Here is a 61054-nt window from a genome sequence, read left to right as displayed (position 1 = left end):
ATATGTTTACGTGTGTGCAGAGGTCGGGCTTTATGAGCACATTTTACAGGAACCCCGGTTATAGGACAAGTCTTGGAAAGGCCAGAACACAGAAGGCCAGCTCCACTCCTCTCCCTCCCTCCTGGTGGGGAAGCCTCAGGGGAAGCCAGTCGCAGAGCTGTGTTGGCTGCAGCAAGCTGCCTGCCCCTTTTCCTTTGTTCTTAACTGACCCCCGGCATCTGGACTGCTAGTTTCATACGCACTTTGGGTGAGGAGAGCTAGAAATCCATCCCTTGTTGTGTGTGAGCTTGAGGAAGATGTATATACTGCTGTTGTCGGATGCTAGTCCGTCTCCCAGTTCTATACATTTCAATTAGACCAAGTTGACGTGCTGTTCAGACAATATTATCCTTAACTGATTTTTTTGCCTGCTTGATCCTTATCATTCTGTGCTGCCTCTCTTTAATTAAAGATTAAATGTTCCTGGTAAGCTTCCTTGTGCTTATATCTACTTTCTGAAATCAATATAGTGACTCCAGCTTGCTTTTGAGTGTTGTCATGGTATTTATTTACTTTTAACATAAGGTTTTATATTTAAAATGAATTTCTTCTAGACAGTTTATAGCTGGGCTTGTTTTATTACCCACTCTGAAAATCTGTCTTTTATTGATGGATCTAGACCATTCACGTTTAAAATGATTAAAATGATACAGTTGGATTAACATCTATCTTGTATAGAGCTGCTTTCTGCTTGTACAGATGTTCCTTTTTCTTTTGTGTCTTCTCTTCCTTTTTTATTCTCCATATTTAATTGAGCATTTTATATTATTCTATTTAGTTTCTCTCTTAGCATTTTAATTATACTTTAAAAAAATTTATTCAGTTGCCTTATAGTTTATAATACACGTTTTAAATTAATCTAAACCCATCTTCAGATAACGCTGTACCACTTCGTATGTAGTGTAAGTACCTCAGAATATTTATATTTTTTCCCTCCTGTCCTCATAACATTGCTATTACTTATTTCATTGATCCGTGTTATACACATCAATGCATTGTCACTATTATTATTTTAAATACACAGCTATCTCTAAGAAAATTAAGAATAAAGAAAAGAAAATATTTTATTTTACCTCCATTCATTCATTCTCTGATGTCTTTTTTTCCTTTTGTCAATTCAAGCTTCTGACCTGTATTAGTTTCCTTTTGCCTGAAGAACTTCTTTTAGTATTTTTTGAAAGTCAGGTCTGCTGGCAACAAATTCTCTCAGACTTTGTTTTTCTAAGAAAGTCATTATTTCACCTTCAGTTTGAAGGGTAATTTTATTGGATACAGAATTCCAGGTTGGTGATATTTTTTATTTCAACACTTTAAGTATTTCATTTACTCTTTTTCTTGATTGTATGGTTTCTGATGAGAGTTCTGCTGTAATTCTTATCTCTGTTCCCTATAGGTAAAAAAAAAAAAAAAAACTTTTTTCTTTTGGCTTCTTTGAAGATAAAGGCAAATGAAAGAAAAGTGCAAAGTAATTACCCAGCTTTTCTTCCACCTTATTAAAACTTATTATATTTTTGCAGTTTTAACAACAAGACTTATATATCAAGAATCTTTACTTGATTTTAAAAAATATACTAAAACCTTCTTGGAATATTTCTTAGAGCAATTTCTTTTTTCTTTTAAATTAATTCAAATATTGTCTAAGACAAAAGTCCCCATCAGAGGCAGCTATTTACTTAGAATATAGCTGAAACAAGTTCCAAGAGGATAATTCCCTTCACTGACAGGGACTGTTTTAGACCACATAACTGTCCCTTAATTCACATCCCATAATTCATAGGGAGAATTAACACAGTTCAGTTTTCACACACTGTTGTAGTTCTCATACAGAAGAAAGCCTTACTTTAGGACAGTTGACATTGTAAGAAGACTTTCCCCTCAAGACCTAGTGTTCCCAAATTCTTTTCTTTACCAAGAGCTATGCTATTGACGGTGTAGACAATTTATGAACTCGCAAATCTCAGAGTGAACGTTTTTCCTGTAAGTCACTGACAGGACATTTGATACTCCAAACAGGGTAAATCTCAGATTACTGCACTTCTCTTTATATTACACACATACTGTCCCATTGTGTGATTTGCTAGGACACATACCTGAGTTCTGTTGTTCAGAAATGCAGTTGTTCATTGCCTTTACATTAAGGATTTATATCCTTCTGATCTGTTTAGAAAACAAATTGTGGCAAGATTTGAGGAAAGGAGAGAACATCTCTCAATCATGGCCACTTGTTTTTGAGCAGGGGTTGGGAATTGAACACATTGGTCACATAAGTCATGGATTGGCAGGTCCTTTTTCTGCTTCTCTGTCTTTACTCAAGTTCCAAGAGAAAAAATATTAACGTCCACTTGAAGCTTTATGGTCACATTTTATTCAGAATAGGGAGCTTTGGTTAGTACGAAGATGCCCAAAGAAAAGAGTCTTTCCTCAAAGAAAGTGTGAGACTTTCAGATGAGAAGGGGGAGAAACATATACAACTCTCAGCCCTTACCCCAATAATAGTTGTTTACAAGGGACAATGATAAAACTGAAGGACAAAGAAAAATAAAGGACTGAAAATGAAGTACTAGGCGGAAAATCTAACAAAGCACCTGGCGTAACTAAATTAACACAAGCAAAATAGACTTTAAATATGATTATTAGAGATAAGGAAGCCATTGCATAATAACAAAATAACAGGGTATAACAGTTTTCAACTTGCACACACTTAGCAGTGTAGCCTCAAAATATATCATACAAAACATAAGATGATTGCAAGAGGAAATCAACAAATCCAGATTCATATTGTGAGATTTTAATATGCCTCTTTCAGATATTGACAGATCAACTGAAGTCTAAAAGGGAAAATAGACAATTTGAGCAAAAAAAATTAATAACCTGGATCTGTAGATACTATGCGTAGGACTTTGTAGTCAACGATGGAGCATACATTATCTTTTTAAGCAAATGTAGAATTTTCATCTCAATATTTTAAAATTTAGGAAAGGTCCTCAGATTCAGTCTCAAATACAAACAAGCTGATATCATGAAGACCACATTCTCTGATTAAAATGTAAAATTAGAAATAAAAAACAAAAAGATATTTACCCTGCTTACATTTGAGAACATATGAAACACTTCCAAATATTTCATAGGGCAAAAAAATGAGAAGTTAAAATGATAAAATATTTAGAACTGAGGGACAATTAAAACACATATATTGAAACATTTAAGATAACTGCTAGAGTTAGAGGGACATTATGTCCTTAAATTAATCTTGTTTTAAGATGCCATTTTGAAATTAATGCACCAAGGTTAGAATGGCAACATCAAGGTAAAGAATAACAATACTTCAGTAAAAATACAATACTAATAATATAACAATAATGTAATACTTAATAAATATTAGAAAAGGGAGTAGCACAATACACAAAATGAGAACAGCGACAAAAGCGAAAGCTGGCTATTTAAATGGCTGATAAAATAGAAAAAAATTCTGGAAAGGTCAATCAAGCAATAAATGAGAAGATGCAAATAAATATTAGGAGTGAAAAATGGAGACATAACTGAAAATGTCAGATATAGTAAAATACATGCCGAGGATACCACGAATAATTTTACATAAACTTGAAAACTTAGATGCAATGGGTAACTTTGTGTAAAAACACAACTTATCAAAAATATTTTTTTAAAACTCATTTAAAAAATGGTCTGAATAAACCTTTAAACAACAAAGAAATTTAATCAGTAGTTTGAAACCTTATTTCCCCCCAAATACTAAGATGGTTTTACATGTAAATTCTAACATAACTTCAAACATAGATTATCTATGACTTATGTGAACATTTTTGTGGAGCAGAAATAGAGAGATGGCTCCCTTTTATTGTTATAATAATATTGAGATTTCAACTCCAAAGAGGATAGTATGAGAAAGAAATATTAATAGGGCAATCTCACGTGTTTGGAAGCATCAGAAATTTATTTCCATTGTGTACCACAGAGATACTTAAATTATTGGCATTATGTCACAAAGTAGCAAGTTGGAATTTGAACAAGTGGCCTAAACTAATTAAATTACTGAAGTCATTCATTACACGAAAGAATATTTTAATTAAATTTATTCCAGAAACAACTATATTTGAGACCTTGTGTTCCCTTATTGATTTTATGACAGACTATTAAATGGAAAAAATACAGTAGCTTTCCCAGACAGCAAATCTCTGTGTGGCTGTCGGAAGATAACTAGAGTAGAGATTCAGACAAAAAATATTGCTAGGTAAAAGGCTTGGCACAACACTTTTTAAATTCTAAGGTGTTACAGAAGACAGTGTATTTTATTACTGAGTTTTACTAATAGAGACCAATCCCTTGGGTGATGAGATCTTTTTGAGACCTTATTTGCTTTTTTTTTTTAAATTGATTGTGTAATGCACCCAGAGCCAAATCTTGAGAGATTTGTAAACGTTTGGGAATTAGTTGTTATATATTTTAAGCCCCATCTTAACATTTGCAAATAATATCAGGATCCAATTTTTGAAGATAAATAAATGTCTTCAGGTAAGTAGATATCAGCTTCTCAGCAGAGAAAAAATTCTGCATGCTGTTTGGATTGATTCTATTTTAAATGCTATAATTAATCATTTCTTCATGATGTTAGATTAATAATATCAATGGGTTATATAGTGCTTAATGTTTACTGGGTTTCTTAAAAACCTCTATTAACTCAAAAAAATTCCTATGAGATGGATTTTTTACAGATGAGGACAGTGAGTCATAGGTAATATAACTTGCTCAAAGTCACACAACTCTAAGTGGCAAAGCCAAGAGATGATTCTGGGAAGACTGGATGCAGAGACGCGTTAAAGCTCTAATCACTATGCTATCGTATTCATTTATTTTTTGTGATTGTATTCATTTAATTTTTAAATGACTGCAAAAAAACATACATTGTAAGACAGGCCAACTGCTCTGAAAACTTTGCCTGGAGAAGGGTAATCCTGAACTCTACGTGTAATTATGTAGTTGCTTTTTGTCAGTCTGTACACTGGGTGACAGTTTCCTTGATTTGATTTCCGGTTATCTGCATTTCAGTTTCAGTATTTCCTATCAGATGCTCCAGTGAGCCAAACAATTTCCACAGAGCCCAATATTTTAAATCCCTCTTGTCCTGAATTCTGTTACTGGCTTAACTGTCACTGGCTTAACCGAAAGATCTTTTGTGTGTAGATGAATTTTCTAGTTAAACAGTGTCCTATCAAAGGCACAAATGACACATGCAAGTTAAATTGTCAAACTTACGCTGCTGGGCTGTTAACCATCATTGTTAAAGTTTAGGAAATTGGTGAGACTATTTAGATGGGGAAGGGTCAACATGCTTGGTTATATCAACAGCATTTCATGACCTTATCCTCCTGCTGCTCCTGCGTGCTTATCTGGGCAGTTCACTGCAACTGCTTTTCCTAGGAGCAAAAGCAGAGTTGATGTGATGGCTAATATAGCTCATTCTTAAATCTAAATCCTGACGTCCTACATTCACAGCTTCTAATATGCACCAAACTCCTCACAATTCTTCCAAAGTCACTGGAGGAACCTCAGAAATCTCCTGTCCACTCTGCTTCTTGTATTAAGAACTTTTAAAGTTTTTTGCTTTTTGGGGTTAAAGAGAGTGCTCTTCTTGATGCTACAGATGCAGAAACAAACACTGCTTTTCTCAGAACACTCATCCACTTCTCCATCCACGCCCCCTGGGGAAGGGTGCCTGCTGCTTCAGAGCTTTGACGTAATACAAAGTAATCTCATTTTTAAAATGTAAGAAATAATAAAAAATGGCAACTGGTAATTACATAGTGGTTTAAAGTTTTCAAAGCTCAGGACAGATCTCTTTATCTTCATAGCTCCCCTTTTTATGGTTAAGGACACAAAGATTCAGAGTAAATAACTTGCTCTAGTCATACAGACTCTGCAAGTGTTTTTGCCCATTCTTCTGACTCTGCGTCATTATACAGTCGTAGGGTATACGATTTTAAATTAACAAGGATTTTCTTCTGATGTAATTTATACAGATATTTTGTAACATTTGCTTTGGAGAGGATTATCTCCTTCTCATAGTATTTGAATCCCATGAAAAATCAAACTTTATTCTCTACCCAGAAGATTGAACTTTTTGAATTCAACTTTCTTGACAAAAATACCCACTCTGTCAGAACCCAAAGGGACATGTAGCTCCATTCCCAATGATATTTCAGATTCAGATATCTAACCAATTTTATTATTTTCTCTCAAATGAAGTTACACTGTAGAAAAGATAATAAAAATAGGATTTCTTCAATAATCCTAGCTCTGTATTCTAGATCCTATAACAGATTAGTTTAGGAAAATGTTATTAGTGGAGGTTATCTTTCTAGGAGAGAAAATAACAGATTAATATCTTCCCTAGATTTATGTTTAAAAATGTAGGCATTAAGCAAGGAGGGTTGTCTTAGATTTGCATATCTCTGTTAACTTAAAGAAGCAAAACTTTTCAAAGATTTTAACTAGGCACACAGACACATACACACAGACATATACATATATATGCACACGCACGTATACACATTTACAGTTTTAATTCTGGATGTTTTCTGGGTAACCTGATGAAGGATTTGGTGAGCAGTATTCTTACATCCTGGAGTAGCTGATGATGCTACTTCCATTGTGCTTCCCAAAGGTGGGAGCTGGCACCTTTCTGTGCTCTCTGTTGGTTGTATTATACAACTTTAAAAAACAGTAGCATTGTAGGACACTAGCGATGGGGGAGAAAAATTGGGAAGGAAACAAAGTAGGGTCTTTTTCTCCCAACAGAGAAGCATATTACCTATGTAAGTAGAAGTTGCTTACTTTCATTTAGTTTGGTATAACATTTCATTCCCAGTGAAATTTCACACGTGTAAATACCATTTTATTCTTGCGTAAATTTAAAGTGCTTCATTTTCTGAATTACTTCGATAGGAAATTTAAATATTGTATTTCATGCTCCCCTGACTTTTTGAGCTAAAGATAAATAAATGTTCTTTTGGTGATTCAGGGCAATCATTTTTTGCCCATGAGCTATTTTGTGTATGTATCTGCATTTTCGTAAGTGCAGATTTTCTGAAGGCCTAGATAACTATGCAATTTGAGGATTTTTTTCCTTCTATTTTTAAAATAGTTTTCTGAAGGCTTCTTTTGTTTTGCTGTTAAACTTCTCTTCTTGCTGTCCTCAGCTTTCTTTAACAGCTTTGTCCCGTCTCCCCTCCTCTTTTAAAATCCTGCCTTCACTGTGATCTTCAGGTTTGTTAAAATTATTTAAGAGAAAAAAAAAGACATGGCACTAAGAGAAAATATGCAGGTTCTGATCTAACAGCTTTGAGGGAGAAAGGTCAGTGAGAATTTGGCCTCTAATGATGGATGGAAGGAAAGAGGGAAGGAAACAGTGAGTTACTGATGGTTCAGGTAAAACATTTGAAACCCAGTCTTACTTCTTTGCTGTTTCTTAAACAAGAAAGGTTTAAAATAGAATCTAAGAACAACCTTTGACACCACATTTCTGTCAAGCACATATACATTGAAAAGAAGAATTTCCTGGCTTATTAAAGTTTTCCCTTCAAAGGACAGAAATGGGAGAATGAGGGTCTGCATTGATTAAAGCCATTTCTTAATTTCTTTTGGTACTCATGGTCTCTTGAAAGAAGTCTTTTATGTTTCTAAATTCCCAGTTTTAAAGAATATTAATTATGTTGACTCATGTAGATGGGTTGAGGAATTAAAATGGATGACTTTTATTTCATTTTTATAAAATTGGAAACCATGTTTCAACCCAGTTTGAAGGTTCTGTTGGTATATACTCAGACAAGTGGTGGGGGAAGGGGAATCATCGTTTCGTGATGGTAATGAAAGACTAATTAGGTCCTGAAATTTTGTGCTTTTTTTTCCAAAGTGAAGTAGTCAGCAGCGTAAGTTTGGGAGTGCAGTGAAAGGGCTCTGACTTATACAGGAGCATTGAGCGTTGGGTGGAACCAAGGCTCTGAGCTACACTCCTGGTCTTTGTCCTTGAGCTTTTAAGAGGTCTCTGGGAAGGATCAAGTCATGGGGACAGATGAGAGATGGAACCAATCAGGACAGGACATGCCATTCTGCTTTGGGAATCAGGAAATAACTCTGACGCACCTATTTTCTCTTATTTCTTTCTACAGATAATATCTTGTAAGAAATGTCTACTTTAAATTATTCCTCAGTGCCTGGGTTTATCCTTGAAGGACTGACAAAGCGCCCAGAGCTTCAGTTGCCACTCTTCCTCCTGTTCCTGGGAATATATGTGGTCACAGTGGTGGGGAACCTGGGCATGATCCTCTTAATTGCCAACAGTTCTCAGCTTCACTCCCCAATGTATTATTTTCTCAGTCATTTATCATTCATTGATCTCTGTTACTCCTCCGTCACTACCCCAAAGATGCTGGTGAACTTTGTGTCAGAGAAGAACATTGTCTCCTTTCTGGGATGCATGACTCAGCTTTACTTCTTCCTTATTTTTGTGATTGCAGAAGGCTACCTTCTGACTACCATGGCATATGACCGCTATGTTGCGATCTGTAGCCCACTGCTTTACAATGTTATCATGTCCCACAGGGTCTGTTCCATGATGACGGCTGTGGTGTATTCACTGGGGTTGTTTGGGGCCACAGTTCATACCACCCGGATGTCAATGTTGTCCTTCTGTGGGTCTCATACTGTCAGTCATTATTTTTGTGATATTCTCCCCTTTGTTGACCTTCTCTTGCTCCAGCACCCACATTAATGAGATTCTGTTGTTTATCATTGGGGGAGTTAACACCTTAGCACCAACACTGGCTGTACTCATCTCTTATGTGTTCATCCTCTCTAGTATCCTCCGTATTCGCTCTGCTGAGGGACGATCCAAAGCCTGTGGCACTTGTAGCTCCCACCTTGTGGCTGTGGGGATCTTTTTGGGGTCTATAACATTCATGTATTTCAAGCCCCCTTCTGGCAATAATATGGAGCAGGAGAAAGTGTCCTCTGTGTTCTACACCACGGTGATCCCCATGCTGAATCCCTTGATTTACAGCTTGAGGAACAAGGATGTGAAGAATGCACTGAGGAGGGTGGTTGGGGAAAGGCTGCAATCCTGACAAAGATTTTCACAGGGAGGAAGAAAAAGTGAACCAGATGGAAAATTGTCATGGGCTCCATGTAATTTCCTTCTCTCTTCCAGAGACAAAATTCATCATTATTTACAAAATGTATATTTTGTACTTGAAAATATTTGAGGCATTTTTGGAGATTATCAAACGGTAAGATTTTCTGAAAGTCAGTATAATCTTTGTAAAATTTACATGTATTAGAGGAACAGGATTTGACAGAAGAGGGAGGGCAAATGAACAACAAACAAGAGAATATCTTGATGATACAGATTTTGAAAGTGCTTGATAAATAGAGAGCGAGTTAAGGTTCTGTTTGAAAAGAGATGTTAATTGATTCAAAATCCTGGTGGGCAGGAAGAGAGGTATCTTTAAACTTCCAAGGGAAGGGTTTTTTCTTTTCCAAAGCCATTATATTGTGATACTGAGACTATCAAGATCACAACAGAGCTGTGAGGGGTGCAGTAATTATAGTGAAGGACCACTTGTAGGTGAGAGAGAGAGAGAGAGAGAGAGACAGAGAGAATGGATGCACTAGGTTTAGGGTGAGAGGTGAGGGTGAGGGTGAGGGTAAGAGATGCCCGTTAGCCTAGTCGTATCAGATTCAGTAAGGATGAACAATAATTAACCTGAAGTCTCACATTGCCTGTCTTTGGAGGCCATCACTTAGGCTATGGCTTTTCTGTACAAAGTCTAGTAGAGTGTGGCTCCAACGTGGGGAGTTGAACTTACTTTTTATTTTGTATTAGAGTCATCATTTTAAGGAAAGCAATGCTGTTTCTTTTCTCCTGGAATGTATAGCTCTTTCCTACCTTCAATATGAGTCCTAGTTTTTAATCATCCTTTGAATTTGCCTGTATCCACCATTTCCCTTTGGTGCAGGAATCCAGCTCTCTTGGAGAACAGAAACACACTTCATTGGTGGTTCCTTGGCCTGGGACATCATCATTCCAGCCATCAGTGCATAACGTCCAGATTACTCTACTCTTAAGTATAGGATTCTGTCTTAGAGATGCATACCTTAGGCAGCTGGGAATTAAGCTATGTGATTTAGGAGTTTTGTCTTTGTTCAGTGACGTGAAGAAGAGTACCAAAAAAAGTTTTAATCAGATTTGCAGATGAGGTGAAGTTGTGAGAAGAGTTAATTTAATGGATGAAAGAATCATGTTTCTTCACAAAGACCTCTAGAGGCTGGAATGATGAACACATTTAATGAGATTAAAATGTACATGGATAGTGTAATATTCATACTTCTGCAAAAATGAAGTGTGAGGTAGACTGGTTAACTGCAGAGAATTAAGAATTTTTGATGACAGTAGAGTCACTATAAGTAAATAGTACAGCTACTTAAAAAGTGAATGTGACCACCTTGTCTGCATTAGCTGCATTTTAGTGTTTAGAATAAGAAAAATTCTAAAAAACTCATTTGCACTCTAACGATTAGACTGCTTCCATTTGAATGTAATTTATTCAGTGGATATCACTTTTCAAGGACCATTAGCTCCTTAGGTAGTCTGAGGACTGTGGCCATGATGACTAAGGGAGTTGAAATCACACATCCATTCATATATTCATTCTCTTGGTTAGATCATTCAGTCTTTAAGGGAAATATGTGTTATTAACTTTTTTTCGGTGGCTTTAATATTTCAGTGACTAGAGTCCTGGATCTAGGTTCCTGGCCTTTAAGTTACCATTTTCTAATACATTGGTTTGTGGTCTGTCCTCTCCCCTCTCTCTCTCTCTTCAGTTTAATTAACTTGTTCTACTTTATTTTCTTTTCTTTTTTCTGCTGTTCTTACTATGATTATAAAACTGAAGCAACATTTTTAAATCACGTGATTTCCTAAACAGACTTGCTACCTAGAAAGAGTGTTTCAAATCCATATCTGTAAGTTACTTCTTACCTTTTAGGTTTGCAGTATTTTAGTTGACCCACTTCTCTTTCTTAGTGTAATAAGGTACAGTATTCTTTTCACAGTAAGACCTCTGCCCGTTTTTATTTGCTCATTAATGAAATCTACCACCCATTTAAAGGGACACTCCATAGTAGAAGACAAAAATCTAAAGTCCTGATCAGAGCTTATGTATTTAACAAATCCACGGACAATTTGAGTGAGCCCCTGGTGGGAACTAGTTCTTGAGCCTGTGCAGAAGCCGCAGTAATTCAGTGAGGCTCACCACAGTTTCACGTCTGGGTCTCAAACGCAGTTTACAGCAACCTGGCCGATCTGCTCTACTGATTTTAGAACTAGTATTTCTTGAATATAGGGCTGGAAATAGAGCAAAAACAATGAAGGATTGTTCTACCCTCTCTTTTCTTAAAAAAAAAAAAATATATGTGTATATATAAAGGTTTTGTTTTCCTCATAATCAAATCATTACCTTCTTGGGAAAAGGTTCCTCTACATGCCAAGTTTAAGCTGCAGCACTGTCTGCTCATGCCCTCGCCGAAGTTGGTCCAACTTACCCAGCCTACATTTGCCAAGGTCCATAGGTGCATGGCTATGTGGAGGCTCGCTTAGCTCCCGTTTTTCAAGGAGCTTAACTTCTGCTGAGGCATTCGCCTTTGGTTAAGACCCAGCACTAGCAGTGTGGCCTCTGCAGAAGTGAATGTGCACCCACGTAAATTACTCACCTTTGAACAAACCCACAGTATGATGCACCTCTGGAGGTTAAAATCCCACATTGTGAGAGTTTTAGACTCATAGCCACCTGCTGGAATCCTGTTAGTTAAAAATTATGCTAAACTATAAAAACGTTGCAAAAAAGATGTCACTTCATGCCACTCAGGTAAAAACCCTGTCTCCCCATCAGAAGCCCAGTACTCTTAGGTGCATTTTTGCTCCTAAATCTATTTCTCTTGTTAAAGTCTTTGTAACCCTAGTCCAATGCACAAGGTACAGTTGTTTGAGGAAGTAAAATATAAAGCTCTTGTTCTGCACTAATAGAGAAGGTAAATTAACAATCTGTCAAGTGAAGACCAAAATATCTTTATTATATCCTTATTGGAAAAGGTGTATTTGGGGGCAAGTGAACTTCTTAATACTAAGCTCAGAATTAGACAGATTTTCTACTATGATCACAGAAAGCTTCCTGCAGGTCTCTTCCAGTAGAGGTGGTACTGTATAGGAAAAAAGCCAACCAAGAATATAGTCTTTCTGGAAATATGCTAACTCTCGCAAAGAAAGGGAATAGTTCCTCCTTTGAAACTAACCAATCAGATAAGTCACTCCAGCTTCCCTGGAGGTATGTATAAGGGTGTAAAGCAGGATGTGGAGTGTCAGAGTAACTTATTCCTACACATGGGAGGAATATCAGGAAGGAGAAAGGAGTGTTTCATTCCTCTTTCATGTACACTAGAAATTTAGAAAACTAGATACGAATCAGTGTAGGAAAAAAGCAAGTCTGTAATGAATAAAAATAGAATAAAAAATGACAAAGATTCAAAATTAAAAAGTATGACTGAGAAATTCTAAGTAAGTCTTATGAAAAGTGACAGAAGACCCACTTTATGATTAAAATATTCATTAGTAATCTTATTAGGATGATTCTCTTAACTCCCCAAGGAAAAGTCAGAACCAGTGGAGAAGAGCATAAGGAGTTTAGCTGACCAAAACAAAAGTACATGGATTCCTTTTTAATTACTACTGAAAAGACTGGTAGCCCATAAAAAAAGTAGCCAAAAATCATTCAGTGGATAAATAGCAAAAGAAATGTAAATGCAAATTAGCACATTAAACTTGTCCAAATTTATTAGATTAAAAAATTCAAATAAAGCAATAATAATACACATATTTAAACATCAATATTAATTTCTGTGAGACAGTTTAATATATATTAAATATATTGTATTATAATTTTTTTATTGAGTTATAGTCAGTTTACAATGTTGACTGAAAATGGGGGTGTGAAAAAAGATAGTCTATACAAGTGGAAACCAAAAAACAATAACAGTAACTATACTTATATCAGACAAAATAAACTTTAACTCAACAGCTATAGCATGAAACAAAGACGGTAATGATATGATGAAGAGGAAACATTACAGCTGATACCACAATAGTACCAAAGATCATAAGACTACTATGAACAATTATGCACAAACAAATTGGATAATCTAGAAGAAACAGGTAAGTTCCTGGAAACAATCTACCAAGACTGAAGTATGAAGAAATAAAAAATCTGAACAGACCAATAACAATTCAGGAGATTGAATCAATAATCAAAAATTCTCCCAGCAAAGAAAAGCCCAGGACCAGAAACCAGAAAGGTTCACTTGTGAATTGTACCAAACATTTAAGCAAGAGTAAGACCAAAACTTCTAAAATGCTTCCAACAATTGAAGAAAGGGAACACCATCAAACTCAGTTACAACCAGAATTGCCTTCACAACAATGCCAGGTAAAGACTATGAGAACTGAAAACTACAGGCCAGTATCTCTGATAAACATAGATGCAAAAATTCTCAACGGAATTCTTGCAAACCAATCCAACAGCACATTAAAAGGATCATACACACAACACAAACACATGCTGCGTGCAGAATTACCTAATGCTGAATAACATCCGTAGTCCCATACCCTGTTAACCTTATACAAATGTCAGTTTCCTGGTGTTGCTGCTGTTCTGCGGTTGTAGAACATGTCACCGTGGTAGGAGGCTGGGTGGATTTTAAGGGACTCTATCACTAAGTTTTGAAATTTCCTGTGAATCTAAAATAATTTGAAAATTTTAAAAATTCGACTTCTCACAAGCGTGATTATAAGTTAACACATACATGGAAATTATAAAGTCATGTTTCTTTGTAATGGAAGCTGATTAACTGATTTTTCTAATAGATTTGATTTTAATCTATTAAAAGCAAATACAGCGTCAGAACAGCCCAAGGTAATTCCATTTCCATGGAATTATTGTACCAGTAAATGTTTTATTAGGCAGTCATCTCTGAAATCAAATAAAAAGATCCTTCGATTTATGTCTATAAAATTTGCAAAAAAACCTGATAATTTAAAGGGACTCAATGAGGTATCTCCTCACACCAGTCAGAATGGCCGTCGTTCAAAAATCCACAAATGACAAATGCTGGAGAGGCTGTGGAGAAAGGGGAACCCTCCTGCACTGCTGGTGGGAATGCAGTTTGGTGCAGCCACTATGGAAAACAGTGTGGAGATTCCTCAAAAGACTAGGAATAGACTTACCATATGACCCAGGAATCCCACTCCTGGGCTTGTATCCAGAAGGAAATCTACTTCAGGATGACACCTGCAGCCCAGTGTTCATAGCAGCACTATTTACAATAGCCAAAACATGGAAACAGCCTAAATGTCCATCAACAGGTGACTGGATAAAGAAGATGTGGTATATTTATACAATGGACTACTACTCAGCCATAAAAACCGACAACATAATGCCATTTGCAGCAACATGGATGCTCCTGGAGAATGTCATTCTAAGTGAAGTAAGCCAGAAAGAGAAAGAAAAATACCATATGAGATCGCTCATATGTGGAATCTAAAAAACAAAAACAAAAACAAACAAACAAACAAAAACAAAGCGTAAATAAAGGACAGAAATAGACTCACAGACAGAGAATACAGACTTGTGGTTACCAGGAGGGTGGAGGGTGGGAAGGGATAGACTGGGATTTCAAAATTGTAGAATAGATAAACAAGATTACACTGTATAGCACAGGGAAATATACACAAAATGTAATGATAACTCACAGAGAAAAAAATGTGACAATGAGTGTGTATATGTCCATGAATGACTGAAAAATTGTGCTGAACACTGGAATTTGACACAACATTGTAAAATGATTATAAATCAATAAAAAATGTTTAAAAAAAAATAAAGCAGATGAAAGTCATGAAAAAAAAAGGGACTCAAATATTTTAAAGGGCCATAATAAGTAAACTTTTCTGAAATGTTCATATATATTTATGAACTTAAATTCTTAAAAATAATGTTAACCTAGACTTATAATTAGTGAATTTTAAATGACATTAATTACTTGCATCTTTATGAGGGACAAGAGAGAATCCTTTCTTCTATGCTCTGGGGGATATATAATCTCTGATGGAAAATTAACATTTACTGTCACAATTATAGTGTAAATGCGCACCCTCTGCTCTTCCCTGAAAAGCTTACCATGAGGGGAAGATCCTAGGGGGACAGCTACACCTGAATTTCTAATCAGGTCCAGAAGAATTATAAGCCTTTAGCAGATGCCATGTGCTGTGGGACACGGTGGCTCAGATACCAAGTCTGTGGTTTCCCTTCACAGTCTCTTAATAAATTTATAACCACAAAGTTAATCTGAACCATAGACTGACTGCTGTGATTCAGACCGTGGTATCTGGGCTATGATTCTTTTACCAATACAGGGAGAAGACTCTGTGACTACATCTGCTCAGCCTTGATATCTGCAAAGCCCGTTCTTCTTCCAGGACAGGACAGTGGAGGTGAAACACGCCGACAGGGCCAGGACTGAGTCTCCTCAGTGCAAACAGAGTGAGTTAGCCAAGTGTCTGTTTTTGTCTCTCTCTGTTGCTGAAAAATGAGGGAAAGGATTGATACTGAAAAACAAGAAACTCCGAAGTCTGGAGCTCTGACGCGACTGCCTGCATTGTTCTCAGCACACCCTCTGTGTTGGCTGCATCCTCATTCTGGTAGCAGGAGAACGGTAGCAGTTCCAAGTGACAAACCCAGAACATAGCAACGTCAGAAGAAGAAGAAATCAGTTTCTAAGAATTTCTTAGTTGAAATATACATATAGAAAAGTTGACATACGTAATAAGTGTACAGCTTGGCATATTTCCACAAACATAACAACTAACTAAATCAGCAGTTAAATTAATTACGTTTCTCTTCCATGCTGTCCTACAAAACCAAGGAAAGCACACCCACCTTCCTTTATTCATTCTCTGTCCAGCTAGGATGGAAGGGAGGAGGAGAATGTGAGGAAACACTGGAGTGTACGATTAAGTACAAAGCTTAGGGTCCAAGGGTTCACCTCAGTACCTGTTACTGATCATTGACTTCCTGGATTCTTGTAGTTAAGCATCTGAAAACCTTATAGACTGTGAGAGACTTCCTGGCAGCAAGTATGTGTATGGGTCTCTGCCTCATAGAAGTCCTTTCTTTTGTTGTAGGTCATCACAGGGGAACTGAGGTATCTAGAAGGGTAATGGATACCCTGTTTTTCAAGTATGTTAACCCATTAGTATATTTATTTGCTTTAGGCTGGTAATCATATAGGCTCAAAATGCTAAAAAGAATTTTAAAAATCTCCATTTTCTTGCTTCCCCTCTCCCACATTTTGATTCTGATGTCCCCTTTTGCATCTTCATGTTTATTCTCTTGCTGTTTATTGTAGTTACTGCATTTCCAATTGTGGTTTTCTCTGCTCTGTAGATTCCTGCTTTTTATTTAGAGAAGACCTTTCAGTATTTCTTTCAGGATAGGTTTAGGTTTATCTCGTAGGGTAATGGAAACATGACCAGGAACTAGGAAGTGAGGGATCAGATGAACAGGAGGGAGAGACAGGGATGCATCCCCACTCCTGAAGCTCACCATCAGGTAGGCTCGTTCCTCGTCGGCTCCGCCCCTCTGTCTTCTGGTAAAGATAGAGCAGTTCTTTGTAACACGCAGCTCACGCAACCAAAGGCAGTGATTTCAGTGCTGAGGGGTGTGTGTGGCAGTACCTTCAGACCCTATGAAGCAAAGGAGGACTTCTGTGATTTCTGCCAGTCTGAGTCTGTTTCTCATAACGCTCATATAAAAGACAGTTTGTCAGGACAGAGCTGTGTTCCTATTAATGGAGTTGTCTTCTGTTCTCACAGATTTCCGAAGTTGAGAATGCTGGCTAGAAATGACTCCTTAGTGACTGAATTTATTCTTGCCGGGTTAACAGACCGTCCAGAGCTCCAGCAACCCCTCTTTTGCTTGTTTCTGATGATCTACATTGTCACCTTGGTGGGCAATCTTGGCTTGATCATTCTTATTGGTCTGAATTCTCACCTCCACACCCCCATGTACTATTTCCTCTTCAACTTGTCCTTCGTTGATCTCTGTTACTCATCTGTTTTCACCCCCAAGATGCTGATGAACTTTGTGTCCATGAAGAATATCATCTCCTATGTCGGGTGCATGACTCAGCTGTTTTTCTTTCTCTTTTTTGTCATCTCTGAATGTTATATGTTGACCTCAATGGCCTATGATCGCTATGTGGCCATCTGTAATCCGTTGCTGTATAAGGTCACCATGTCCCGTCGGGTCTGTGTGGTGCTGTCTCTGGCTGCATATGTGATGGGATTTGCCGGAGCCTCTGCCCACACCGGGTGCATGCTCAGACTAACCTTCTGCAATGTTAATATCATCAACCATTACTTGTGTGACATCCTCCCACTCCTCCAGCTCTCTTGCACCAGCACTTATGTCAACGAGTTAGTAGTTCTTATTGTGGTAAGTATTAATATTGCGGTACCCAGTGTCACCATCCTGGTTTCTTACATCTTCATCCTCACTAGCATTCTTCACATCAGATCTGCTCAAGGAAGATCGAAAGCCTTCAGTACCTGTAGCTCCCACGTCATTGCTCTTTCTATTTTATATGGGTCAGCAGCATTCATGTATCTTAAATGTTCTTCTCCTGGATCTATGGAGCAGGGAAAAGTTTCTTCTGTTTTCTATACTCATACGGGACCCATGCTCAATCCCCTGATCTACAGTTTGAGGAACAAGGATGTCAAGGTTGCACTTAGGAAATCCCTGTTTAAAATCCAGAGGAGAAGCATGTCCTAATTGAAGCAGCAATATTGTAAAGAAATTCAATTTATGATTTAATTTCATTGGTGTTTTTCAAGAAGAATCTTTATCACCATGTTGCTTCTACATATTGTATTATATGTGGTAAAATAGATTTCTCTTAACATTTTCCTTGTAGCTGATCTTGTCTCGTATTTGGCCTCTGCATCTCTTGCATCTTACATCAGTGTACTAAATAACTAATGATGTGTTTATGAAAGGAACCAATATGCTGACCTTTTTAAAAAATCATTTTATCATACTTCTATTTTCTGGGTAAGTCTTAATCTGGACAAATATGGTGAATCATAAATCACAGAAAGTTAAAATTACAGCTTGCTTACCAAAACACAGAAGTGCCAAATACTTCTTGATAAGCATTCTCATTCTTATCAATACTGTTACCAATATAGGGAAGAGGAGTCAATACAATGTCTTCAATACAGACTGTTGTACAGCTTAAAGTATAATCGAATCCCCTGGTCTTTTCCTTCTGCTCTATTTTTCTTATCAGTTTTCTTTTTATATTTTGTCCTTTTAATATATTTGTCCTTTTATATTTTGTCCTTTTTATATTTTGTTCCCTTTGGGTATGGCAAAATCTATACCATAAACCACCTGTTTTTGAGAGCCTCTATCAGCCCAGTTCATTTAATATCGAAGAAAATACATGTAGCTCCACCTTTAACTGCCAAAGATGGCCTTAACAGTATGATTAAAGGGATAATACATATGCACCTTATGACCCCAGTAAGAGGTTGGTTTATTATAACACTGGCATTGATTACGATCTAAAATGACATCAAATATTTTGAAAAAGAGCATGTAGTTCTTACTGCAGAGTTTATTTATCACTTAAAGGACAATACTGCACATCAAGCTAGGAGAAACATGTAAGACACTGTTTTACTTCTATAATAAGATTTATCATAAAAAGGTTTATATTAATGATAATAAACTACATTCCTTGCAGTGTTTTATGAGCTTATTTAAACCAATATCTCAGTCCATTTGGTCTGCTGTAGCAAAATGCTACAGACGCAGTGGCTTATAAACACAGAAATTTATCTCTCACAGTTCTGGAGGTTAGAAGTCTAAGATGAGGGTACCAGCATGAGTATGTGGGAGCCTTTTTCTGTGTTGCACCTTTCTCATTGTATGCCACCATGGTGCTCATTGTGGCTGGAGATCTCTATGGAATGTCTTTTATAAGGCACTAATCCCTTTTATGAGGATTCCATCTTTATGGCTTAAGTCCATCCTAAAGGCCCCACCTGCTAATATCATCACCTTTGGGTGTTAGGATTTCAGCATTTGACCACAGCACCTTGCCTCACCACAAAGATAATAAACAGATTTAAAGTAATGCAGCTTTCTTTTTTTTTTTTTTAACATTTTTTATTGATTTATAATCCATTTTACAATGTTGTGTGAAATTCCAGTGTTCAGCACAATTTTTCAGTCATACATGGACATATACACACTCATTGTCACATTTTTTTCTCTGTTAGTTACCATAACGTTTTGTGTAAATTTCCCTGTGCTATACAGTATAATCTTGTTTATCTATTCTACAATTTTGAAATCCCAGTCTATCCCTTCCCACCCTCCGCACCCCTGGCAACCACAAGTCTGTATTCTCTGTCTATGAGTCTATTTCTGTCCTGTATTTATGCTTTGTTTTTGTTTGTTTGTTTTTTAGATTCCACATATGAGCGATCTCATATGGTATTTTTCTTTCTCTTTCTGGCTTACTTCACTTAGAATGACATTCTCCAGGAGCATCCATGTAATGCAGCTTTCTTTAATTTCCCTGTGTCTCCGGTACTTGTCCCATTTGTATATATAAAATGCCAGATGTATTTAGAGGATAAGAAAAACTTATTGAGTAACAACAATAATAACAATAATAATAAATAATAAACTTCATCATTTATAAATAATAATGAAATATAATAGCCACTAACAATAGTAAACAAGTAAATCAAATGAACTTTAGAGTATCACTTATTTTTGGGGGGTGGACTATGGAGGCTGTTGATGTGCTGCTTAGCTCCCCTTCAAGATAACCAGCTGTGGGGGCGTCAGTCCCTGAAAGCATGTAGCCAGTTCAGCTTTGGCTACACCACAGTGTTCAGGCAGAGCTCATGCTTACTCCAAGATGTCCTCCACCAGTAGCTTAGCACGGTGGGTCATATTGGAGCTGGTCCATTCTTGGGTAACACAGGTGTCTCCTAACAGACAGTTTTCATTAGGGACTTCCTATCATCCTTATTGAGACTGTTTAGAATTGCACTGTGGTCTGAGATTTTTCTACCCAGTCCTTCCTTCTCTCTGTCTTGTCTTAGATGTTAGACTTTCATCCATGTCTGACGGCCTTTATCACTGACCCCCACTCCCTCCTATTTTATCCTTCACAGACGTTTGCTACAATAAAAGTCTTACAAGTCTAATTATTTCTTGGCATCTGCTTCTGGAGAACTTTAAATGACGCAGAGGACTTGCATTACTGGTTTTAAAGCTTACTGTACTGTTTAGATAACCAAGACCGATTGGTTTTGCTACAAAATAGACAAATTATGGATAAAAGAGAAGATTCAGAAAAAGATCCTCACTTACACAGTTAATTGCTTTTTACCCAACTAATAAATAGCTCCATTGGGAAATAAAAATCTAAGAAACTCATGCTGGAAATACTAACTGTTCTTGAGAAAACTATTAAACTTGATCTCTAATGCCATATACAAAAATTAATTTAAAATGTATCAAAACAATAGACACAAAACTTAAACATAGATGTTTCAAAAGAAAGCTATAGAAAAGTATGTTGGTGTAGGCAGAGATATCTTTTGCATATTCTAGAAAGCACTAAACCCTATAGAAAAAGAAGATTAAACTTTATTAAAATTAAAACATCTGTTTATCATAAAATATTCATAGACAAGCCACAGACTGAAAGAATATTTGCAATATATATATATCTTAAAGGTATCCAAAATATGTAACAACTTAATAATTAAAGTGTATCTCAGTGATAAAAGGACCATTTCATATATTGGCAAGTGATTTAAAAGAACATCCGAGAGGAACATGTGTAAATGGCCTATAGGCACGTGGAAATATGCCTGTCTTGCTCCACCCCCTTAGATACATAGTCAGCGGCTGGACAGCACTCCCTTACCAGCTGTACTATCCTCCCTCGTTTCATTGCCCAGACTCTGCTCTCCCTTTTTTTTTAATTGATGCATAGTTGATTTACAGTATTAAATTAGTTTCAGGTGTACAGCATAATGATTCAGTATTTTTACAGATTATACTCCATTAAAAGTTATTAGAAGATACTGCCTATAATTCCCTGTATTATACAATATATCCTTGTTGCTTATCTATTTTACACACAGTAGTTTGTATCTCTAAGTCCCATACATGTAATTTGTCCTTGCCACCTTCCCTCTGCCCTTTAGCAGCTACTAGTTTGTTTTCTGTATCTGTGAGTCTGTGTCTGTTTTGCATATACATTCGTTTGTTTTTGTTTGTAAGATTCTCTATAGAAGTGATATCATACAGTGTTTGTCTTTCTCTGACTTATTTCACTAAGCATAATATTCTCTAGGCCCATCCACATTGCTGCAAATTGCAGAATTTTAATCTTTTTTATGGTTAAGTAATATTCCATTTTATATCTATCTACCTGTCTATCCTCTGCCTGTCTATGTCTGTCTGTCTATCTATCTATCAATCAATCATATCTTTATCCTTTATCTGTTGATAGCCATTTGGGTTGCTTCCATATCTTGGCAATTGTAAATAGTGCTGCTATGAACACTGGAGTGCGTGTATCTTTTCCAATTAGTGTTTTCATTTTTTTCCCAGATATACCCACAGCAGTGGAAATGCTGGATTATATTGTAGATCTGTTTTTAGTTTTTTGAGGAATTTCCATACTGTTTTCCATTGTGGCTGCAGCAAATTTACATTTCCAAAAACAGTGTACAAGGGTTCTCTTTTCTTCACATCTTCTCCAATGTTTGTTGTTTGTAGATTTTTAGTGATAGCCGTTCTGACAGGTGGGAGGTGATATCTCTTTGTTTTGATTTGCATTTCTCTGATGATTAGCGATGTTGAGCATCTTTTTATGTGCCTATTGGTCATTTGCATGGATTCCTTAGAAAAATGTCTATTTAGGTGTTCTTCCCATTTTTAAATTGGGTTGTTTGTTTGTTGTAATGTTGAGTTGTATGAGCTGTTTATATATGTTGGATATTATCTCCTTATTGGTCATATCATTACAAATATTTTCTCCCATTCTGTAGATTGTCTTTTCATTTTGTTGATTATTTTCTTTGCTGTGCCAAAGATTTACATTTAATTAGATTTCGTTTATGTTTGCTTTTATTTCTTTTGCCTTAGGAGACAGATGCAAAAATATTGCTATGATTTATGTCAAAGAGTGTTCTACCTACGTTTTCTTTGTGGTGTTTTATGGTTTCATGTCTACCCTTTTGGTCTTTAATCCGTTTTGAATTTATTTTTGTATACGGTCAGGAAATATTATAATCCCATTGTTTTACATGTAGCTGTCCTGTTTTCCTAGCATCACTTGCTGAAATGAATGTCTTTTCTTCATCGTATATTTTTACCTCCTTTGTTGTAGATTAGTTGACCATAAGTGTGTGGGTTTTTTTTTTTTGGGCTCTCAGTTCTATTTCATTGACCTATGTGTCTGTTTTTGTGCCAGTCCCATACTGTTTTCATTACTGTAGCTTTGTAGTATAGTCTGAAGTCAAGTGTGGGAGCACACTCATTGGTTAATAAGTTGTAGGGCTACAATGCAGAAATGCCTAGCTTATCTTAGGTGTAGGTTGTTAGCTGTAGGGCTGCTTCTGCTTCTTGGAAAACCGTTACCTTTTGCCCTTGCTGAAAACAGCAGGGCATTCTTCACTTACCTAGTTAAATTTTGATCTTTATTGGGTCTTTCTGCCTGCCTGGTTTCCATTATCAATTGTATACTCCCTAAACATGTAGATTAAGACTAATGTTTCTGTTTTTCACAAAACTGCTGACCTACATACCTGCATGTACACCATACCCCTTACACATTCCTATGACATGCTTTACCTTAATACTTTATTTGACTAGTCTCAATAAATACAAGGGTTTCTAAGGGGCTCAGGGAGTTAGATTTGGTCTCTGGGTCCCTCTCACTCTCTTGACTTGATAAAGTCATGAGTAATTCACTCTTCCATGGTGGGTCTTTGTCGGACAAAGCCCACATCAAGGATGGTGATACCTCTAACTGTTCTTTTTTCTCAAGATTGCTTTGGCAATTTGGGGTCTTTTGTGGTTCCGTATTAATTTTAGGATTAATTGATCTAGTTAGGTGAAAAATGTCAGATATTTCGATAGGGATTGCATTAAATCTGTAGATTTCTTTGGGTAGAATGACCCTTTTAATACTATTAATCCTTTGAATCCATGAGCACAGGATAGCGTTCCATTTCTTTGTATCGTATGTAATTTCTTTTATCAGTATTCTATAGTTTCCGGATGATAGGTCTTTCACATCCTTAGTTAAGTTTATTCCCATGTATTTTATTCTTTTTGAACCTATTTTAAATGAAATTTGTTTTTTGCTCTCTTTTTCTGAGAGTTCATTATTAGTGAATGGAAGCACAACAGATTTCTGTAGGTTATTTATGTATCCTGTGACCTTGCTGAATTCATTTATTAGTTCTAATAGTTTTGAGGTGGAGACTTTAGGGTTTTCTATATGAAGTATCATATTATTTGCAAATAGTGACAATTTTACTTCTTCCCTTCCAATTTGGATACCTTCTGTTTCTGTTCCTTGTGTGATTGCCGTGGCTAGGACTTCTAATACCATGTTAAATAGAAGTTGCAAAAGTGGGTACCTTCATCTTGTTCTTGAATTTAGAGGAAAGGTTTTCATTTTTTCACCTTTGAGTATGTTGTTAGATGTGAATTTGTACTAAATGGCCTTTGTTTTGTTGAGATATGTTCCTTCTATACACACTTTGCTGAGAGTTTTTATCATGACTGGATGTTGAATTTTCTCAAATGCTTCTTCTGTGTCTATTGAGATGATCATGTGATTTTTATTCTTCCTTTTGTTAATGTGGTTTTTACAATTGATTTGTGAATGTTGAACCATCCTTGTAACCGTAGAATAAATTTAACTTGATCATTGTGTGTTATAGTTTTTATATATTTTTGGAATCAGTTTGCTAATGTTTTGTTGAGGATTTTTGCATCTATATTCATCAGAGTTATTGGCCTGTGACTTTCCTTTTTTGTAATCCTCAGAACAACCCTATGAGATAACTCCTTTGCTAGCCTCATTTTATAGATTTATAAGTAGAAAAATATATATATATATACATACAAGGATCAGATAAGTTATTTGATTATCTACAGTCTCATAATTAAGAAGTTTAATGTCCAGATTTAAACTCAATCTGATTTGAGGAGCTCACTCCCACTTTCTTTTTTTTTAATATTTTTAATTTTTTTAATTGAAGTATATAGTTGATTCACAGGGCTGTGTTAGTTTCTGGTGTACAGGATAGTGATTGTTATACATATATATTCTTTTATTTATTTATTTTTAAATTTTATTATTTATTGAAGTGTAGTTGATTTAAAATGTTAGCTTCAGTTGTATAGCAAAGTGGTTCAGTTATACATATACATACATACATTTTTTTCAGATTCTTTTCCATTATATGTTATTATAAGAAATTGAATAGTGTGTACTTTGTTGTTTATCTATTTTTTTATACTGTATAGCACAGGGAAATATATATAAGATCTTGTGGTAGCTCACACCGAAAAAAAAATGTGACAATGGATATATGTATGTTCATGTATAACTGAAAAATTGTGCTCTCCAGTGGAATTTGACACAACATTGTAAAATGACTATAACTCAAAAAAATGTTTAAAAAATAGATAAACACTCCCACTTTCTTAACCATTTTGCTACAACATCTCTTTTCAGAGGTGAAATCCACAAGCATGGACAGTGCTAAACCTATGATTTACTCTTTCACTAATGCGATACTAGAGGCTCTAGGAAAGTGCTAGACAAGGCAGATGATCATGCTAAAGACCTTTTTTTTTTTATAGCTTGCATAGACTCTAGGAGATAATGAAGAAAGTGCATAGGAAGGCATGCATTCCTCTGAATTGGGGATTAAGAATTCTTATTGTGAAATTATGAGCTGAATAGTACATTGTGTCTCAAAGGATCGAATGTTAGGTCTGTGACACAAACTCAGTAACTTCTACCCTCAGTGGGCTCATTTAATGTGAAAGGAAATCATGAGGGAGAGAATAATTTTCTGTGCCTCTAATCAGTTTTCCCTGAAATGGAATAGAGTCTCATTTGAGTCAACAGATTGCTTTGGAGCTCATATAAGGTGGTTTTTCTCCTTGGAAGTGGAGGACCTTCTGGCAAATTTTCAAATTCTCAAGTATGGCCTCTTCCCCAGCATACCTCTTCTAGTGGGTCAAAGATGGAGGACCATGTTGATGGACTTTGCCTCCTTCATTGCCAGAAACTGTGACCCTCTCAGAACTGTAGGGGAGAAGGAGCATTAAGGTTCAGGGGCAGTGAGGCATCCAGGGAAAAGAAGGTGAGGGTTGAATCACCTTTGTCTTAATTTCCTTTCAAACCCCAAACTATGTAAATCTAGGATTCTGGAACACCTCCTATTTACTGATTTTTTTAGCCCTGATCCTTAACAGAGGCTGAGGAGAAGAGAGGAGATGATGTGCAGACACTGGGAGTCTATCAGCATTCTTTCCAGACAGAGGCAAACAACATGAGTAAGGGTAAAGGAGAAAAATGAGGAATCACTGGTGGTAATCATAATTAAGTCTTGCTTTCTGGATGCCTTGCTGTGTGTCTTTAGGCACCTCTGAGCTTATAAACTAGCTCTCTCTCTGGAAACAAAGAGGGAAGATCCACTGTTACTGTCAGATTCTACCCCTGTTCCTGCAGATCACAACTGTGCAGTGAACGGCTATGGAAGATAACTCCTCTGTGACCGAATTTATCCTTATGGGATTGACAGACCAACCTGAACTCCAACTGCCCCCGTTTTTCCTGTTTTTGGTGAACTGCGTGATCACTGTGTTGGGCAATCTGAGCTTGATTAATCTAATTTGTCTAAACGTGCACCTTCACACCCCCATGTACTTCTTCCTCTTCAACCTGTCCTTTATTGATCTCTGTTACTCATTTGTGTTTACCCCCAAAATGCTAATGAGCTTTACTTCAGAGAGGAATATTATCTCCTTTAGAGGATGCATGACTCAGCTCTTTTTCTTCTGCTTTTTTGTCAACTCTGAGTGCTATGTCTTGACAGCCATGGCCTATGATCGTTACGTGGCCATCTGTAAGCCCCTGATGTACACAATTACCATGTCCCCTCAGGTCTGTTCTCTGCTGATGTCTGGTTCATATGTGATGGGGTTTGCTGGTGCCGTGGTCCACACAGGGTGTATGATCAGGTTGATCTTTTGTGATTCCAACATCATCAACCATTACATGTGTGACATCTTCCCCCTCCTCCAGCTGTCCTGTAGCAGCACCTATATCAACGAGCTTGTGGTTTCTGTTGTTGTGGGCACAGTTATTATAGTATCTAGCCTCATTATCTTTATTTCTTATGCTTTGATTCTTTTCAGTATCCTTCATATACCATCAGTTAAAGGTTGGGCCAAAGCCTTTAGCACCTGTGGCTCCCACATAATAACAGTTGGTCTCTTCTATGGTTTTGGGCTGCTCACTTACATCAAGCCATCATCTGCTGGGTCTGTAGGGCAGGGGAAATTTTTCTCAGTGTTTTACACCAATGTGGTGCCCATGCTGAACCCTCTCATTTATAGCCTCAGGAACAAAGATGTCAAGATTGCTGTGAAGAAAACCCTGAAGAGAATTACAAACTGAACAGAACCATTTATGCCTCCTTTTCCGGCTTTTTCTTCTCTTCCTGTCCACTTTTTCCTCTTCTTCCTATTTTTTTTTTTCTTAAGTCTCTTCATTTGTCTTTCTAAAGTCTTCTTGGCAGAATTTCTGCTCTAATGTCTTTCCTTCTCTTGCCATATAAGGTAACTCTGTGGGCTTATTCTTGGACTTGAGGGTCATCCTGAGCCCTAAGTGAGCCCACACTAGTGGGAGACAATGGGATGATAACCTTTCTAAGGATAACACTACCTAATATTTTTTTGTGTGTCTTTCCCATCCAAGGTAAGCCATGGCACGGTATGCTATTTGAAAAGTTCTTTACTTGGTTTTATTACATTGAGTCCTTTCCTGGTACAAGGGTTTTATTACCTACAACTGCTTAAAACAGAGAAGGAATGACAAAAATTGTAGGCATGATAAAGTTGGAAAATTTTCCAGAATTTTTCAGGATTCTCTTAGGATTCTCTCTTTTAGGGTTCTCTCTTAGCTGTTGTTCTAGATTTTCAGTATGCATGTATAAAGGAATTGAATGCTTTGTTGAACCAACGTCCTTTCTTTTATTCTTGAGGATGCTTGACAATTTATCAGCTACACTATTCCGCCTACCTTTTTCAATCCTCACCGGTAACAAATGCTTCTATTTAATGTATTTGTCAGCTGATATTTCGTCATCAGTGGAATTGAGATTGTCACCAACTTGTCTGTGTATCTGTGGTTTGCCATTGTGGTTGAAAATTATACAGTGATATTCTTGCCTGCAGAATAGGTTGTCACATGTAATGTCAAGATTCTTTGTCTAAGTGTGTGACAGAGATTTCCCCTTTGCAAAGGAAGATCTGTTTTCTGCTTTCAGAAAACAAACAAAAATATATGGTGGAAACCATGTTCTGTTGGGATTAATTCTTTCTACATGTAAATGTGATACCTCCCTTTTGTCTCTCAGAAGAAGGATTAAGTCTGCAGTCCGTAATGTGTACCACAATTTTACAAATCCTATTAAAATACAAGTCTCCTTACCTGATTTTTTAGATAAGGAAATAGTTATGTGACTTGCTCAAGATTGCACAGCCCAGTTTTTGAATCCACTATTCATTATGAAGAAATGGAAGGAAAGAAAGAATTGTGAGGGAACAGAAAGAACTTCTGGAGAGTTGTTTCTGAATAAGCTTGAAAATGGGAGTTTTCATGGGAATAATATCCTCAGCCAAGATGGCTATGGCAGAGAGATGTTCTGCAAGGCTTCAGTGCCCAACTAGAAAAATGTGCCTATTCCTGGAGAAGTTTAATTAAGTGGGGTAAGCAGCGTGAGTTACAGAGAAATATTTATCACAATCTATTTATAATAGTCATCATTTCCTGGGATGGTGAGGCTGAAGAATTTGGGGACATGCCCCTCTGGTAGGCATGTCACAATTTTCATAGTAGCATGTACACTTTAACAAGCCTATTAGATATTATGGTATCATCTGGAAAGAAGAAAAAAGGATTCTCTATAATGAAAACAATAGAAAATAAGGCTCTACAATTTTTTTGTGTGTGTCACACAGAACATAGACTCTACTGTCCTTTGTAACCTAGAAGGGGGCTTCTAGGAGGGCAAGAATAAATGAGGTTTGGTAAGAGAGCACTTCCATGGCTTTGGCAAGAAGCGAGCCCAGTGAGACAGATGGCAGTCACTGCTGCATTTTAAAAGCCCAGGCAAAGAGGCCCTTCACCCTCTGGTTGCCAGCTCTAGCAGTCACATGCAGAGGGAGTCGCCCTTTGTGGACAAGAGACCTGTGGGGCTGCTGGAGGAGTTTGTGTTTCAGGTGCCCAAGGAGTACAGTGATCACCTGTAGGTGCTGAGGACTGTGGTGGTGGGAGGCTCTGCAAGGAATCCTGATGTTCACAGCTCCAGGCAGATGCCCGGCCTCTGTCTCCCCATGTCAGATACGGGTCCATTCCGAGCTGATGTATCCTCTTAGTACCATCAAAGCCGTATGATTGCGCTAAGAATCCATAAGCCTTCAGCAGATTAGGGCTTCTTTGTTATTTTGAAGAATTTGAAATGAAAAAATGAAATTTGTTCTAGATTGGTTTAACATTAAGTTTGTCAAAGAGAAAAGTTCTTACATTATTTGAACGATTTCAATGATAAATTTTTGGATGGTTTTAAAAATGATTTAACACTGTGTGTTATTTGACATTCAATATTTCTTTTTGTGGTGATCATAAAAATATGGTTATAACTATTAAGACCTTATCTGTAATTGCTATTTATTTCTTAAAACATGATAGGAAAAATTAGGTTCCAGAAGCAAGCACACATTTTCAGTAAGGATTATAAAGATACTTTATTTGGAAATATTATCTAATATATAAAGTAACTACAATTCTGTTTTAATTATAAGTGCATGTTGAGTTTCAAATAATTTACATTAATCTGATATGTAATAAAATACTGTTTTTAAATTTTACCATCAAACATTACATATATACTAAAATATTCACAGAACATTCATTTATAGTTTAATAAATAATGAACAAAATCAATGCAATCCCTACTTGGATAATAAAATATTGCCAGAACAGTTCATTCAGTATTTATAGCTATATTTTTCCCCAAGTGGGTATTTAAGTCTTCAGAGACCTAGCCCAATGATATGCAATAGGTAAGTTTTAAAATAGCTTATTTAGCCAAATTAGGGCAAGTGGACTGTGTGCATTCAGTACATAGTTCAGCTTTTGCTGAATGTCTTCATTGTTGGAAAATATTTGTATAAACAGGTATATTTAGTGTTACAAAGTGAGGTGTTATATATTATAGCTTTGTGAGTTTTTGCTTGTTTCCTTTAATGAAATACATGGTAGATTTATTTTAAGATTATGCAGAGTTATGTAAATAAAGTACACAGAATATTTTGGAGAGAAAAATAATCTAAATAAGATTAAGTATCTGTATAGGTCTTTCATTCTAAAATTTCCCTTGGATTTACCTCCCTTTGATTTTTATATCTGAACCATTACACCTGGCCATTCAGAATATAGAATTAACTTTTTTTGTTTGTCTAGGACCCTACTTTTATTACTGTTTTTTCATCCTGGAATTTTCAAAAAGAAATCATTGGAGAAATAATGAAAAATAAAGATAAATATACACAACTTTAAAAAACCAGGTTCCCAGGACTGAAGAGTTTTCTCCAGCTTTTTTTGAAATTTTTAAAAAATTGAAATATGGTCAGTTTACAATGTTGTGTCAATTTCTGGTGTACAGCATAATAGTTCAATCATACATATACATACATATATTCATTTTCATATTTTTCATTATAGGTTACTACAAGATATTGAATGTAGTTCCCTGTGCTATACAGTTTAAACTTGTTGTTTATTTTATATATAGTAGTTAGTACTGTAAATCTTAAACTCCCAGTTTATCCCTTCCCACCCCTTTACCCCCTGGTAAGCATAAGTTTGTTTTCTATGTCTGTGAGTCTGTTTCTGTTTTGTAAATAAGTTCATTTGTCTTTCTTTTAAGATTCTTTATATAATTGAATCTCCAGCTTTTGATGCAAATACTTAGAGCTAATATTTTCTTCTCAGCTTTTCTCAGTATATCTTATTGTTTCTTTATCTTTCAGTGCGTAAACTGAATCTATCTTCACTGCCTAAATTATTTCACTAGCCTTCCCAGATTTTCTATTTTTAATTTTTCTATTTATTCTCAGCATTTAAAGCTAAAATTCTATTTTTTTACTAAACTTTTGTTTAGTAAAAATTGTCTCCACCAATTGAGTTTTTATTTCTAATGATCTTTGGAATTCTCTAGTTAACCACTGAGTTTGAAAGATAGTTTGTATTGGCTATTCTTGAGTCATAGTGAGTAAGGTGGCCTTTTATGGATTTGGTAATCAGTTTCACCAAATATGATATATTTGTTGGTGCTACTTTTTAACCCCTTGACAGACAGAGACTGGAAACTTTTGGTGATTGAACATTCAGTGACTATCTTGTGACCATAAGCAGAAAACCTGATTAGAACCTAAATTGTGGGACCAGGGCCAAGAAAAAGATCTAGAGAAACTGGGCCTTGGTCACATCATCTGAACTCTTGGGTTGGGCTTCACTGGAATCCAAGGAAGTATTTGAATTTTTGTTTAAATAAAGAAACGTCTTTTAAGATTTCACATATAAATGATATCATATGATATTTGTTTTTCTCTGACTTACTCCACTCAATATGATAATCTCTAGGTCCCTCCATATTGTTGCAAATAGCATTATTTCATTCCTTTCAATGGCTGAGTAATATTCCATTCTATAAATGTACTATAACTTCTTTATCCAAGTATCTGTTGATGGACATTTGGGTTGGAATGATACAAAAATTCTGTTTACAAAGAAAAAACAGACTCACAAACATAGAAAACAAACTATGGTTACCAAAGGGGAAAGTGTGGGAAGGGATAAAGTAGGGGTTGGGGATTAACAGACACACATTACTATATATAAAATAGATAAACAACAAGGACCTACTATACGGCACAGGGAACTATATTGAATTTCTTGTAATAAAATATAACGGAAAAGAATCTGAAAAGAAAACATATATGTATGTGTATATCTAACTGAATTACTTTTCTGTATACCTGAAACTAACATTGTAAATCAATTACACTTTAATAAAAAATTTTTTAAAATTCATTCATAAAATAAAATGTGGTCATACTAAAAATAAATAAATGAAATTATTTTATTTTTGAAACTGCTTTTCCCCCCAAATTCAAATTTTATTCAGAATAATCTGAGTGATTCTATAACTTCAGCTATGAAATGTACACCAGCATGAGTATGTGTGTCTATATTATTGCAGCATTATGCAGCTTAAATTTAAGATTTCTTTTGGATGAAAAAGATGGAAAAGCAAAAAATTCTTATTCACAGAGATTTAGAAATTAAAACAAGCAAAGTTAAATTGTTAACCATAACACAAGAATTGTAATTAACAGCTTCTTTTGGTACTCTTAATGCAAGGCTACTCAAGGATAGTCTAATATACTCTCTATATTTTCTAATTTACAGTTACAACATAATTAACCAACAGAAAACTTCAATTCAGTCGTCATCACTTCAGAATTTTTCAAAATGTTGACTTGAGATACAAAGAAGAGCAATTCCATTACCGTTATACTTTGCATGTGCTGTAAAGGATACAAATAACCCTTGAACAGCATGGGTTTGGCTGCACATGTCCACTCATATGCAGATTTTTTCAATAAATATGCACTACACTACTACAGAATCTGTGATTGGTTGAATCCATAGATTTGGAAATGCAGATACAGAGGGATGCCGTAAAGTGATACACAGATTTTCAGCTGTGCAGAGGGTCAGTACCCCTAACACCCACATTGTTCGAGGGTCAACTGTAGTTATATAAAAAAAAGTTAAATTTTCAGCCTTTGTATGTTTAAAGATGTTCATTTCTTCATAATTTATTGAAGATACTTTTTGCTGGGAATAGAAATCTAGATTGATAGTATTTTTCTTTCATAATTGAAAGGCATTGCTCTACTATAAACTGGCTTACTTTCTTTTGATGAAAAGCCTGTTATTCTTTTCTTTTTCTTTTGTATGTAATGTAACATTTTCCGCTTCTAATTGCATTTAAGATTTTCTCTTTATCACTGGCTTTAATCAATTTGGTTATCGTGGTTTGGAAAGTTTTCTTTATATTTTTCTGCTTGGAGTTCTTTGAGATTCTTAGAACTGTCGGTTTATAATTTTCATCCAATTTTGGCCATTATTTATTTAAATATTTTTATAACCTCACTTCTTTTGGAATTCCAATTCTATAAGTGTTAGGTTGTTTGTAATCGTCTCACAGTTCACTAGTGCTCTGTTCATCTATTTTCAGTCTTTTTTTTTTCTTTGTGTTTTTCTTGTTATGCTGTCAAGTTTATTAATTATTTCTTCTGCAGTGTGAAACCTTCTGTTAGGATTATTTTCTAGATTTTTTGGAATTTTAATTGAATTATGTCCCTTTCTAATATAAATACTTTTTTCCCTAGCAACATGTCTGCTATTCATTTATTTTTCTTACCCTGTTGGATTATCTATTATCTTCAGTGCAGTGTCAAATAGGAGTAGTGGGAGTGGAAATTCTTGTGTTATTTCCACATTTAGGGGTAAAGAATTCACTCTTCACTTTTAAGTATTGAAGTTAGATATAGTTTTATTTTTAAATTTTTTTCTTTTTTTTTTGCAAATGACTTTTCTTAGGTTAGGGAAATTTTCTTCCCTTCTATTTAAATTTTGTAAGCTTTTTCTGCATCTACTTAGATGGTCATGTCGTTTTACTTCTTTACTCTTTTAACATGGTGAATTACATTGATTGACATTCAGATATAAAATGAGATATTTTGGTTTAATTCAAATATTAAACCAACTTACATTCCCAAGATTAAACCTTGTTTTTCATGATGCATTGGTTTTTTACATATTGTTGGATTCAGTTTGGTAAAACTTAAAAAAAAAAATACCTTTTTGCATCTATGTTTATGAAGGGTATTGGTCTTTAATTTTCTTTTCTTGTAACTACTTTGGTTTTGGTATGAGAGGAATGCTTGTTTTATAGAATGAATTGTATAATTTTCCTATTTAAATTTTTTTTCGATTTGTGTATAATTGCTATTATTTCTTTTGTAAATGTTGGGTAGATTTTAACAACAAAGCTATTTGAGCGCAGGATTTTTGTGTGTGTGTGTGGGAAAGTTTTTAATTAAAATTCAATTTCTTTAATAGACTTAAGGGCATTTTATTTACCTACTTCTTCAGTGAATTTCGGCACTTTGTATCTTTCAACTAATTAATCCTTTGTTGGTTGCAAAATTTATTAATATAAATTTGTTCATAATATTCTCTTACTTTCCTTTTAATGTGTGTAGAATCTATTGCAATGTACTCTCATATTTCTGATAATGGTAATTTGTGTCTTTTCTCCTTTTGTCCTGAGCATTCTGGCTAAAGAATTACTTCTTTTAATGATCTGAAAACCACAAATTTTAGATTAGCTAATTTTGTATATTGTTCTTCTATTTCCTACTTTATTGATTTTTTTTGCTATTATCTTTATTATTGTATTCTTCTGCTTAGTTTGGTTTTAATTTTACTTTTTTTATAGTTTCATAAGATGAAATTTTAAGTCTTTGATTTAAAACCCCTCTGCTTTTCCAATGTAGGCACTTACATGCCATAAAGTGCCTTGTAAGCCCTGTATTTACATTACATGTATTTTTATATGTTGTGTTTATATTTTCATTCATTTCAAAATATTTTCTAATTTCCCACTTTATTTCATTTTTTTTTAAATTTTAATATTTTTTTCTGGTAATAACTTTCTTGATATTATCCACATGTACAATTCATACATTTAGTGAATAAAATTAAGTGTTTTTTAGTTTATTCATAGAGTTATGCAACCATAACCATAATGAATTTTAGAATATTTCATCATCCCCCAGAGAAATCTCATATCCTTTAACCATCACCTCTCTACTTCCTCATCCTGTCTTATATAGCTCCTAGTATATTTCATGTCTTCACAGATTTGAATGGTTTGGATATTTCATATAACAAAATAGTATGTGTGGTCTTTTGTGATTGACTTTTCTTGCTTTACATGATGATTTCAAGTTCATTCATGTTGTAACTTTTAAAAGTACTTTATTCTTTTTCTTTGCTCAGTAATATTTCATTATATAGATATAAACATTTGTTTACCCATTCATCAGCTAATGGACATTTAGATTTTTATACTTTCTGGCTATTAAGCGCTATGAACATGCATATGTAAATTCTCATGTGGATATATATTTTCTTACACATTGCTGTAAGGTCATATGGTAATTCTATTTTTACATTTTTGATGAAATGCTAGATTGATTTCCCAAATGACTATACCATTTAACAATGTATGAGTTTCCAATTTCTTCACATTCTCATCAACAATAATAGTGTTATCTGTCTTCTTACTGTAGCCATCCTACTAGTGTGTGTGAAGTGATATTTTGTTGCAGTTTTAATATCCATTTCCCTGCTCACTAATAATTTTTAACATATTTTCATATACTTTTTGGACATTTGTATATTTTCTTTGGAGAAATATCTATTCCAATAATTTGCCCAATTAAAAGTTGGGTCATTTGTCTTTTATTAGTGAGTTGAAGAGTGGCTTATGCATTCTGGGTATTAGATGTGGATTCTGGTGCTTTTTAAATAGAAGACTGGCACATATTTGTCTCACTCTCTGCGTTGTTTTTTCACTTTCTTGGTGTCTTTTGGAGACACTCCTTATTTTGAGCAGGTCAAACATTTAGATAATCTTATACTTTTTGACTAGAAAGGGAGCCCTTTCTATTAAGTATAACATGATGTCCTTTTCTCTCCACAGTGTATATTTAATTATGTATATGCATTTTTTCATATACATATATTTATATAATAATTTAAATATACTAAGGTATTGAGTTGATTTAAAGCTTAGAAGAGTAAATTTACTTAAAAATAACAGATACATTCTACAGATAAATTGAACAAGTACGATTTCCTACAACAAACATCTTTCACAAGCTTTTTCGTTGTGGCAGACTGTATAGGTATCCTACTCAGCTGACATTTCTCTCCTTCTTAATGCTGAAACTTCATTTCATGATAGTGGCTGTAAATGGGAGATTGTCATCTTCTCAGTACTCCTTGAAACTTGGTTGGCCATGTGCATAGTCCTGACTGAAGAGGCATGAAGGGAAGTCATCTACTGGCTTTTGGGGAAGATTCACTTCATGATATAAAGAGAGAGAGATGTGAGGGGCAATGTTTTGCCTTGTTCTGTTGCTTTATTCTTTGGAGATGGTTGTCTTTGTTTTTGTCCTTCAGAGTGTTTAGTTGCTGATCCAACCCTAGGACGCTGTACTTTCAGATTTATTATGTGAGAAAAATAAGTGCCTATTTTAAATGAGTTTTTAACTGAGCATTTTGTAAATTGAAGCAGGAAACTTTCTAACTGATAACAAGGGTTAAAAGTTACATTCCTGAGATATTAAATAAAAATATGTTATTCTAACAGATGAATGTTGGAGAGGATATTCTGGCAGCTTTTCAGTAAATATTGAAGAGAAAACCTGTAGTTTATTTTGATAGAGATTATGTGCTTATTTGAACTTAAGTTTTAAGTATATTCTTCAGTTTACTTGGCTAGTACTTTTTGTTCATTACCTTTTCGTGGTCTCGGAAATATAGACATTCTTCCCAATTCTCTTTTCTATATTTGTTGAGTAGAGTAAGAATTTGTGTGCTACTTAATGTGCTCAAAACACTTAAAATAATGAGAATAGAACTTTCACAATTTTTATGAAGTTGAACTCTCATTTTATTTCTTCTTTAATTTTATCTACAACTTAATCTGGCTCTGATACTTAGACTTTTATTACAGTGTTTCAATTATGCCATGGATAATTGAGAATCACTGAAAGTTCTTACACTGGCTCATTCTAGCAGCAGTGCATATGGCTACATAACAGGGATTATGTTTGACAAAGCTGGAATAATAGTTGGAGCCACTACAATTCAGTTAAAACCTAGAGTACCTGAGCTTGTGTAGTGGCTGAGGGAAAATGATGGACGTCAGTGTGGCTATAGACTCTAGCACTAAGCATGTGAGAAATGTGAAAAACATTCCAAAGGTTTTCATCCAGAGAATGTCATTTACATCATTGCTTATGGAGCACCTGCTGTGTACTCTGCACTATCCATAACACCATGAGAAACGTCATAAACAAGACTGAAGAGACATTTGCCCTTACAGAACTTGTAGTTTATAGGGGAACACAGAAATTAAAGGGGAAATCTCTGATGAGCGTTCTATTTGAGGACCTCCTGAAAGTGTTGAGAACAGATGTGATGACCGCTGACATTGACTGTTTACTACATGCCAGGTACTGTTATAAACACTTTAGGTAACTTTTTCATTGAATCATCAAAACAACCCAACGAAAGAGATGCTATTATTATCAGTATTTTAGAAATTATGAACTTGAGCCATAGAGAGTTTAAGTACTGTGTCCAAGTGAGAATGCATGGGGTAGGATTCAAACCCATCCCCTCTAACTCTGTGGCCCCTACTCGTCTATAAGGAGAAGGAACTGATAACCTCAGTTAATGAAATAATAACATTTAAGGACCCAGCTGGATCTTGAGGTAGAAATTTCCAGTAGGTGTTTAAATGTAAAAACTTTAGAAGGGAGAAAGGTATAGACTTTTTTTTTTTTAAATAACCTAGGAGATGCAATAACTGAAATGAGTTACTAGAGTTTTTGCAAATTTTCAGGTAAAGATATGAAGAAATCTGCAGGCAACTCTAAAAAATTTTCATTTATGGTATGGGAAGACACAGAAAAAGAACCTATACAATAGATTTTCTTTAGGAGGTGAAAATGTTAGGAAAATGGGAGTTTAATTTTGCCTCTGCCTTGGGGGATGTACTGTCCCTAGAGTGACCTGTAAACTGGATGAAAATATTGAGTCCCTAAGGAACTAAATAGGGAATATGGTTCACAGTGTAAATGCAATCTCCTTATTTCTCTTTTACACATAGAATCTGTTTCCAGATGGGGTAGGGGAGACTGAGAAAGCTCCTACCCTGTTTATAATCAAGTGGACAATATCATTAAACTCACATTTAATCTTCTGTGTGTTATTAAGCGACAAACCTGGTAACAGTGCTGTTTGTCTTTCCCTGCTGCTTGAGAAGACTCAAAGTCATAGTAAGAATTGATTTGTAGTTCAGAAAAATTCCCAGGGCATGTCTGAAATTAAGTCTGAGCTACATCCTTTTAGAATCAAATGAAATAAAATCTCAGAACCTGAAATTGCCTTTCCAGGACCATAGGGGTAAATACCAAGGACACCAAAGTCACTAAGGTTTCTGGCCTAAGGAGGGTGAGTTTCTGAATTCTGTTTATGTTAATGTCCTTCTCATTTTGAGATGGAAGTCCAGGGATATAAGATCTGCCACTTTCTTTCCCATTTTCTGCAGTCCTGAGATTCAAGTGAAACTTCCAGGATAATGTATTTAAGGGGATCAGGAAGTGTTCAGAGGTTAGGAGACTCAGCAAGCGCAGTATCTCAGTCAGTACATTCCCTCTCCATGGACAGACTCTCACTCTTCTACATGAGATAGTAACTTAACCTCTCCTAGCCTTTGGTCCTGTAGTTTTTATTTGGAAACAGTCTTCTTGGTTGCCATCCCACCAGGTCTAATGTGCATTAGAGGCCAGCACCGGGTAACTAGAGTCTCTGCCTCCAATTTTACTGGTGAGGGAAGGGCTTAAATGAATGAGGAAATGGTGAGGTGGGAGAAGGACTTTCTGTCCTGGTCTATTCTTCTCTCTTCCCTTCCCTTTTCCCAGCAGTCATGTTTGCAGACGGTCTTGTTTGCTGTATTTAGCTTATTAATATTCTGGTAAAAGAAATTCCATGTTACTCAATATCATGATGATAATGGTAAAGGCAGATTTTATAAGTCCAGGTTGGGCTAATGTCAGACATTCCTAGAGAATATACTCTCTCATAGGATGAGGTATTTGGGGAAGAACTGAGCTGATTTCTAATGTACCTTTTTTTCTCCATGTCCACAGAATCCCTTAGTGAAGAATGGCTCCTGGAAATGGTTCTTTTGTGACTGAATTCATTCTGTTGGGTTTAACAGACCAACCAGATCTCCAGCTCCTCTTGTTCCTCCTGTTCCTAGTAATGTATATGGTCAGCGTGTTGGGAAATTTGGGCTTAATGACTCTCATTGGGCTTAGTTCACACCTACACACCCCCATGTACTTTTTCCTCTTCAACTTGTCCTTTGTAGACTTCTGTTATTCTTCAGTATTTACTCCAAAAATGCTGACGGATTTCTTATCAAAGAAGAATGTTATCTCTTACATGGGGTGCATGACTCAGTTCTACTTTTTCTGTTTTTTTGTCGTTTCTGAACGCTATGTCCTGACATCAATGGCCTACGATCGCTATGTGGCCATCTGTCGCCCACTGTTGTATAACATTGTCATGTCCCCTGCAGTGTGTTCTAGGCTTGTGCTTGGTTCATACTTGATGGCATTTTTTGATACCATGACGCTCACTGGATGTCTGCTGAGACTGACCTTCTGTGATGCAAATACCATCAACCATTATTTTTGTGACATCCTCCCTCTACTCCAGCTCTCCTGCACAGGCACCTATGTCAGTGAGCTGGCGGTTTTCATTGTGGGAGGCATCAACATAATTTTTCCCAGTCTCACCATCTCTGTCTCGTATGGTCTCATCCTGTCCAGCATCCTCCGCATAAGTTCCAGGGAGGGCAGGTCCAAAGCCTTCAGTACCTGCAGCTCCCACGTAGTTGTTGTTTTTCTGTTCTTTGGATCGGGTGCATTTATGTATCTTAAACCATCTTCTGCTAGGTCTATGGATGAGGGGAAAATCTCTTCTGTCTTCTACACGAATGTGGTTCCCATGATTAACCCCTTCATCTACAGTTTGCGGAACAAAGATGTTAAAATTGCTCTGAGAAAAACCCTGGAGGGGAGAAAATTTTGATTAGAATCAGTGTCTTTGTGCAGGTAGTCACAGGGCAAGAGATTCCATTTTTTAATTAAATATTTTTAGTGATAGTCTTCTTATTTCTGTCTCACCATGGGGAAAGAAATTTAATCTTCTCTCAATCTGTTTCCAGTTTTTTAGAGTAGGTCTTCCTCCTTTCATTTCCATTTTATCTCCTTTAGTTTGTTTTTTCTATTTAAGAATAACATTAGGAAAAAAAATTATCTTTGTCTTTTTTCTATTGTCATTATGGTCTTTCTTTTTTCCTTGTGGAAAAAGGTGAGTTGTCCCACTGATGATCGATATAGTAACACTAATGTGACTTTTTGCATTTGGGGGGCAGTTTCTAAACTGCCACTTGTAATGTGCTATTAGAAGCATGAATCAGGTAGTCTGTCCTTCTCTCTTCCCCCAACAGTGATCAGGAATATGACCCATTTAAATGCCAGTGTTTCACAATTATAGCCAATTTCATAAGGACTATCAAATATACCCCACTTTGCAGCTGTAATCACCACCATACATTAAGCTTCTTTCTTGTTTACTTCATAGATTTTATATTTGCCTTCTGCATTCAAAGTGGCACATTAGATTGTCAATATATATTTATTACATGAAGAGAATACCGAAACTCAGAGAAGTTAATGATTTACTTAAAGTCACACAACTTCTTCATGAAAAAGTCTAGAATAGGTATTAGCCACCTGACTTTCAGTCTACCACTCTTTGTAGTATACTTTCTATTTTATTTTTATTTTAGTGAACATGAAATATGAGAAAACATCTCTGTTTTAAAAGCTGACTTCATACAAAAAATAAAGTGAAATGTTTTCTCTGTAATCCAGAGAACAGGGCATGGCAGGGAAAAATTCCCAGGAACATGTCCTTAGTCTGTCACCCAAAAGCACACCCAAAAGGCCAATAAATGAGAGGCTCCTCATTAGGAAATGGCAGTAAGGTTTAGAAACCACAGTTCATTTTGAACTTGTATCCTAGTCTGTAGAGCTCTGTAATTATCCTCCACTTTCCATAGCTTTGATTAAAGCTTATAATACACGATGAACACACATTAGCAGTGGTTTTGGGAACGAAGCCCAGTGGCTATGGCCACATTGTTGCGGAACCAGGTAGACAGAAGACAGCATCTTTAGGAGAAGAACTAGAGTGATTGGTAATCAAAACTCAAGTTAGAAAATAGACTGATGAGGAAAGAAAGCCCTTTTGATGACCTTCTTCTCCTATTTGGAAGGCTCTAAAAATATTATGGGTATCACAGGATATCTTTGGATGTGATGAAATCTTAAGTTATTTGATATTTAAAAAGCTAAACCCATAGGACTGGTGGACATGGAAACAACAAAATTACTCTTGGTTTGTTGGCTTTATTCTTATTTGGATTTTAAAGTACAAAATCCCCAAATCGTAGCTGGGAGAGCAATGACAATTTGAAATAAATAATTGATGAATAAACTAATTTTTACAACATCTTTTTAAAAGTAATGTTAAGTTATTTTTCTTTAGAGAAAACAGGCAAAATTATGACCACTCAAAACCCTTAATACAATGTGTCAAGAGACAATTTAAACGTGTTCTAAGGTAACTACAATAGCATTTACTACTTTACTGCTCTCTAATCCCCACTCGGTATGTAGGCGTTTTGAAATTTAGCATAGCTGGGTTGCTGGCTTACTTGTTTGTTTTTAGATGTTCAGTGTTGCTAAATCCCTGACTTATGGTTTTAAATGACTACTGATACTCCAGCCCCTGATCCAATATTAATATATCTGATTTTCCCTTAACATAGTTCTATTTGTATGAAACAGTTGGTCTTGGCTGAATTTTTCATTTGCTTTTCTTTTGATAATAGTCTGTTGTTTTGATAAAATTGTTTTTTATGTTGAAAGAAAAGTGTATCTTAATAGATAAATAATACCTGTGTTGTTTGGGAATCTTTTTAGACATTGCAGAGTGTGTTCAGTCCATTATATATTTTATTACTATTTGAACTGGCCCAAAGAGTGGATTAAAACTTGTAATTATTCCTTTATTTGATGAGACTCAAAATACAAATGAAATCTGTTTAAATTTCTGAAAAAACTATTTTTTTAATTAGGTTTTATTCTTTCAGATTATTTTGAAAAAGGTTAAACAGAAAAACAGATATACATACATATTGTAAAAGTTAAGCGTGGCAAAATTTTAATAGAGGAAAGATAATATTTTTGTTAGTGCATTTAAGTGTTGTATAGCTAATTCTTTAATCCATTTGAGTTAGTTTTTGTGTCTGGTATAAGATACTGGTCTAATTTTATTCTTTTACATGTCGCTGTTCAATTTTCCCAAACTCATTTAGTGTAGATACTGTCCTTCTACCCATTGTGTGTTCTTTGTTTCTTTGTCATAAATTAATTGTTCGTATATGTGTGGATTTATTTCTGGGCTCTCTATTCTGTTCCATTGATCTGTGTGTGTGTTTTTAAAACAATAACATACTGTTTTGATTACTATAGCTTTGTAATATAGTTTGAAGGGGTTAGGATCCCTCTAGTTTTGTTCTTCTTTCTCCAGAATTCTTTGGCTATTTGGGGGTGTTTTTCCATCCCTATTAAAATTCCAATGGTGTTTTTTCATGGAATTAAAACAATAATTATAAAATTTATATTGAAATTATTTAAGTGAGCTTTAGAAGCTTGCATCTTTCAATAAATGTATTCACTTAATTGGTTGTCGAAAGTTTTAGTACCGATTTATTCGTAACATTCCCTTACTTTCCTTTTAGGTCCATAGAATCTGTAGCAACAACCTCTAATATTTCTGTATTATGATGTTTGCCTTTCTCTTTCTTTGCTTAATCCGTCTGGCCACAGGATTATCACCCTTATTAATCTCAAAAACAGTTTTTAGGTGAATTGATTTTATAAATTGCTTTTCCCCCTGTTTTACTGCTTTCTGCCATTACATTTATCATTTATTTTTTTCCTGCATATTTTGGGTTTATTTTTATTTTGTGTGTTTTCATGAGATAAGATATTTGACTTTGACTTTGTCTTTGACTTGAACTATCTCTTCTTTGCCAGTATAGATACTGAGGTGCCTAAATTGCTGTGCAAACATTTTGTTAAACGATATTGCAAGTATTTTGGTAAGTTTTGTTTTCATTTTCATTAATTTCAGAATGCTTTCTGATATTTCTTTTCATTTCATTTTTTTTTTAGAACTTAGTAGTATTTTTCTGGTAACAGATTTATTGATATTATTCACATACCATATAATTGTAGAATTAAATAGTTTTCACTTTACTCACTGAGCTGTACAAACATTGCCACAGTATATTTTAGGACCTTTTCACCATTCCTAAAGGAAATCCCCTACCCTTTAAGCTATCAGTTTCCTATTCCTCACCCTAACCCCAGGCAGCCACCAATCTAATTTCTGTCCCTATGGATTTGAATGCTCTGGGTATTTCATATAAATGGAAGAATATAATACGTGGTTTTTGTGTGTGACTGGCTTTTCTTGTTTGGCATAATGTTTTCAAGGTTCCTCCATGTTATAAATTTAAAGGCATTTCGTTGTTTTTCTTTTGCATTTGTTGCCAAGTAATACTTCACTCTGTGGATACACCATGTTTTGTGGTACAAATTCTGTTGAATTACATTTTGTCTAATATTTTTTTCTATTGTCACTAGTACTGTGTTGGTGTCATATCCAAGAAATCATTGCCCAACCCTTGATTCCAAAGATTTTCTTAGATATTTTCTTCAATGAATTTTATTATACTACTTCTTACATTTAGATCTACAATTTATTTGCAGTTAATTTTGTTTACTGTGCAAGTTAGGGGTCCAGTTTCTTTCCTTTCCATGTGAACATTCTGTTGTCCCAGTACCATTTGTTGAAAAGACTACTGTCTCACCACAGAAGAGTCTTGGCATCAATGCCAAGTGGCCGTAAACATGGGGGTTGTTTCTGAATTTTCTTCACTGAAATATGAGTTATGTATTTACGACTGTCATGAAATTAAATGCAGGCAATTTGCCTCTACACTTGAGCTCTTCGGTTTTCTTCCACGTGTTATTTGTATAAGTACTTTACTGTATTTGCTTTCATGGCTTTTTATTCCACTTGGTTAACAGTTAAACACAAAGGTGGGGTGGTGTTAGTTGCTTTCAAGCTACTATTTTCATTAATTTTTATCATTCAGAACCAGAAGATTGAAGGTGAGGAGGAAAAAGAAAGAGACTTTAAAATGTGCCTCTCCTTGAACTAACTACTCTTTGAAACAGCGGCTTCCTTCAACTCTTGGCGCTCCTCGAAATAATTCAGATACTGTCTGTAGTCACAGTGCTGTTCATTAGATCCTCAGAACTTACTTGTTTTCTAACTGGAAGTTTCTACTTTTTGACCAAAATCTCCTCACTTCTCCAACCCACCTTCCCTTGGCAACCACCTTTCTATTCTTTGTTTCTATGAGTTTTAGTTGTTGTTGTTGTTTAAGATTTCACACACATGTTATATCATGCAATATTTGTCTTTCTTTGTTTCTTTTATTTCACTTTAAAACATGTCCTCTAGGACCATCGATGGTATTGCAAAAGGCAAAATTTCATTCTTTCTCATGACAATAATATTTCATTGTACTTCTATATCACATACTTGAAAGTTGCTAAGAGAGTAGATTTTAAAAGTTCTCACTACCCAAAAAAAAGGTAGTATGTAGCTTGATGGGGGTGTTAGGTAACACTGCAGTGGTAATCACATGGCAGTAGATACTTATTAAATCAACACATTGTAAACCTTAAAGCTACCAGTGTTACATGTCAGTTATACCTCAATATATTTGGAGGGAAAAAAGAATTCAAATTCTCATGTTGAGATAAAGGCAAGTGAAGGGAAAATGCAAAGTAATTACCTAGCTTTTCTTCCACCATATTAAAATTTATTATATTTTTGCAGTTTTAAAAACAATACTTATATATCAAGGATCTTTACTTGATTTTAAAAAATATACTAAAGCCTTCTTGGGATATTTCTTAGAGCAATTTCTTTTTTCTTTTAAATTAATTCAAATATTGTCTAAGAGAAAAGTCCCCATCAGAGGGAGCTGTTTACTTAGAATATAGCTGAGACAAGTTCCAAAAGGATAATTCCCCTCACTGACAGGGACTGTTTTAGACCACATAACTGTCCCTTAATTCACATCCCATAATTCATAGGGAGAATTAACACAGTTCAGTTTTCACACACTGTTGTAGTTCTGATACAGAAGAAAGCCTTACTTTAGGACAGTTGAAATTGTAAGACTTTCCCCTCAAGACCTAGTGTTCCCAAATTCTTTCCTTTACCAAGAGCTATGCTATTGACGGTGTGGACAATTTATGAACTAGCAAATCTCAGAGGAAACATTTTTCCTATAAGTCATTGATAGGACATTTGATACCCAAAACGGGGTAAATCTCAGATTACTGTACTTCTCTTTAAATTATACAGGTACTGTGAAACTCTTTGCCTAAACACACAAAAAGTAACACAGAGCATGAGAGAAATTCATATATCACTCTGCAGCAAAGAACAGTCAACCTCACACTGAAGTATTTTCTCATCCTACAGTCTTACCGAAAAGAATATACTGTAATGAAATAGATGTAAGTAGACTATAGAGAATAGTAGAGTAGAAATTGGAAGGGTAAGAGTGCAGTCTCAACCTTTTCTTTATGAAGCTGTGTGACTTTAAGTAAGTTATTAACCATTCTGAGCTTCATTTTCCCATCTATGAATGAATCTTTTCTGACGGCCTGTTATGTCCTGGTTTCACTGTACAAAGGTCAAAAGGAAAACTCTGCTGAAATAAGCTTGATGCAAAATATTTACGGTGCAAAATGGATTCTAGTCAGTAGTCTTAAAGGAACCTTCAATGTCTGGCATTTAAAGGAGACATATTCTTCCCACAGAATGCAAAGATGGGGGTAGAAACAGAGTACCTGATTCATGCTTCTATTAGCAATAAGTGCACCTCCAGTAAAACAGTGTCGCTCTAGTATTACCTAGCTCATTTTTCTTTCACTCAGCTCATTGATCTCTTAATCATTGATCTCTCATTAGATAAAGGGTCTCAAATTTGATTGTTTGGAGACCATTTCCTCTTTCTAATAAAAATTTTAAAAGTTCTAAATGACAATGGTAAAAAAGGAGACAAAGTATTTGTAATTTGGTGTTTATTACTAAGCAGGAAAAATGATGGAGTAGATATTGTGCAAGTGGTTAGAAAGAAGTCTCAGCTATAAAAATTGGAATAGGTTATTGAGAGAAGGCACAAATTGTCTTAATCATGTTCAGAAAAAAAATAGCATTAAAAAGCTGTCAGTAAAATATTTAATTAAACACACAGAATCTCCCTGTCCTGTAACTAGCTGCACTACACAGATGCTTTCTGATCAAAACGTTTTCCTACTCAGGGTTTTCCTCGGAGCAAGTTTTACGTCTTTGTTCCTCAAGCTGTAAATTAGGGGGTTCAGCAAGGGAACCGTATTGGTGTAAAAGACAGAAGAGATTTTTCCTTCATCCATAGACACAGAAGAAGATGGTTTGAGATACATAAATGCAATTGCTCCAAAGAAGAGAGAAACAGCAGTTATATGGGAACTGCAGGTACTGAAGGCTTTGGACCTGGAGCTGATATGGAGGATGTTGGAGAGGATGAAACCATAAGTGACAAGTATGGTGATACTGGGCACAGTGACATCGATTCCGGCTATAATGGAAGCTACCAGCTCGGGGGTATAGGTGCTGGTGCAGGAGAGCTGGAGCAGAGGGAAAATGTCACAGAAGTAGTGGTTGATGGTACTTGCATCACAGAAAGCCAATCTTAGCATGCATCCAGGGAGAGCCATGGCACCAGAAGATGCCAGGAGGTGTGAACCAAGCATAATGCTGGAACACACTTTAGGAGACATGGAAATGTTGTACATAAGTGGGTGACAGATGGCCACATACCGATCATAAGCCATTGCTGTCAGCACATAGCACTCAGAGATACCAAAAAAACTGAAAAAGTAAAGCTGGGTCATGCACCCCGTGTAGGAGATAATATTCTTCTTTGATATGAAGTTAATCAGCATTTTGGGTGTGAATACAGAAGAATAACAGAGATCAATGAAAGACAAATTAAAGAGGAAAAAGTACATGGGGGTGTGGAGGTGTGAATTCAGCCCAATTAGGATTATCAAGCCCAAATTTCCCAACACAGTGACCATATACATTACTAGAAACAGGAAGAACAGAGGGAGCTGGAGATCTGGTTGGTCTGTTAATCCCACCAAAATGAATTCAGTCACGAAAGAGCCATTTCCAGGAGCCATCCTCTCTCTGAGGACATCTGTGAGCACAGGAGAAAAGGGTTACACAGAGGACAAACTCCCTTTCCCATAACATTTTCTCATACAGTGTGATGTGTGTGCTGGGAATGACTGATACTAGCTCAACCTGGGCTCACAGAATTTCTCTACCGTTAACATGAAAAAGAGTGGCATGAACTTTCCCTTTTAAAGTCTTTCTAAGCTAAGTAGCATAAAGCATCAAAATTTGACCTGTGGAGTGAAGGAAGCTGCTGCCATGTGCAGATGTAACTATTGGAAAAACCGAAAGGAGTAGGGAAAAGAAGTTTGGACCAGGACAGAATTTTCCTTCTCTCATTTCACCGTTTCTTCAATCCCCTGGACCCTCCCTCTCCAGTAAAACCGGAGGCAGCAACCCCAAAAGCCTGGTGCTTGACTGTGATGCAGATTATTCCTGATGGGGTAGAAGCCAAGAAGATTGTTTCTAATCAGAAAAGAGGGGAAGGAACCAAAGTCTAGGAAAGGGGCCAAAGTCACAGAGTAAAAGCTATAAATGAGCAGAATGAGCGTTCCATCCAAGGAGAGGGAACCTACTGACTGAGAAACTCCATCCCCTGAATGATTCTGAACATTCCCTGCTCTCCCCTCAAACGGATTTCTCTGCAAGATTCACCCTAGTGTTAGGTCTGCAAAAATGGGAAAGAAAGTGTCATGTCTTAGGTCCTCAGTCTTCCATCTCAAACAAGGAAAACACGAACTGTGTTGTCCCTTCAGTACCGTTAAGGTGGAAAAACAGAAAGGAAATATTTGTGCATGTACACTCACACACATTTTTCTGTAAAAATAGTGACATGCTAAAAATACAATACTCAATAAGACAAATTGCTACTCTCATAACGCTTACATTCTACCATGTAGGTGTGTCAGTAAACCAACAAAGAAATAGATACAGAACTTAGAGTCAAGCAATGAGAAATACCTGAAGAAAATAAAGCCGCGTAAGGAAAGGGGTTGGAAATTAGAGAGGGCAGTCAAGGAGTACACTCCAGAGAGGTGACACGTGAGCTGAGTCCTGAATGAAGTGAGGGACTCTTGAAGGAGGTCATCGGGAGAAGGGCACCACTGGTTGACCTGCAAGCTTCACCCAGGCACTCAGAGGTCCCTCACCCCCTTGCCTGTCCTTGGAATGTATGTTCTGCCCATGATTCCCACAGTGGGAGCCATTTTCAAGGATGCAGCCTTTAGAGAGCAATGTGTGATGGAGACCATTTGGACAGCATATGTGACTGAACCCTGTTAAGACCCTATATAAACTTTCAAGATTCTTTTTGGTGAGTGTGAGGATCTACTGCCACATGGCCACTCAAGACAAGCCTCGTAGCTTATTAAACCTGCCACCTACCAGTCGGAGGTGGTCTGCCTCTTTCCTCAGTCTCTCCTTGTCCTCTGTGTATGGGAGCCAGTTTGTGAACCAGCAGAGGAGCAGCCCTGCCGGTGTTTGTATAAAGACTGGCAAAGTGGGTGAAGGTGTCAAAAGGCACAAACCTTCGGTTGTAAGATAATAGTCCTGAGGGTATAACGTACAACGTGGTGACTATAGTTAGCAATGCTGTAGCATATATTTGAAAGTTGCTAAACGAGTAGGTTTTAAAGGCTCTCATGACAAGAAACAAATTGTAACTAGGTGAGGTGACAGGTGTTAAATAAACTTAGTGCAAGAATAATTTTGTAATATATGCATATATCAAATCATCATGGTGTACACCTAAAACTAATACAATGTTATATGTCATTTATGTCTAGGTAAAACTCTGGGAGAAGCTTGTTCAGTGCAGAGGGAACGTCAGGTGTAAAGGCTCTGAGACAGAGCATGCTTGGCATGTTGGAGAAACGCCAGAAGGCCAGTGTGGCTGGACCAGATGGAGCCAGGAAGACAATGGTAAGTGGAGGCTCTGCACCAGATGCAGAACTTGGTAAAAGCTGTGACTCTTAATTTTGGGTTTGATGGGGCAATGTTGGAGAGTTTGCAGAAAGTGGAGTATTACACATTCAAATGCATGTTTAGAAGGATCTCTCAGGCTTTGGTTACTTTGTCATGAATGTTTATTATGGAGTGTAGAAGTAGATTCATGAAATCAGGAAACACAGTGTGCTTCCATTGAGAGAGGATTGCTGGGGTCAGCCTGGTAATGATGGAGATGTTAAAATTATTGAGAAAAACCTAGTCTGGATGACATTTGCTTACAAGTTGGCTAAGGAAATCTGAGCAAGAGTGGCAGGGATGGCATCCAGGATATTGTTCTGAGATTGGATCAGTGGTGGTGTTGGAGAAGCAGTTTTTGGAGGTGTTTCTGTTCTGCACATTTTAATTTTGATGTCTATAATATGATCAAATGGATATGCTGAATAGGAGATTGGCTATATGTGTTTGGAGTTCAGAGGAGAGGTCTGGCTTGGACATTGTTTTCTGAATAATTAATGCGCATAGGATACTAAAAACCAAGAACTGGATGAGATCACCTAGGTATGATGTGTACAAACGTTAAAACAGTGCCTGGCATGTAAAAAGTTAGCCATAAATTTTGGCTTGGTCATTTTTATTATTACCAGATATTGAGCTAGACATTGAGATTTTTAGAGCCTCTTCTCCATTCTTTTTCTATTCCTCTTCACCTTTACTCCCTACTGCTGTGTATCTAGAGCAGTAGTCCAACAGAGCATCTGTTACAATGAATTGGAAACATCTGGCACAGAATCTAGGCCCTCGTAGAGACCCTGAACCGTATTCATTCCCTTTTCTCTCTTCCTTCAGATTCTACCTATGTATTGACTTCTGCACACCTCCTATTCCTAAAATGTTCAATCTTCAAATAAAGCAACACCCCCAGACAGTATCCTATATTTACACAAAATTTCCTGTATTTTCTTTCATTTTTTGTCTTTGCTTTGGTTGCGTTCACATTCCTTACATTTCTGTCTTCTCTTAGACAAATCTACACGAGGAGTACCAAAACTGGGACAAGATTTAATTCAGTGCGGTTATAAATTTGACACACTTCAGGTAATAGTAAAAATATACCTGTGTGGAGTATGACTTGAATAAAATAGTTTGATCTTTGTTTTTTATCACAAAGTATTAGATACAAAGAGCCTTTAACATCTCCTGATGTAATAGGAGTTTGGGTGACTCCGTCTCTGAGAATGGGTGTTTGAAGAAGTTTGAGAATCGGGATGCTTAAGCCTCAAAAAAGAAACATTTAGTATTTGTCAGTTAGAAGTATCTAATTTAATAAAAGTTCTCACACTAGTATTACAACCAAGAGACAAAAGCATGCGGAATAAGTGAATAAACATGTCAGAGACAATGATGGAATTCATTCATTTCATTTTTAAGATTAACTTTGTAAATCCACTGTTTGAAAAGCATAAAGTGGGGAAGGACATCATTTCTGACCCTGAAAATAGCAGTTTCTGAATTGGGCTATGAGTCAGGTGCTTGAGTTTTTATTCATAAGTTGACCCATTGATAAATCTCACCCACTTTGGGAATATATATGTGCATGTAAGAGGTTATTGACAAACTTCTAAGGCAAAAAAAAAAAAAAATACTAGTAGGCTGGATAGTAGGTTAATGCCACTGTCCTTTTAGTAAAAGAGGAATCCCCAACTTCACTAAGCTTTGTAATATTACATTATTGATGCATGTGAGAATGCTCTATAAATTTCCAAGTTCACCATAAATGAGAATATTATTAATATGACTGGACTTGGGGAAGAAACTCAGGACTATGAGGTCAGAGGAACAGATGCAGAACTAGTGGAAGGAGAAATGGTCTCCCTGCATTGCACACTTTTTGCCCACCTGTCATGAAGCAGACAGTGCCTTCCTGTTCAGTCTTATCGATAATGAGCATGGGTGATAAGAATTTTTAAGTCTTCAAAATTCACTTTCAATGACAATATGTTATCAAAGGTAGATAGAATTTTATGACTTACCTGAATATTACCACTTCAGTAAAGTGCTGTTGGTCTCATATGAGTTTTAGCTTTGGTCTCACATAGTGCCTGCATGTACACCCTCGTGTGTGTGCGCGCGCGCACACACACGATAATTTTATCATCAAACACTAATGGCCTAGAATCTTTCTGAGTCTCGCAAAATCATGGAGTTGATTCTGCATAAGAATTCAAGGAGTGTTGATAAGGGTTATTAGCTTAAACCAACTAAGCAGAACAAGGAAAGTAACCCTACTGACCCTTAGTCCTCTGTTACTGAAGGACAATTTTACTGGGATCTGTTTGGACCTGAAGCAGATGATTGGAAGCACAAGTTTCCCTTAGGGGCTTGTCTTCCCAGTTGTTGGACTCTGTAGGAAAGAAACAATTACAAAGTGTCTATTTGTTGGCAATATAGAGGCATTCTTCTTGATCCCTGGAGTATTTAAAACAAATGGCGACCTTTTTTCCCCCTTAGTGTTAAGAAGTTTAATAATGATTCCATAATAAATATAAAACTTTGGACACCATGTTAAAATTAAATTGTTTTATCAAAACCACAAAATAATACTTAATTGTCCTTAGCATTTAAATTTTTCTATAACGCAGCCAAACCCATCCCATCATCTCCAAACAGGGAAAAAGCTTCTTATACTTAAGCCATCTAGACGATTTGGTGGATTACACGTGGAGAAAAAGGATAAGTGAACTTTGATCTTCCTGTGATTTAAGGAGTTATAACCTGGGCTCCAAGGCATTTTCTTAAGAGTATTCCAGGCCTATGCAAAGTGTATGTCCATACGCTTATCCGGGTCGGTCCTCACTTCAAATATGTGACTTTTAGCCAGTATAAACTATGGTGAATTGTCTGTTCGTTTGTGTGTCAAAATTTTAGCAGCTTTGTTGAGGAATGATTGACATACAATAAATCGCACATTTAAAATGTGTAATTAGGTAAATTTGACATATTTACCCATAAAAGCATCACCGAAATTAATAAAATGATCATATCCACTCCACTTTGTAATCCCTCCATCTCAGCCTTCTTCCCAGACAACCATGGATCCATTTTCATTCACTGTAGATGGGTTTGCTTCAAGAGTTTTATACTTAACAGAACTATATAGTATGGACTCTTTGCTTAGCTTCTTTAATTCAGCATATTTGGGGATTCACTCATGGTTTGTTTTGTATATATCTATAGTTTTTCTTTCTCTTTGTCTCTCTGTTTATGTTTGCTTGTTTGTTTGCTATATGATGGCCAATTTTTCTAGCACCATCAGATGGCCTAACTCTGTTGAGATCAATTGACCATCTTTGTGTGGGTCTACTTTGAACGCTCTGTCTTTCTTTACTGATCTGTTTGTCTATCTTGATGCCTAAATCATGCTGTTTTGTTAGTTGTATCTTCACAATATGTTTTAAAGATTATAGTATACATCTTCCAACATCATTCTTCATTATCAAAGTTGTTTTTTCTATTCTGAGACTTGAGTATTTTCTTATGAATTCTAGAAATATCTTACCAATCTTCACAAAATGCCTGATGGGATTTTGAATGGGATTATATTGAGTCTATGAATAAATCTGAGAAAAACTGTCATCTTAATAATGAGTCTTTTGCTTCAGAAACACAGGATATTCAAGAAGTTTTAAAAAATTTCTCTCAATAATGGGTTTTGCTTATAAAGATCTTACATGTATTTTGCCAGCTTTATCACTAAGAATGTTATATGTTTTGTGCTTTTGCAAATGGTATTTTTAAGTTAAATTTTTTAATGTTTATTGATAATGTATTGAAAATGATAAATGTTTGTAAATTGATCTTGTTTCTTAAAATCTCGCTAAACTCAACTGGTATTTATATAGCTCTGACATAAGAGTAGATTCAATGGTTTTTCTTCACAGACAATTATGTATCATTAAGAAGTTTTGCTTTTTCCTTTCTGGACTAGATGAACTTTATTAATTTGATGTTGTTGTGGTTTTGCCTTATTGCTCTGAAGTGTACTTTATCTGATATTAATATATCCACTTCTAATGTTTCAGTGTTAATGCTTGCATGGTATATATTTTTTCATCCTTTTACTTTCACCTATTTATGTTACTCTATTTGAAGTGAGTTTCTTATAGACAGAGTTGGTTTTTAGCAATTCAGTGGGTCATTGGTAAGTTAAATCATTTATAATAATCCAGTTATTGGCATGTTAGGGCTTACATCTACCATTTTATTATTTTTTTCTTCCTGTTTCTTTTTTCTCTGGTTCACTCTCTTGACTTCCTGTGGGTGACTGATATCTTTTAGAATTTCATTTTAGTTTATTTATACTCAATGAGATTTTAAAGTAAACATATCAGTTGTTAAGATATATAAATACAAAACTTCCATTAAAAAATGAAAAACTAGAAAAAATGAAACAAAATCCAATTATACCTGGAGGTAAAAATATAGTTATTGAAATAAAAAATTTTTAATATTTGACATAAATCTAGATTGGACATAGCTAAAAATCTAATTAGTGAACTAGAAGTTACCACTGAGGAATTAAAGAATCAGAAAAATGAGTACTGAGGATTCATCCATGCATCAAAGAGAGAAAGCATGATGTGAAAACAAAAAAGCGGCTGAAAGAGAAGACAGACTGTGAGCCTTCACTTTTAATCCAATAGCGGTTTCAGAAGAAGGGAATGGAGGGAAGATCTGGTACACAGTACTAAATCTGAAAAGATAGTTGATGATGATTTTCCAAAATTGAAAGAAGACAGGAATCCTACGAGTAAAGGTGAAGTTATATAAATATATGTGTATTTTTGAGAATTCTTTATTGGTTCACCTGTATTTCCTGTGAATTCATGAATATATTTATAATAGATATTTGAATATCCTTTTCTGGTAGTTCTAATATACAGCTTCTCTCTGGGTTAATTCTTGGTGATCTTTTTCTTTGAATAGAAGATTTTCTTGCCCTTTCTCATGACACACACGCACATACACACACACACTTTTTTATGAGGCAGGCATATCAGACATTGCATAAAAGAACTGGTTTTTCCCCAGAGCGTGTGACATCTTTCCTATATTTCACAGCCAAAGTGAGGGTTGGTTATTTAGACTCCACCAAGTGTGTTAAGCTGAGGTGACTAAGCTGTAAGTTTAAGAAAGTTGAGCTGATCTCGGGTCAGTCCAGCTCCCAGTCTTCCACACTACCATCTACCAATAGCTATCGACAATATGCTGCAATTCCTTAAATATACGGAATTTACTCTACAGATATAATAATAAATAGATGAACTTAATAGTCCTAGTCTCATAAACATTTTGAATTTGTAATTATAAAACTTCTGCCTAAGAAATCTCCTACTCACATGATTTTGTCTGTGAATACTTTCAAACTTTTAAAGAAGAAATATTAAATCTTAAGATAACTATTTAAGAAAATAGTAGATGAAGGAACATTTTCCAGCTCAGTTTTGTGAGACCAGCATTACTCTGTTCCAAAACCAGACAGGATATTTCAAAAGAAGATTATAGATCAATGTACAATATGTATAGAGATGTGAAAATCCTCAACAAAAGACTAGTGTATTGAATCCAGCAATATCTAAAAGGTATAATATACAATGACCAAGTGGGTTTACTCTAGAAATGTTCATTTGAACATTTGAAATATTTGAAAACAGACAATATATTCACTACCTTAACAAATTAAATGAAAAAGAAATCTAACCATGTCAATAGATGTAGAAAAAATGATTAACAAAATTGATGACATTTTCACATCATGATATTCATGACAAAGACACCAAGTAAATCATAATGAGATGGAAATTTTTTTAGTTTAATAAAGGGCACTTAAGAAAAATCAACTACTAGCATCATATTTAATGTGGAAATTTTGAAGGTGTTGCCCTGAAAATTAGGGACAAGGCAAAGATACCTACTTTTATCAATTATACTCAATATTGTATTGGAGGTCCTTGCAATAAAATAAAGGGCTGTGACTACCACTGAAATTCCAAGGGCCAGAAGATCAATCTGAATCTGCCCTTATGACTCTGGAGATAACTGGTAAGTATGAAATAACTGACAGATACGAGCATTCTGAGATTCTGCATCATAAACAACAACAACAACAAAACACCCGGAAAACTCATCTGAAATTTAGAACTTCATCTGTTTAACAGACAAAGAACTGTCAATTCTGTACAGCCAGTCCGCAACTGATTTTTCTTTTTTTTTCTTTCCTTTTTTTTTTTTTTTTTTTTTTTTCTGTCTTGACCCTTCCTGAACTTCCTGCACTTTTACTCTTGGAAAATGCTTTGCCAAAACTTATTCTAGCACAATGGAGTGATGATTTTGTAAAGTCTGATTCAAAACAGAAAGAATTGAGAACCTGGCTAACTTAGGATAAGGAAGGTTTCACACAGATAATGATATTTTAACTGGGTCTTTAATCATACAGATGAGTTTGTTCAGATGAAGAAGCAGGAAGGAGCATTTCTAATAGAGAGAATAAAGGCACAGAGTTTAAGAGAAGTGAGCAGGAAAAAAATGTTCCTTTCTTCAAAAACATGCATTGTCTTATCAGCCTGACATAAGCCCCTAAAACAATGTTGTGACTAGTTCACTGCAGCAGATTCCCCAACTAAAACCCTGATCCTGAAAAGAAATAAGCAGATTGCAGAATAGCCTCTACCTCTTGCCCTTCTCTTCCCATCATCCCTTTCTTTTCCCATCACCCCCTTCTCTTCCCATCATCCCTTTCTTTTCCCATCCTCCCTTTCTCTTCCCATCCTCTCTCTTCCTATCGTTTTCTCATCTTCCCCTTTTCACGGTCTTTTTTTTTCCCTTGAAATTTCTGTCTGGATTGGAATAGCATATATCTCAGGCTGAGCTCATTAGGCAAAAGAACAAAGGAAAGTTAGTGGGACAGCATTAAAGTCACAGCTTTTTGGTTAAAAGAGTATCTAAAACCACAGAACAATAGCAGCTTAGATTTTGCATTGACCCCTGGTTGTACTTTGTGATTCTAAAGACAAACTGAAATTTTTAATACTGAAAAACAACAGAATTAGTCACCCCTTTGCAGACTCTCCTGGTCTACCTTCTTCATCTCTTTCATCCACTGCTTTGGCTCCCAGTCAAGTCTTGCTTTCAGGTTTAAGACCATCAGACAAGATTTTGGGTGATAGAGCACATTGATACCTGTGATTCACGCATTAAGACACCTACCTGAGGTCTCGTCCCAAAGTCCTTTTCCTTTACACAAAGTCTTTTCATTTCAAAAGTCAAAGAATGGCACCAGAAGTCATGGCTGAAATTCTCTCATTTTTCAACAAATCATAGAGCATGAAATGAGAGCTTATCTGCTGCAGGCACTTGAGGGGTTCATTATATAATCATGCCAGCCAAGATGAGGAAGTGCTAGGGTAAGGGAGAAGGGATGAGGAGAGGATGGAGGAGGAGAGGAAAACAAAGAGGGAAGGACAGAAGGTCTAGGTTTCTGTTTTGTTTTGTTTTATTCTGTTGCCAACTGGGAAGAGATTTTTTTTTCTCCTGAGTAGGATAATTTATTAGTTATGTGACCTTGAGCAATCCACTTCATACCTTCAAATCTTAGCTTCTTCATCTATAAAAGGGAGCAGTGACAATATCTGTGCAAATTCCATCTGTAAGCAATGTGGTGCTATTCAAGTGTAGCTTCTGATGTCATCACTTCTTAGGAAGGAAGGCCAGGTGCTGTAGCAGCTTCCTCAGAGAGTATTTCACTTCCTTATTTCTCAGGCTGTAGATTAAGGGGTTCAGCACGGGGGCGACCAGGTTATTCAGAACCTGAACAGTTGCATTAAGCCAGGGGTTAGGGGTAGGCTGCAGGTAGATGAGAACCACTGGCATAAAAGAGAGAAGGATGGCAGTGAGGTGGGCACTGCAGGTGGAGAAGGCGCGTCGCCGGCCCTCTGCAGAGCGGATCTGCAGGATGGAGTAGACGATGTGACAGTAGGAGGTGAGGATGAGGAGGAAGCAGGTGAGGGGCATGAGGCCCACACTGATGAGCCCCACCATCTCCAGGGCCGAGGTGTCTGCACAAGCCAGCTTCAGCATCACTGGGATGTCACAGAAGTAATAGTCCACCTCGTTGGGGCCGCAGTAGGGCAGCTGGAAGGTGAGAGTAGTTAGAAAGGTGGCCTGAACGCAGCCAAAAAGTGAGGTCCCCATGGCCAGGATGGCACACGCTCTGTGACTCATGATTATCGTGTAGCGCAGAGGGTGACATACGGCCACAAAGCGGTCGTAAGCCATCACCGTGTACAGGAAGCACTCTGTGCAGCCCAGGAAATGGTAGAAGAAGAGCTGGGACACGCAGCCTGCATAGGAGACGGCTCGGCTGTTCCCTGAGAGGTAGAAGAGCATCTTGGGGGAACTCACGGAAGGAAAAAATAAGTCACACACAGAGAGTTTACACAGGAAGAAGTACATGGGGGTGTGAAGCCGAGAGGAGGAGACAATCGCCAGTAGGATGAGCAGGTTGCCTATAAGCGTGAGGACGTAGAAGGACAGAAACAGGACAAAGAGCGTGGCCTCCAGGCCGTGTGTGTGCGGGATGCCCAGCAGAATAAACGCGGTCACCACCGAGGCATTCCTCATCTCTGTTAGAACATTGGACTTCAAAAGAGAACACAGATCTCCAAGGCGTGAACACTGGTCAAACTGAGAAGCTATGTAATAAATAATAAGCAATTATTTAATTATCACGTTATGTGTTCTTTTAGCAAGTGTACCTGATAAACGACATTAATAACCTAAATACGTTCAAAGGAAGATTATAAAGATGTAAAGTGGCTTTAAATCATCCCATCGGAGAATAGTTTATTAAAAATAACAGCTAATATTGACAGCATTGTAAGTGCTATGCTAATTTATTTTTATGTTCTTTTATTTTTACATTTAAATCTCAGAACCACCTTATTAAGTGGAAGAGGAAATAAAAGCACAGAGTTTTAGTAACTTGATCACGTAGCTAGAAAGTAACTCATCTGAGATTAAAACTCAAGTCTGACTCCAGAGCTAAAGCTTCTAACCCTTTTACTGTGAAAGCTCCCAGGAAATGTGGCTTAGAGAAGCAGAGACATGACACTTGTCTTCAGGTGCTATGTAGATTTGCTGCATGCTTTTCTATGGTGAATAACCAGTAAAAAAGAGTGGAACTAATAAAAAGTTAGATTTTAATTTCAGTATAGAAAAATAAATCATGGGTAAGTTTCCCTGTGAAGGATTGTGTTCTCACTACTGTAAGGTTTTAGGTAGGGGTAAGATGCTATTCTTTCAGGGATGTGATGACCCTGTGCTTCTAATTTGCACGCAGAGTTATCCTACATGCACCATTAATGTCCTCTGAAATTCTTTGACTTTATTACATAGTTCGTCTTTTCAAATATATCTGAGAAGGCACAATAAAGCTTAACAAATATTACTCCTAGTGAACAGGTGGCTTTGATTTAAATATGATAAATCTATTCACTTGTATAACAGTAAGAATTATGAATATAGCTATATGAGTTACAGTAATAACTGAATACCATTCTTAATATATCTCAATAGAATAGAGACACATGCCATGTGGAAGGCCAGAATTCCACTGAACAAGAGTGCCTTAGAATGATGGAAACTCTTTGGGATGCTTTTGTGTATGATCTGTAGTTTTAAAAAAGTGACAAACATCCTGATTTATGTTAATATAAACATGTCCAGACACTATACTGAGTGCTTTATGTACATTAGTGCCTTTTGTCCTTACCACGACTCTATGAGACAGGTAGTGTTAACTCTCCTTCACATTAGGAAACTGAGGCACAGGAGTTTAAGCAAATTGCCCAAGTTCCTCCATCTGTTAGATGTACAGTAGGGTCTCACACAAAGAACAGTAGGAAGATCTTCTAAATTACCAACTCTGACTTTCTAACATTCATTCATAAATAATGGTAATTATAAATAGTTATTTTTTAATTGCTTAATTGTTATAATATAATTTTATGATCACTTAAGTCTCACAAAGTTCTTGTAAGGTCATGGTAATTAACCCCAATTTCCAAAAAAGGACACTGACATTCAGAGAGTTAAAAACTTTTCTAAAACTGAAAAATGAAGAGCAAGTCATACCCAAATCTTCTGACTCCAAGTTTAAAGTTCTTTCCACTATACCTTCACTGCCTCCCAAAAAACTTAACACAGAAATCAGTTGCCCCTTTGTGATGGAAAACCACTCACAGATTCATTCTTTAGATTTGGAGAGGTCTTCCTGGCCACCCCACAACCATTTCCTGTCTTTATCTACTATTCTCTGAAAAGTTTAGGTAGTAGATTGGAGCTCCAGAGAGGGGGATGAGTCTCTCAAGATCATATTATATTTGAGTCAATTAGTCCCACAGCACAGAGAAATTTCCTAAAGAAGGTCCCCAAGAGCATACCTCAATTTATGGTGTAACATAAATGAAAATTTGCATCATCTAGAAATAACAGCCTGCCCCCTTATTTGCTGTATATGATTTCCAATATTCAGTAAGTTTACAGACTTTGCCCCCCTGCCACCTAACTGGACTGAAGTGATCTCATTTATATAAATAAATCCCACTTTTTAAGTTGAGTTGAAGTTTTACCTTTGCAAGTCTATGTATTTATATTAACACAAAAGCATTTATGTAAAAATTGTGTTCACGTATTACTGCGTGTGTGCACAAGGTGGGTGGTAGACGATAGTCAAAAAAATGAAAGAAAGTGGAGATACATAAGCATGGCTCTTGGAATCTGATACCTCCAAGATTGACGAGTTAAATATAACTCTGGAAGGATACTATTTTGTATGATTCAGGATATACATATGGAAAAAACATCCAACAGGAGTTTGGAGAGGAAGATCTAGGGCGGATTCTAGATACTGCGGCTGATAGTAGAGATTTGTGTGTCATACTCCTCAGGGTAAGAGCTGAACCTCTGAAGGGGCATCATATTACGCTCATACCACACAGTTCTCCTCCACTTGGTTTTTATTTATAGAGCATTCCTAAATAACAAACTGGAGACAGGCTGATCTGGCTAAATCATCTTAAGAGATGTTATCTCATGATTCCAACCAGTGTCATGGGAACAGTTAAATGTAGTGTCTTGCACAATTCAAAGGAGGAAAAGTTTCACAGATATTTAAGTATAAACCTTTATTAATTATTAAAATACCTGTCTTTCCTAAAGGCCTCTCATTTTGTCATCATAACAAGTCATTTCTAATAGTAAATGTCTAACTTCATCAACAAAAGAGGCTTTAGCAGCAAACACTGGAATTTGCCCTTTGTAAACCGTCTTTTCACATTGTTCATAATCTATAAGATCTTAAATGTACCAGCATCTCCAACAATCCCCAATACAACATTGTTCCGTGATAATTTGTCTTAGTGTGCCGATCTAATAAAGCAGCATGTATTACCAGTTATATTGTCTCACATATCAATTAGGCAGTAATCAAGTTACTTTCAAGAATCTGTAGATCTGTATTTCAGATCTATATGGAATACATTTTGTATAGCTCTTCTACTGTACATTCTTCTATGCATTTTAAAGATCACAGAAGTTACATTATGTTAAAAAAAAAGATTTACAATTTGGTATGACTGACCTAACATACAAAATCCTTCTTAGAATGTGAGGAAATTGAAGGAAGAAGACTTCTGCTCATTAATACATTTCCATCCAATTTTGTCAGACTATTTCGTTTCCAGATGGCTCAGATTAAATCTCTGGAGCCCCTTTCCAGTGGCTTGGAATAACCTTGAGTTATCAGGTAATGAAGAAAGTACAGAAATGAGTGTGTCTGGCTTTCATATTCTTAACAAATTTGATTGAATCCATGATGGTTTATGCATCATGAGTATGGGCATTAATACATCTTAAGCTCAGTTTCAGGAAACAACCTTTCATGAATAATTTATACTAGTCAACTTCCTTTATATATCCAAATAACCTTGAAAATTCCCTTCAAGTTCAGTTCTCTCTCGTCACCATAAATGACTGATTCTAAAAAAGCTATTGGGGCTATTAGCAAGTCAAGTAGAAGGAGGGGTCTTGATGG

General features: G+C 36.0%; 6 protein-coding genes across 6 annotated transcripts; 4 read left to right on the top strand and 2 right to left on the bottom strand.

The window, feature by feature from the left end:
* The first annotated feature begins 8239 nt into the window (after window positions 1–8239).
* On the top strand, window positions 8240–9176 carry LOC105074147 (olfactory receptor 8D2). Its single transcript, XM_010961621.2, is given in 2 exon segments — window positions 8240–8800; window positions 8802–9176. Coding segments are annotated over 2 exon segments (936 nt in total).
* A 7866-nt stretch (window positions 9177–17042) lies between these two features.
* LOC105074199 (olfactory receptor 8B3) lies at window positions 17043–17987 on the top strand. The gene has a single exon (XM_010961698.3). It carries the CDS (start codon window positions 17043–17045, stop codon window positions 17985–17987), a length of 945 nt encoding a protein of 314 aa, XP_010960000.2.
* Window positions 17988–25960: 7973 nt separating this feature from the next.
* LOC105074146 (olfactory receptor 8C8-like) lies at window positions 25961–26964 on the top strand. The gene has a single exon (XM_010961620.3). It carries the CDS (start codon window positions 26038–26040, stop codon window positions 26962–26964), a length of 927 nt encoding a protein of 308 aa, XP_010959922.2. The 5' UTR covers window positions 25961–26037.
* Window positions 26965–34466: 7502 nt separating this feature from the next.
* Window positions 34467–39603, top strand: LOC105074145 (olfactory receptor 8B8-like). The gene is made up of 2 exons (XM_010961619.3): window positions 34467–34498; window positions 38670–39603. The coding sequence occupies exon 2, from the start codon at window positions 38671–38673 to the stop codon at window positions 39601–39603; it is 933 nt and encodes a 310-aa protein (XP_010959921.2). The 5' UTR covers window positions 34467–34498; window position 38670.
* A 6437-nt stretch (window positions 39604–46040) lies between these two features.
* LOC105074144 (olfactory receptor 8B3-like) lies at window positions 46041–46973 on the bottom strand. Its single transcript, XM_010961618.3, has one exon. The coding sequence runs from the start codon at window positions 46962–46964 to the stop codon at window positions 46041–46043; it is 924 nt and encodes a 307-aa protein (XP_010959920.2). The 5' UTR covers window positions 46965–46973.
* Window positions 46974–56649: 9676 nt separating this feature from the next.
* LOC105074143 (olfactory receptor 10D1B-like) lies at window positions 56650–57582 on the bottom strand. Its single transcript, XM_010961617.2, has one exon. The coding sequence runs from the start codon at window positions 57580–57582 to the stop codon at window positions 56650–56652; it is 933 nt and encodes a 310-aa protein (XP_010959919.2).
* Between the last annotated feature and the right edge of the window lie 3472 nt (window positions 57583–61054).

Source organism: Camelus bactrianus, chromosome 33 (genome assembly GCF_048773025.1).
Source record: "Camelus bactrianus isolate YW-2024 breed Bactrian camel chromosome 33, ASM4877302v1, whole genome shotgun sequence".
Lineage (NCBI taxonomy): Eukaryota > Metazoa > Chordata > Mammalia > Artiodactyla > Camelidae > Camelus > Camelus bactrianus.
This window is presented reverse-complemented; position numbering and strand designations above follow the sequence as displayed.

Bases quoted from the DNA above. Each gene is read 5' to 3' on its own strand.
- LOC105074143 (XM_010961617.2), bottom strand. From the start codon at position 57,582: ATGAGGAATGCCTCGGTGGTGACCGCGTTTATTCTGCTGGGCATCCCG.
- LOC105074199 (XM_010961698.3), top strand. From the start codon at position 17,043: ATGCTGGCTAGAAATGACTCCTTAGTGACTGAATTTATTCTTGCCGGG.
- LOC105074145 (XM_010961619.3), top strand. From the start codon at position 38,671: ATGGCTCCTGGAAATGGTTCTTTTGTGACTGAATTCATTCTGTTGGGT.
- LOC105074146 (XM_010961620.3), top strand. From the start codon at position 26,038: ATGGAAGATAACTCCTCTGTGACCGAATTTATCCTTATGGGATTGACA.
- LOC105074144 (XM_010961618.3), bottom strand. From the start codon at position 46,964: ATGGCTCCTGGAAATGGCTCTTTCGTGACTGAATTCATTTTGGTGGGA.